Source organism: Schistocerca americana, chromosome 5, assembly GCF_021461395.2.
Source record: "Schistocerca americana isolate TAMUIC-IGC-003095 chromosome 5, iqSchAmer2.1, whole genome shotgun sequence".
NCBI lineage: Eukaryota > Metazoa > Arthropoda > Insecta > Orthoptera > Acrididae > Schistocerca > Schistocerca americana.
Genome location: NC_060123.1, coordinates 35,645,853 through 35,717,941, shown reverse-complemented (window position 1 = coordinate 35,717,941; position 72,089 = coordinate 35,645,853). Strand labels below are relative to the sequence as shown.

Below are 72,089 nucleotides of genomic sequence, written 5' to 3'. Positions count from 1 at the left end.
ATTCCGCGCATATTCGAATCGTACTGGCGGTTTACGGCGCATACGTTAGAAGGTGGCATGCGCGAGGCAGCAAAGTTGTGTGTGCTGCTCTCAGTGGTGAAGTAAGAATAAACTAATCGCTGAGTATGGACTGAGAATGTCGATTCCGTTGTGACCGCATAATTTTAATAATTGGATTCCAATTTTTATCCAGCTGAAAGCCGTTATCACGATTCATTAAATTATCAGCAAGATCTATTTCCACGGATTCTTTAATTACAGAGTCCCACAAGCTGGAAACCCGTGCTAAAATTTTGATGTTATTGTATTCCATTGGTTGCCCCATGGAAATGCATTGTACGCGCCGTAAACCGCCAGTACGATTCGCATGGGCGCAATTCGCTATAAATACCATCACTGCATCAGGATCTTTAGTACTTCATCTACTCACCTGAGGATGGTCGGACATTTCTGGGGCGAAATATCGTGGCAGAATGTTGATGGGATCCGGCTGCAAACCCGAAAATTACTGGAAGAATAAATACGCCAGGAAAATTTCAGAAGTCACAGTCTCTCTACTAATTCAACAGTCACTCGAAGTTTGTGTGGTTGTTTAAAAAGCATATGCATAAATTTAAATACTTTAGTATTCTTTTCCCTTAATTTTATTGCAAAGTTCTGAGCAGCTATTTCTTGAACAGAGTGAAATACTTTAAATGTATTATAATCACTACTTAATAATATTAAATTCCTTCCAGTTAACGTTAAATTGCTTGCAAAATACATTCAGGTACACCTCTCACCAATCAAGCTTTAATGTTTCAGAGAATCCTGACAGTCTTCCCAAAGTAGTTTTGTTGTTAGTCTATTTATGTTATACAAAACTTCCTGCATCTAATGTTCAATGTTGAAAGTTCGTTTTTTTCACAACATTATAGTTTAAAGCTTGCAAATTTACTGAATAGCCTTCAACACTAATTTTGGATTCTATAGGTAGGGCTGTTGGTATTGAAATTATACTTTGTTTCTAATTTCATGTATTTCACTGTGGATTGTTTTTATATCTTGACTCAAATTTGCGAAGTGTTTTACTGTGGCTTTTGAAGTCCCTTCATTCTTTAAGGAAAACCAACAGTCGACTGGATGTTACTGTTCCTTAGTTATTTTTGAATGTATTAGTCACATGTAAAGTCAAATAAAGAAAATGTACACTTTGCACTTAACTTTGACTTGTTGATCCCTTGCCACTGTTGGTAGGCCAAGTACCTTTATTGTTTGTCGTAATTATCATTCTTTGTTTGCCAAAATATTTTTGCTTCATTTAACAATATTTCTATTTTCCTTATCTCCTCCAACATACTTATCATTTCCATCGATACCTATGTTTATTTCTATCCTGGACATAGACACCTCAAATTTCAACACACCCCTTGCTCTGTTGTCTGCAATAATCATGGCAATAAAGAAATGCATTTGCATAATAAATATATGTTAGTATAAGAAAGTGTATGTAGAATAACCGAAGTTAATTATTTCTACTTAATTTTGTGGTTTTATAACTGTTGTTCGGCTGTTTGTTCGGATGGGAAAACCCCATTCCCTCGAGAAATAGTTGGGTTGTGACTTGGAAATATTTATACCGAAATAATATTACGGTGCAGTTTAATTTTTTCACATCAACTTTTTACTGAATAGTAGTGTTATCTTAACATCATGTAACACAGCAGTTGCTTTACAACATCTCAGTTCCGCACAACATTTACTCCATAGCTGACAGACTGATTAACCCCATTACTTTTTGGCAATTGCAACGTTTGCATAAGAAAATATATACGTAAAATCGATGTATTCGAGGATTCGTAATGAAAGAGGGACCAATAATTAATGCTGCATATAGGAAAGCATTTTCCCATGAATTTTATCCATTTGAATGATTATGGGAATCAGTAAGTATGATTATAATACTGAATGTAAATATTCATAGCTTCAAATAAAAGCATAGTTGCTACTTACTACTTCACGAAAAAAGAGATGTGTTGAGCACTTCCAGTACAATAACAAACAATAAAGTAATGAAACAGACGTATTTAGCGAGTTGAGACTATGCACAAAAAGACATTTGATAATTTTTGGCAAGAACTGATTCGAAAAATTATGTTTTTGAGTGTATATGCTGTTTCCTCTCTCCATTTCACTTCAGTTACACCATACTCAGACACTGAGGAGAATATCCTGACAAAAATGTCCTATATGTGACTCCCACGATAAAGTGATCTATCGTTCATAATTTCAATTTCATGTTTCTTGACTAGGGGTATAGCGACTGCTCCCAGCTGACTGAAAGCAAAATCATTTCCGAGCAGACTCCAAACACACTCATGTACATTCTGAGTCATTCCTTTAGCTGCTGTCACAAAAGATAAGTGTTCACAGTCGGATATGTTACGATTATTAAAATTTACAGGCTATGAAGTTACTTTCTAAGGGATTTTCTTGATCAGTCCATCTATCTGTTGAGGTTATCTTCAGGGAGGAGAAGGACATCTGCTTTCCATCTCTTGGAGGCCTTCCTAAGACGGGGACAAATCAGTGGACTGAAAAGCGACTTCCTATCCCCCAAAAACATGACTGTTGGGTTGCTGCGTCACAAATGACGATGCGAGAGTACTATTCTCCTCGATACAGGGCAAAAAACAGATAGCAGTTGGCTCCTGAATGTGTGTTAAGCTTCTAATTAAACAGAAGAGCCTGCCTGCTAATTTTAGAGATTTGTATGGCTTGAATTTTGTTGACCATATTAGAAAAGGTGAAATCATGACTGATCCATACTACGCATCTTTGCTGAACAAATCTTACATTAAACTGATCTAATTTAATGAACTATGTGATTCTCTATTCTTGTTTTTTTTTTTGTTTTTTTTTCGTGCCGAATACAGTCTGTTCTCCAGGTCTTCTTATTGTAACTGCTGTAAAACTAAACTAAACTCCGTCCAAACAGGTAATGAAAGTCCAATGTTACGGACTGGCCACCGTGTCACCCTCAGCGCACAGGCGTCACTGATTGCGGATATGGAGGGGCATATGTTCAGCACACCGCTCTCCCGGCTGTACATCAGTTTACAAGATCGGAGCCGCTACTTCTCAATCAAGTAGGTCCTCACTTTGCCTCACAAGTGCTGAGTTGCACTGCGCTTGCCAACAGTGCTCGGCAGACCGGAAGGTCATCCATCCAAATGTTAGCCCTGCCCAACAGCGTTTAACTTCGGTGATTTAACGGGAACCGGTGTTACCACTGCGGTAAGGCCTCAATGCGCTAAGGCCTTTGGCATTGCAAGTATGGTATCTTCGTAAATTTGCGGAGTTGGATCAGTAGGAATAAGTTATTGTCGCCTGAAGTAACCATAATCGAAACTAACCTCTGTTTTTCCGGGCTCCAGAAATTATTATCGGAAATTAAAATAGCTGACAAAAACTTTGGACAAAGCATACTGAAGTCTAAAATCACTATGTTGAGAAATAACCTAAATTTGGCTAAGGAAAATGTCGTGTAAAGCCACTGGCTTTTCAGGTGCACTCGAATTTAAGAAGGAAGCCTTAGACTAAATATTCTTCGTATAATGGTTTGCACTGTTTTTGTTACACCTGCCTTCTCGGGACGTTTTGCTTTCTGGCTGTACTCATTCTTCACTCAGCTACTGCCTTGGTACACGTTCTTGAAGCAGCGTACATCCCAGCAGTCATGCCCTCAGCTAAAGTGTCTGCAGTAAAGTGAAATGTCAGGCCAGACGATCGCTGGCTAACGAGATAGCGAGACGGGGGCCGCCCTGCGCTGCTACCTGTTAGCATTTAGCAGCGGCCGACTCGAGAGCTCGCAAAATGTCAGCGCCCAACAGAGGGCGCAGCTGCTGCAGGAGCCCTGGCTTCCACAAACCTTTCGTCTTCCATTTGTTGTTGTTGTTGTGGTCTTCAGTCCTGAGACTGGTTTGATGCAGCTCTCCATGCTACTCTATCCTGTGCAAGCTGCTTCATCTCCCAGTACGTAGTGCAACCTACATCCTTCTGAATCTGCTTAGTGTATTCATCTCTTGGTCTCCCTCTACGAGTTTTGCCCTCCACGCTGCCCTCCAATATTAAATTGGTGATCCCTTGATGCCTCAGAGCATGTCCTACCAACTGATCCCTTCTTCCAGTCAAGTTGTGCCACAAACTCCTCTTCTCCCCAATTCTATTCAGTACCTCATTAGTTATGTGATCTACCCATCTAATCTTCAGCATTCTTCTGTAGCACCACATTTCAAAAGCTTCTATTCTCTTCTTGTCCAAACTATTTATCGTCCATGTTTCACTTCCATACATGGCTACACTCCATACCAATACTTTCAGAAACGACTTCCTGCCACTTAAATCTATACTCGATGTTAACAAATTTCTCTTCTTCAGAAACGCTTCCATTGCCATTGCCAGTCTACATTTTATATCCTCTCTATTTCGACCATCATCAGTTATTTTGCTCCCCAAATAGCAAAACTCCTTTACTACTTTAAGTGTCTCATTTCCTAATCTAATTCCCTCAGCATCACCCGACTTAATTCGACTACATTCCATTATCCTCGTTTTGCTTTTGTTGATGTTCATCTCATATCCTCCTTTCAAGACACTGTCCATTCCGTTCAACTGCTCTTCCAAGTCCTTTGCTGTCTCTGACAGAATTACAATGTCATCGGCGAACCTCAAAGTTTTTATTTCTTCTCCATGGATTTTAATACCTACACCAAATTTTTCATTTGTTTCCTTTACTGTTTGCTCAATATACAGATTGAATAACATCGGGGAGAGGTTACAAACCTGTGTCACACCCTTCCCAACCACTGCTTCCCTTTCGTGCCCCTCGACTCTTATAGCTGCCATCTGGTTTCTGTACAAATTGTAAATAGCCTTTCGCTCCCTGTATTTTACCCCTGCCACCTTTAGAATTTGAAAGAGAGTATTCCAGTAAACATTGTCAAAAGCTTTCTCGAAGTCTACAAATGCTAGAAACGTAGGCTTGCCTTTTCTTAATCTAGCTTCTAAGATAAGCCATAGGGTCAGTATTGCCTCACGTGTTCCAACATTTCTACGGAATCCAAGCTGATCTTCCCCGAGGTCGGCTTCTACCAGTTTTTCCATTCGTCTGTAAAGAATTCGCGGTAGTATTTTGCAGCCGCGACTTATTAAACTAATAGTTCGGTAATTTTCGCATCTGTGAACAATACATTTAATAATCACGAAATACTGAAGCTACTATGGGATTGCTTGTGTGTTCACTCCTATTTGGTAAATAGTCTGATACAAATCTGTTTGTACCCTATTGTAAAATGGCTCTAAGCACTATGGGAGTAAACATCTGAGATCATCAGTCCCCTAGAATTAGAACTACTTAAACCTAACTAACGTAAGGAACCGAGGCAGGATTCGAACCTGCGACCGTGGCAGCAGCGCGGTTCCAGACTGAAGCCCCTAGAACCGCTCGGCCACAGCACCTATTATATAATACATGTTTTTAATGGCTGCTTATTTTGTTTTGTTATTTTGATTTATAAGGAAAGCGTGTGTCAAGAGGATAAGTTTATACAGCAGGATTTGTTATCGAGAATGTAACATTGTAATTTACACTGAAGAGCCAAATAAACTGGTACACCTGCCGACGCGGCATGGACTCGACTAATGTCTGAAGTTTTGCTCAAGGGAATTGACACCATGAATCCTTAATTGCTGTCATAAATCCGTAAGAGTACAAGGGGGTGCAGATCTATTCTGTACAGCATGTTGCTAGGCATCCCAGATATGCTCAATAATGTTCGTGTCTGGGGAGTTTGGTGGCCAGCGGAAGTGTTTAAACTCAAAAGAGTGTTCCTGAAGCCGCTCTGTAGGAATTCTGCAAGTGTGGAGTGTCGCATTGTCCTGCTGGAATTGCCCAAGTCCATCGGCATGCACAATGGACGTGAATGGATGCAGGTGACAAGACTGGATACTTACGTACGTGTCACCTGTCAGAGTCGTATCTAGACGTATCATGGGTCCCATATCACTCCAACTGCACACGCCTCACGCCATTACAGACCCACCATCAGGTTGAACAGTCCCCTGCTGACATGCAGGGTCCATGGATTCATGAAGTTGTCTCCTGGCCTGTACACGTCCATCCACTCGATACAGTTTTAAACGAAACTCGTCCGACCAGGATACATGTTTCCAGTTATCAACAGTCCAATGTCGGAGTTGACGGGCCCAGCCGACGCATAAAGCTTTGTGTCGTGCAGTCATCTAGGGTACACGAGTCGGCCTTCCACTCCGAAAGTTCATATTAAAGATGTTTCGTTGAATGGTTCGCGCGCTAAAACTAGTCGATGGCTCAGCGTTGAAATCTGCAGCAATTTTCATAAGGGTTGCACTTTTGTCACGTTGAACGATTCTATTCAGTTGTCATTGGTATCGTTCTTACACGATCCTTTTCCATGCGCAGCGATGTGGGAGAGTTGATGTTTTACCGGATTCCTGACACTGATTGTACACTCGTGAAATGATCGTGAGGGAAGATTCCCATTTCATCGCTACCTCGAAGATGCTGTGTCCCGTCGCTCGTGCACCGACTATAACACAACGTTGAAACTCATTAAATCTTGATAACCTGCCATTGTAGCAGCAGTAACCGATCTGACAACTGCGCCAGACACTTGTGGTCTTACATAGGCTTTGCCTGCCGCAACGTCGTATTCTGCCTGTTTACATACCTCTGGTTTTGAATACGCATGCCTATACCAGTTTCTTTGGCGCTTCAGTATATTAAACTAGGTGCGCGTGGCAATTGAAAAGAAGAATATTTAAAAAGCAATAAACACAAGTGTATAAACAGTTACAGACTTGTTAATGAGTACAAATAACACTTGCTCAGTTGCATTGGAATAATGCGATGCAGTTATCAGTGGTGAAATATGTTTCTTCCACTGATTAATGTTTAGCGCATTTCATGCAACTCTTCAATTTTAATGCATTGAGTTTCAGTAAGTAATTAGAAAAAAAGCTTGTCAGAGCAAGTTAGAAACTAGGCGTCGAGATACGATAAACCTGAAACGACGTGCAATGGGCTTATCGAAGAAAACTGACAAATTAACAGTAAATGTAGAATGGGTATGTACTGTATTATGTCTATACAAGGGAGATGAAGGTGATATTGTAGAAAGGGAAGAGGACATAGATGAAGCTGAGACGGCAGATAAGATACTGAAAGAAGAATTTGACAGAGCAGTGATAGACCTAAGCGAGGCACTGGGAGTACACGATATTCCGCCAGAAAACTACTGATAGCCTTGAAAGAGCCATCCATGACAAAACGCTCCCATCTCGTGTGCAAGATGTATGAGGCAGCCGAAATACCGTCAGACTTCTCGAAGAATGGAACACTTCCATGTTCAAGAAAAGCATGAATGAAAATTGCTGAACTTAATAAACCATGGTTGAAAACCACAAACACGAATTTTTCAGAAGAATGAGGAAACCTGTAGAAGCCGATCTCGGGGAAGATAAGGTTGGATTCTGGATAAATGTTGGACACGCGAGGCAGTACTGACCCTATGACATATCTTACAGGATATGCTCAGGAAAGGCAAACCTACTTTTATAGCATTGGTTGACATAGAGATAGGTTTTGACGATGCTGACTGGAATACTTTCTTTGAAGTTCTGAGGGGAGCAGGGTTAAAATACAGGGAGCCAAGACACTATTTACAACTTGTACAGAAACCAAATGGCAGTTATACAGTAAGAATCGAGGGGCATGAAAGGGAAGCAGTGGTAGAGTTGGGAGTCAGACGGGGTTATACCCTATCCCCTATGTTATTCAAGCAGTAAAAGAACCCAAAGAAAAATTTGGTGTAGCAATTAAAGTCTAGTGAGAAGAAATAAAGCCATTGATGCCTTCCGATGACATTGTAATTCTGTCAGAGATAGCAAGAGTATTACAATGAAATGAACACCCTTAGCTGCTTACCGACCGGATCGGTCGGGACACACATTTTCATCTGTCCCCGTTGACGTATGTCAACGCCTGTAAGCAGCTAAGGGTGTTCATTTCACTGTAATTTCATTCAAACGAACTGCATGGTCACCGATGGTATCTGTTCTTTCGGACATGTCCGAAAGAACAGATACCATCGTAGTATATATATATATATATATATATATATATATATATATATATATATATATAGCAAGGGTACTTGAACGGAATGGACAGTGTCTTGGAAGTAAGATACAAGATGAATATCAAGGAAAGCAAAACAAGAATAATGGAATGTAGTCAAAATAACTCATCTGAGACTGAGAGAATTAAATTAGGAAACATAGGAAAAGTAGTAGGTGAATTTTGCTATTTGGGCTACAAAATAACTAAGAAAATATAAAATGCAGACTGGCAGTGGCAAAAAAAAAAAAGCTTTTCTGAAGAAGAGAAATTTGATAACATCAAATACAGAAGTAAGTGTTAGGAAGTCTCCTGAAGATATTTGTCTGGAGTGTAGCCATGTATGAAAGTGAAACATGAACGATAAACAGTTTAGACAAGAAGAGGATAGAGGCGTTTGAAATGTGGTGCTACGGAATAATGTAGAAGATGGGTAGATCGCGTAACTAATGAGAAGTTTCTGAATAGAATTGCAGAGACACGAAATTTGTGGCACCGCTTGACTGAAAGAAGGGATCAGTTGATAGAACACATTGTGAGACGTCGAAGGTTCACAAAATCAGTGTTAGAGAGAAGCGTAGAGGTAAAAAGCCTAGAGGTAGACCAAAAGATGAATACAGTAAGCAGATTCAGAAGGATGTACGTTTCAGTAGTCATCAGGAGATGAAGAGACTTGCACAGGATGGAGTAGCATGCAAAGGCCAGTCTTCGGACTGAAGACCACCAGCAAAACAACAACAGCGCAGTCAGAGAAGCAGTTTATAGGACAGAGGAAGAGAGGAAATGGATGGGCAGAAGAAATGGAGTAATCACAACTAGACTTCGGTGTTTCTGAAACTGAATGCCTAAAATCAATCACTATGGCAGTGAAACATGGCTGCTATTACAAAAAGTATTCAAAGACCTCTGGGTGGTTTCGTGTTTGGTGGATGTTAGTAATTATTTGGAGATATAGAAAAACAAACAAATGGTTCATGGAACATATTAGATTAGCGAACTTAATTATGACAATAATGAAAATAAAATGTAGTACGAGGAGGACATGTATGCTTATTCAGGCATATGGGCGGCAGCTATAGAAAGAATTTTCTTTGCTGGCTGTTAAGAGATGAAGTAAGACAGGGAAGACGACACCAATGGAAGGTGGATAGGTAACATTTGACAGCACGTAGAAGGATGGATGCGTATGGCTAATGCATAGAAAAATGTAGAGAAGCCTTTATCCAGCAGTGGTTGTCAAGAATGTGATAAGATATTAGTAGTAGTGTTAATCAAAATTTTAGAAATTTAAGAAGCATGTAATGAACCAAAGACACATTGCTTGTGTTTAAGCTTAATCCTGAATGGGTTCTTTAAGAGATGGAACAGTTATATCGTTGTGCAAGCTGGATATTTTTGGGTTTTACAGTAACAATACCCAGAATTATGGCTCTCTTGCTTACGTAAAATCTCATTCCATTGGTAGCTTTGTGGTGTATAGAACATTGCTAATGTACTAAGGAGACCATTAAGCCAAAGAAATTAGACTCTTTATCCTTATAGAAAAACCTTGTTGACAGATCGATCAGCTCTTGGATCTGTGTGTGTGTTGGTTCTGTGTCATTATAAGCTTTGAAACTACAATAGAGTGCTGCAGTGAGTCATTCAGCGTTTAGTAGGATAGTTAGCAAACAACTTCTCTGCTGGTATTGTGCATGTGAGGTTCGTCTTACCTTGTTTCTCATGTACCATCATAGGAATACCTTTCTGTAGAAGTGTATGGAAATATCTATCGATTTGTAAGTAGAGACTGCTATAGATTCAATAAGATGTAACAGGTTAGATTAGTTAGTAGTGCTGAATCGCAAGCTCCTCGTGTTACACTACTGACAAGCTCATTACTTTTATATACAGATCATTTCATAATAAACAGCAAAAATGGACATGGTTATCAGTATACGCTAACAGAAGCAAAACACGTTGCCGTAAGCAAGGGTCCGCAAAAGATCCGTTTGCGAGGTAACTGCGGATGTGTGGTTCCCACCCGTCACTGAATTCAGTATGAAATGTTTCCCTGTTAGTAGACATACATTTTCTGAACTGTAAACTCACCTATTGAGTTCTTCACTAACTAGGCTCAAACTTTGCCGTTGACGCTGTTTAACTGGAGCGGCGAACTACACTGATCTATGGGATGATCCGGAGATATTTGAAGGAATTTGTAACTCGTTTGCAGAGTTGAGTGCAGTGTCACTTTAAATGCGATTATGACAGGGAAAAGACCGCCTTCAACAGGTGCGAGCGTACAGTAAACTGTAACATGTCACGTAATGAGGTAGTATGGTATTTTTTGTTGTGGTAGGCCGTAGGTGAAATTAAAGCTTAATTAGATGTGGATTTGATCGATAAGTTTATTTGTCAAATACTTTTCCACTAACTGGAACAATATTCCATCCCAAAGCAGTGACGGCTCATAACTCGATATTCGCAGTCGTCTCGAGAACATTTCATTCGCTGATCCGTGTTTACTAGATCCGTACTATTACTATCATTACTTCCAGAATGAGATTTTCACTCTCCAGCGGAGTGTGTGCTGATACGAAACTTCCTGGCAGATTAAAACTGTGTGCCGGACCGTGACTCGAACTCGGGACCTTTGCCTTCCGCGGGCAAGTGCTCTACCAACTCAGCTACCCAAGCACGACTCACGCCCCGTCCTCACAGCTTTACCGAGACTCGAACTCGGTCCGGCACACAATTTTAATCTGCGAGGAAGTATCATATCGGCGCACATTCCGCTGCAGAGTGAAAATCTCATTCTGGAAACATCCCTCAGGCTGTAGCTAAGCCATGTCTCCGCAGTATCCTTTCTTTCAGGAGTGCTAGTTCTGCAAGGTTCGCAGGAGAGCTTCTGTAAAGTTTGGAAGGTAGGAGACGAGGTACTGGTAGAAGTAAAGCTGTGAGGACGGGGCGTGAGTCGTGCTTAGGTAGCTGAGTTGGTAGAGCACTTGCCCGCGAAAGGCAAAGGTCCCGAGTTAGAGTCTCGGTCCGGCACACAGTTTTATCTGTCAGGAAGTTTCACTATAATTACTATCGTCAACTTTCACTTGTTGAAGCTTTCTCTATTATTTACTATACGCCCTGCATTAATCGCTTACCATCCACTTATCTATTTTAATTATTGTCCGATGTTTCAACCGTTGATATCATTCAAATGATGTTAGTTGTATATGTTTCCTACAGATAAGGTTTTCTGTATTTTATTCAAGTACGGCGTAGTTTGATGAATGGAGCGTTATGTATGTCGCCTAACGTATATTCGGGATTTGAAATCGGTTACATGAAAACGTTAACGCTACTTCAGCAGTATCTCACTATGATTTTGTCTGACGTGTGCGTCTTCTAAAATCATTTATCAGTCATGGTCGGTTCTCCATATTGTGGCTTTACGCTAACCATGAATAAAATATTGATGTTACCGGTGTATTGTCACAAATGCTGAATAATTTTCGGTTAATCTTGCTCCGTTGAACGATGAGACACTTAGACGTCGCTATGGATGAAACATCGTAGCCGTTTATTTTATTTTTCATTTCATTTTATTTCTTTCTGATTCTAGACTTTTTGTCAACCATTCACGCTACTGCATATGTCGGTGGCCTCTCGCAGTTCACATACTCAACAATAACTATTGTGAGTCGCATAGTTATTAAGAAACATAAGATTTCACTCTTCTCAGGCTTACCATCTTCCGCTACATTGACCCTATCGTTAACCAGAAAAGACGTTTCAGCTTAAATTAGGAAGCATATATTATGAGTATGTTTACTTTATTTTCCGTATTTGTGTTTTCAGTTCGGGTTGATGCGAGTCGCCTTCCAATGAAAGTAATACCGAATTAATTTATGACCGAGCGAGGTGGCGCAGTGGTAACACACTGGACTCGCATTCGGGAGGACGACGGTTCAATCCCGTCTCCAGCCATCCTGATTTAGGTTTTCCGTGATTTCGCTAAATCGTTTCAGGCAAATGCCGGGATGGTTCCTTTGAAAGGGCACGGCCGATTTCCTTCCCAATCCTTCCCTAACCCGAGCTTGCGCTCCGTCTCTAATGACCTCGTTGTCGACGGGACGTTAAACACTAACCTAACCTAATTAATTTATGGCATTATATACTAAAGACGAGCAACGTAGTCATAGGATCCTAACGCTCAGCGAATCTTCCATTTCTTCTTTGCACCGGCATTGAAAATTATAAAAAACGAATAATTAGGCACGTTTATTAATGTAACTAGATTAGTTACAACGACGGTCACAACTAAATACATCAAATCTTGTGGCGCGGTTGCACCCTGAATTACAAGTTAAATTTTTTACACGTTATTCGTAATAATATTTTTGGCGAACGTAGGCATCGCTTGCAGGGAAACAGCGACCGTTAGAAATTAAATTTGCAGAGCAGCCACAAGTCGTGTGTAACTTCCCTTATTTACACGTTTTACTCGTCAGAGGCGAGCATCTTCAGAAATTAAGTAGCCAGGGAATGCTTTAAATACATCTCTCTGTGCGCAGCGCCGCCGTCATACATAAATTTTATGTATGGCGGCGTCTCTGCACACAGAGAGATGTATTTAACAAGTGGTCCTTGGCTACTTAATTTCTGAGGATATTTACATTTGTTGAGTGAAACATGTAAATGAAAGAAACGTACAAATGACCTGTCGCTGCTTTACCATTTTATGATATTTTAAGTGACTTTAGGTGTTTCAGTCTTTTGTGAAATGTTTGCTATGTTTGTGAAATTAGGAAATCAGGTAGTCATTCAATATTCAAAGAGTGCCTCAGTGTGTAATGATTTCAGACAGAGTACACGTCTGGCATTAAACACTCATGGTAGCCAATAAACAAGAAACCCACACGACAAAATTTGTGTACAGCCCATTGATTGCAATATAGGTCGCGTTATGATGTATGTTCTGCAATGCAAATAGGTAAAAAAATGTAAACTATGTGATTAGCATATTTGCTGGTAGAGAGTAATTATCATGCAGTATTTTTTTTACACGTAGCTTTGTGTGCATTATAAATTTCTGATCACAATATAAATGTAGCCACATTTTTCAGCTCCTGTTCCATCTGATAATCTGGTTTGCAAGTAGGCCATGTACTTCGCTCCAGCTGGAAATTTGTTTTCACTTGCTGAGGGAACAAACACTATTTTTATTTGCTTATGTGCATTGTTTAGAGTTAAAATATGCTTTTTGAAACGATTCTGAACAGCAGGACGTTTAACCCAGCTTGAAAGGACTTTATTTAAGTTAATGCTGTTTGACAGATTTATAATACACACAGTAAGCTTTCTGTAATATTCGCAACGTCCAGTAAGCATTCTGTAATAGTCGCACCAAAAGGCAACATGCCTCAGGCAGCCTTAAGTATTCAAAATAAATCAACCACTCTTCAACACAATCTTGCTCCATCATTCAGTTTTAATATATCAGGATGTGCCAGTAAGAGGAGAGATAGTCGTGACTGTATGCAGAGGTGCGTGGAAAAGAACTGGTAGCAAAAAAATGGTTCAAATGGCTCTGAGCACTATGGGACTTAACAGCTAAGGTCATCAGTCCCCTAGAACTTAGAACTACTTAAATCTAACTAACCTAAGGTCATCACACACATCCATACCCGAGGCAGGATTCGAACCTGCGACCTTAGCGGTCGCGCGGTTCCAGTCTGAAGCGCCTAGAACCGCTCGGCCACACTAGCCGGCAACTGGTAGCAAATCAGCTATTTTACTAAATACCCAAAGACGGAACAGCAACGCGAATTTCGTTGATCAATACATACACATCATAAATTACATTTTGAGGAATTAGGCTAGGGTGCTGGATACTGTTTCACTGCCACGCCCAAGTTTGGTGGCCAATTGTGAGGTAAGAGGCAATGTGTCTCGAGGGTGAAAATATATCGCATACTTCATAACAATTATACATGTCGAGCAAGTGATCGACTTTACTCTGTTACACGTGCACAAACACACATAGACGCATTTGGAGTTCATATTTTTACCTGTAACATATTGTTCCTGAAAGAAATTAAAGATTGGTCGAATCTTCCGCTTTTAACCAAGATTTGAGAAAGGTTTCCCTTGGTTGTAAGGCAATTACTGGAGCTCGTGATCTTCTCCCAAATATGCCCAACTGGGAAGCCACCTACCGCACTCTCGCTAGAGTCCTGCAGTGAGTCGGGTCTTAAGCAGCCCGCTTTGCCAGTCGATCAGGGAATGAAAAGTAAGGGGAGCCATAATCAGCCCTATGAACTGAAAGTCACTCGAGTCTCCAGAGGACTCTAACAACAGCTCCCAACATGTTGCGAGTAACTTGTCTTATGAGGATCGGTCTGATTTTGAACCTGTTATTCGCTCCCTGTCCGTCAAGCTTTTCTTCTGCTCGATGAATCTCATGCTGTCATTTTACTTTCATCGTACTGCTCGTATAAGATTTACGTTCTTTCTTTAAATTATTTGCTCAACTGGAGGTACATGCCTACTCAAATGCAGCAGCAGTCTCGATAACGATTACACCTTTCACCCCGCCTGCCTTTCCCCCTTCGTCCACCACTTACAAGTCTGCTGCCTAACTGACCACCTTGTAACGTACCTCTGTCACTTCTACTACTGGCTATTGGTGGCGGAGACTTGCCACTAGAACGTGCGAGTGATAATTTGCGCAGCGGATATTTTAACGCGACTAAAGTCCTCCTGACACTTATACGTTCCAGGATATGCCGGCAAAATCCAGTTCTCTTTTAACGAATAAGTTAAAACACGTATAAAATGTACACAAGTGGGAAGATTAATTAGCACAGAAAAATACTATCTACTAAAGGATAAATGCCGTGATTTTAACATATTTATTCATCATAAACACAATTCAGAGGCACTAGGCAATAATTACAACTCTCAGATTCTCCCTCAATTAATATTGGCCCCTTAAACTGTCTGGCTCTGCCCCATAATGCACTCACGATCTGCGATTAAGAGCGGAGTAACTGACATCTCCCTTGTATTACATAGCAACAAGGGACTACTATCTCAGTGAGCAGTGTGAAACCTCAGTGCTGAACGGAGCAGAACACGTAATTCAGCAATGTAAATTTACTCTCCTACAGGTCGGCGCATAAGCACGGTCACCGTAGTGATCAGACGCTATAGCTGCAGAACTTCTCACTTCAGCCAGGAATAGTAAAATTTGTAAGGACGGCTGATCAGAACCTGTTCGATTATCTAGCTGTAGGTTCTCCATGGTTTCGCTAAATCGTATAAGGCAAATGCCAGGGTGAAATGGACGCTGCCGATTTCTTTCTCAATACGAGCTACTCATCCGTCGCTAATGATCTCGACTTCAACAGGAATGTAAGCACAAAATTTTCTCCTCTCTTTTCTGGAAATTGTTTGTTTAGTGTTATTCAGTAGCATGAAGTTGCACCATGAATAGATTTCTAAGTTAAACTTAATCTTCCTGTAACCGCTGCACTCTAATTGCTGGAATGCAAAGGCGTGACACGTGCAACAGGATAATCAGCGGCTCCAATAAGATCACGTTTCATTAAAGCTCCATGGCGCTCAGAGCATACTCTGCATTGAAGGTTGCCTCATTCTTTTGTTGATAGCTGGTACCACTTTATGACAGGTACTGTTTCCCATATCTCTATCCCTGCTTTGTGCGATATGCATCTCTGCCTTCTTAAATTTTTCGATCCAGTGTTGCTTATGAATCACATCTCGTGAACTTGAGGTCGTGGTTTTGAATGCCGCCTAAGGCAGGAGATGAAATTTTCAGCTACTATATGGGTCCTCAACTCCTGCATTACGATAGTTATAAACAAAAATCTTTGGAAGATTTTAGATGATTGAGATTATGTAAAACACTTGATTGCTTTCAGGTAACTTAATTGCTCTATTATCTTATTGATATATTCACTTATGAAACCTTATTGTTTCATTGATCAAAGTTCAGTATAACTGGAACTGGAACATTGTTTTGCTGCCTGCGAACTGGTAGCTTTCGAAACCACTGTATCTTGATATCTAAGTGCAAAATAAGTGTTTGTAAGTACCGGTAAAATTTCTCTAGACTGATAATTTTACAATAGTAAAAAAATTTAAATGGTGCGTGTGAAACGCATTGTAACAGGCGGACGAAGTGTAGCGCTGACATCCGTCCAGGAAAGTTATTCGTCGACTGCAGAAAATGCGATGAAATTGAAACTGGACTGCAGTTAGCTTTCTAGCACAAGTCATTCCTTGCCGCGTAAATGGCGATTATGAAGCTTAGGAACACAGTTTTTTACGACGATATTTTGAAGGAAATCCTATATTTTCTTGCTGCATTCGATTTTTTAAATATAAATAATGACAATCATGGATTTTATTTTATTATGATCGCTTTCAATTATGATGTTCAGCTATCTTCACATTAGTGTTGCAGCAGAGGTTCATCACTTTCCTATCATGTATTATAATCGACATAGCAAATGTAAAGAACATCAGTACAACTTAATTGGACCGACTGTTAGATACAAAGTCTCGTCAAGGCACATTAATCACCACATTCTTAACGATGACGAGAAAAAGTCGTCGAAAGCTTGAGTTCCTACTTACAAAGCTGTTGAGTGGTAACGACACACTTGCTACCGAAAGTCACTGTCAAAAACGTACCGAGATATACACGTATAATAACTTAATAGAGAAGAAAGTTCCTGTGAGGTATGAAGAACAGATAACAACACGTTGTTCGGAAAGCTGTTGTTTTAGGAAAATAGTATGCTAAGTTCATAGACACTGCATGTAGAAATATTCCAGTTAGTGCCGGCCGGGGTGGCCGAGCGGTTCTAGACGCTTCAGTCTGGAACCGCGGGACCGCTACGGTCGCAGGTTCGAATCCTGCCTCGGGCATGGATGTGTGTGATGTCCTTAGGTTAGTTAGGTTTAAGTAGTTCTAAGTTCTAGGGGACTGATGACCTCAGATGTTAAGTCCCATAGTGCTCAGAGCCATTTGAGCCATTCCAGTTAGTAGACTAAAATATACTGCCATGCTTGGTGCCTGTATTTCGTCTTTTTCGTCCTTCGCTGCTAAATTTGATTTAAGCATCTGCAGTTGACGGGAAACTAAATGGAATCATTTTATTTCTGCTACGGTTGCCCCCCCACCCCTCCCACCCAGCCTTCTCGCTTCCTGTATTTCGAGTAATTACTGGCTGCCTTAGGCTGCGTTCACACTGCCGACCGGGCCGAGCCGGGCTGACGCGTACTGGCTCGGCTCGTGCCTAGCCAGCTCAGGCCGACGAGTAGTGCATTCACATTGCGCGCCGCGCCGAGCCGAGACGGCGAAATGGGGGAAAATCCACTTCTCCGATTTTCATGTTTTAAAAATTCTTAGCGGTATATAAGACTTCGACACATCGTTTTATGAACTTATTTTTTCCTTAAAAGCGTTACTTACGTCGTGAAAAAAGAAAAAGTCTACTTTTCGTTTCGCGTGATTTCTTAGTTTCGTAACGCTTCCCAACCGATTTTGAAGAAAGTATACGGCTAAAGAATCTGATTTTTGTACACGTGGTAGTGCAACATCTTAGCTTCGTATTGAATCATTTATCTTTCCATATTTCGTAACAGTCATTGTGAAATGATGCTATTTGTCAACGTTGTGCACTTGATTTACAAATCTTGTAGTGAAAAAGTTATGTAGCGGGTAGCTTACTGTTAGATCCGTTTTAGACCATACATTGTTGGGAATGAAATGTAGCTAAAAGTACCAAAAAGTTTTTGAAATGGTAATGAAACTGATATCTGTCTCTGGTCACAAGTAATGCGAGCTATTCAGTGGCGTCAGTGCCGCGTCCGCAAGCCACGGAGTTCGCGCGGTTACAGCTTGGTTTAGTGTAGTCATATAATGCAGGATAGAAAAAAACTAATTACTAGTGATCAGCGCAGACCTGGTGTCGGTCCCTCGTATTATTTTAATGGTCTCATTGTCTAGATAGATCCAAATGTATAAGAATTTTTCCCTCGGCTACTGGACAATCATCTGCTATGCTTTTATAATTGGCCACACGTTGCATCACAAAAGACAAACAATTATTTGTCATCAACATCCTACAATTAGTATGATGTACATTTCGTATTTCGAACTAAAAGATAACTGAAGGGCAGTTCTGTAGTCTCGTTCTCTACTTTGACAGAAAAAATAATGGAGAGTTAATGAAACTGCTGTAGATCCGCACACATGTGCGTTTCATTGTTCTTCATTGTTTTTTTTCTTCCTTGGCGGGCTGCGCTGCACTGTCAAGGTAATCCCCACTCTTTGGCTAAATGGCTGGCCGGAGGCCAAATAAATAAATTTAAAAAGATCCCCACCCTTCGACAGCTGACAAGCAAGTCAGTAGAAAACGCAGCTGCAGTCAACAGTTGCTCGCCTTTAGCTAGTCTGTGCTGTCGTGTAGAACAATGTCTTCACTCTTTTATTGGTATTGTTTTGACTCTGCAGTAACTCGTCGAGTTTTGAAGTGCAGAAGAACTAGGACGTTATGGATTCATCCCATAAATAGCGACAGACATTTAGGAGAGTTTTTTCTTTATATGAAGAACTTAAAAACTATCCTGAAAAATTTTATTCAAATTACAGAATGAATCATAATACATTTCAGTATGTGCTGCAGAACATTCAAGACAAAATTTCTAAAGAGAACACAAATTTTCCCAGAAGTATAACAGCAGAAGAAAAATTGTGTATAAGGATAAGGTAAAATTCGTTAGTACACACTTTTTGGTTTGCAGTAGAACTTTGTACAGCATTCACTACCTCCAATTAATTGTAGTCATGCTTTTGTATTTTAAATTTCACAAACGCTTACCTCTGAGGGGAAGAGAGTTTATGGGACTTCTGAGAATCATTAGGAAGAAATTAGCTTCGTCATTTTGGGTAATGTCTTGCTGTGCCTTCAACAAGGAATCACAGAAATACTCCTTCAGAATTTTCCAACTTTTTTTCTTCTTTTTTCTTCATGATGCAGCGCTTGGCAGTGGTGATGGTTCATCATGTGGAGCCACTGATGACCTCACAGAATTCTTTTCATTACCTTGTAAGATAGACAGATTGATAGGCGAAGAGTTTTGAGATAATGCCCTATGACTCAGTGGTTCTATTTCCACTGATAAGGAACTGCCACAGCATGACTTTACAATGCATTATCATCTGGTAGGCACACATTTCCGTACCTCAGTGACACTCATATCTGTCTCCGTTTACAAGTAAATGCGAACTATTCAGTGGCGGCAATGCCGCGATCGCTGGCAAGGTATTGTTGTAAATGCATGTAAATACGGTAGATTAAATAAATGAAATAAAAGTAATCTCGCATGTATCATTATAATAAACGTAATTTTTCCTCACCGATTGTGAAATGTGAGGTAACATTTTAAAATAAAAGACGTGTGCAGTCACACTTGTGATAAAAGCAGAAGGGAGACGCGTGATGCGTGTACTGCAGAAGCTGTAGTGCTGCTCCACAGGCTCGCGCCTGCGGTCGGCTCGCGCCGGCTATATTAAACACTGGAATGTCGTCGGCTCGGCTCCGGGAGGCTCACGCCGTGTCGGCGCGGCCCGGCCGCCAGTGTGAACACCGCAATTCAGAACCATGTGTTTGATATCGAAGCGGGCGGCGGCCCGGCCAGGCTCGGCTCGGCCCGGCCGGCAGTGTGAACGCAGCCTTATGGTGGAACAGGGTAAGGTCTGTGAGGCGGAGGGAGAATGTATTAAGCAACAAGGAGTCAAAGCTCAGAGCCACACCCAGATGAGCTGATTGTACGTTGTATGCATTTTTGTAACTTATGGAAAGCAATGAAGTCTGCCTACATATTTACTGTCACTCCGTAATATAACTATTGGATCGGCTTGGATTGTGAATGTTAGTCTTACGTATACCACTTCTCCTAGTTTTACGTAAGAGATGAGGAATGTTGTATACGAGAGGTATGTCATAGACAATATTTCATTAAATTTTGAGTGGTAAGTTTTTGCGAAGCAATAAATTTACGCAAGGAACTCTGATCCTGGAGTTACGATCGCGTACGCGAGGACTGGAACGTGGGCATCAGAGACATATTTCCACCCTAAAGGGCGATTCAGCTTGTAGTGAAAATGGAATATTCAGTTGCTCTAAAGGCGTACTAATTTGACGGTGGCTAGTTCCCAAAATAGCTGGACTGTTTATATGCGTAATAATGTACGGGACCCTCAGAGCCTGAGGCCTGCTCGCACCTGGCCATGTCATTTCTAAACTAAAATCATTGTCTTAGTGTTTTGTTACGAGCTATTCGCCCTGCCTGCGTGTCTGCAACTTTTTCCAGAAGTTGTGCTGTGAGGCAGGCAGTTCTGTCTTGCTGCCTTTCAGCAGCGTTTTCAACGTATTTCATATGCTGTCCAAACTGAAGTATGGGTACTATTTTACTAGCACAGAAAATACCGTGCAGTAGCCTTTTTCATTGACTGTCTAAATCACCAACAACTTTAAAGTAATGTAAGGCTCAGCTGGAGCTATGTGGTCGTCGCTCAGCTTTCTTCGATTGCCTGATATTCAAGTCGATGAATATGTGCGACGAATAATACTAAATTATTATTCCTTCCTTATTTAAATACTTACAGTACCAAAAAACATTTGATATGAAGGATTTGACAAATGAAATCCTGTTACTGGTGACAGCAGTTACTGCAAACGTTCAAGGACAATGTTTTCCCTTGACGTGAAATATTTCCAGGATTCATAACAGCTAAATGGAAACATTACAGTGATCTATAAGCTCAACCGTCTTCGTACATACGTACCTAGCGATTATAAATTGTCGGGAGATAGAGGACGGTGGTTTGAGGTTTAACGTCGAGATCTTAGAGACAGACCTCTAACCAGGAAAACATAAGAATGATGTAAGTAAATCGATCCTAGCGTAATATAAGAAACCATCGGAAAATATGAAACTGGCTGTCTGCAAAGGGATTTGAAGCAGAACACTCCCGCATGTTTTTACGGTATCTTAAAACTGAATGAGGTGGCGCGGTGGTCGGACACTGGCATCAAATCCCCGTCTAGGCTTCCCCAGATCAGTCAAATACCATGGTGCTCCCCAGCTACTGCTCCATTTCTAATAACGTCAGCATCACCTACATCATTGCACTAAACTTCCATCCTTCTATCTGGTTTAATAACTACGCTACATGGCACTTAAGGAGTCAAAAGAGGCAGCTTGCACAGTGCGGTAATCACTTTAAGAAGTGCTACAAAATTAAGCTGTATTCTGACCTAAATCAAAAATTACCGTCGTAAAAACTCAGCTGCCAAACTAGTGACCATAACGCTAGGCGAAAGTAATAATAAAGAAGAAGGAAGATTAGGGTCTAATTCTCCGTCGACGATGTGGTCATCAGAAACAAAGGCGAGAGATTAATAAAGAGAAGACAATCAGTGGCTGATGAATACATATTTCACTCGCAGGAAGGGATTTAATGACTAAGAAAGTGAACAAATATGTGTGTGGCTCGAAGACTTCTTAAGTAATAGAACCCAGTTCGTTGTCCTCGTTGGTCAGTCTTCATCGGGGGTGAGGGTATCATCTGGAGTGCCCCAGGGAAGTGTGGTAGGTCCGCTGTTGTTTTCTGTCTACGTAAATGACCTTTTGGATAGTGTGGATAGCAATGTGCGGCTGTTTGCTGATGATGCTGTGGTGTACGGGAAGGTGTCGTCGTTGACTGACTGTAGGAGGATACAAGTTGACTTGGACAGGATTTGTGATTGGTGTAAAGAATGGTAGCTAACTCTAAATATAGGTAAATGTAAATTAATGGAGATGAGTACGAAAAAGAATCCCGTAATGTTTGAATAATCCATTAGTAGTGTAGCGCTTGACACAGTCACGTCGATTAAATATTTGGGCGTAACATTGCAGAGCGATATGAAGTGGGACAAGCATGTAATGGCAGTTGTGAGGAAGGCGGATAGTCGTCTTCGGTTCATTGGTAGAATTTTGGGAAGATGTGGTTCATCTGTAAAGGAAACCGCTTACAAAACACTAATACGACCTATTCTTGAGTACTGCTCGAGCGTTTGGAACCCCTATCAGGTCGGATTGAGAGAGGACATAGATGCAATTCAGAGGCGGGCCGCTAGATTTGTTACTGGTAGGTTTGATAATCACGCGAGTGTTACGGAAATGCTTCAGGAACTCGGGTGGGGGTCTCTAGAGGAAAGAAGGCGTTCTTCTCGTGAACCGCTACTCAGGAAATTTAGAGAACCAGCATTTGAGGCTTACTGCAGTACAATTTTACTGCCGCCTATTTATATTTCGCGGAAAGACCACAAAGATAAGAGAGATTAGGGCTCGTACAGAGGCATATAGGCAGTCATTTTTCCCTCGTTCTGTTTGGGAGTGGAACAGGGAAAGAAGATGCTAGTTGTGGTACGAGGTACCCTCCGCCACACACCGTGTGGTGGATCGCGGAGTATATATGTAGATGTAGATGAACAAAGGATGGGAAGTTAGAGTTTACCTGTGGTCGACATCAAGACTACCGGAAATGGAAAGTAGATGAATAGATCACTTCTATGATAAAATAACGATGATAATAATAAGAAGAATAATAATAATATTGGGGCAAGGGCAAGGGAAGTTAGGGGGAATCCAACGTGAACTAAATTAAAAAGAAAACTTTGAACATGGCTGCTAAGGTTCAGTGACAGTGTCAGAATTACACTCCTGGAAATGGAAAAAAGAACACATTGACACCGGTGTGTCAGACCCACCATACTTGCTCCGGACACTGCGAGAGGGCTGTACAAGCAATGATCACACGCACGGCACAGCGGACACACCAGGAACCGCGGTGTTGGCCGTAGAATGGCGCTAGCTGCGCAGCATTTGTGCACCGCCGCCGTCAGTGTCAGCCAGTTTGCCGTGGCATACGGAGCTCCATCGCAGTCTTTAACACTGGTAGCATGCCGCGACAGCGTGGACGTGAACCGTATGTGCAGTTGACGGACTTTGAGCGAGGGCGTATAGTGGGCATGCGGGAGGCCGGGTGGACGTACCGCCGAATTGCTCAACACGTGGGGCGTGAGGTCTCCACAGTACATCGATGTCGCCAGTGGTCGGCGGAAGGTGCACGTGCCCGTCGACCTGGGACCGGACCGCAGCGACGCACGGATGCACGCCAAGACCGTAGGATCCTACGCAGTGCCGTAGGGGACCGCACCGCCACTTCCCAGCAAATTAGGGACACTGTTGCTCCTGGGGTATCGGCGAGGACCATTCGCAACCGTCTCCATGAAGCTGGGCTACGGTCCCGCACACCGTTAGGCCGTCTTCCGCTCACGCCCCAACATCGTGCAGCCCGCCTCCAGTGGTGTCGCGACAGGCGTGAATGGAGGGACGAATGGAGACGTGTCGTCTTCAGCGATGAGAGTCGCTTCTGCCTTGGTGCCAATGATGGTCGTATGCGTGTTTGGCGCCGTGCAGGTGAGCGCCACAATCAGGACTGCATACGACCGAGGCACATAGGGCCAACACCCGGCATCATGGTGTGGGGAGCGATCTCCTACACTGGCCGTACACCACTGGTGATCGTCGAGGGGACACTGAATAGTGCACGGTACATCCAAACCGTCATCGAACCCATCGTTCTACCATTCCTAGACCGGCAAGGGAACTTGCTGTTCCAACAGGACAATGCACGTCCGTATGTATCCCGTGCCACCCAACGTGCTCTAGACGGTGTAAGTCAACTACCCTGGCCAGCAAGATCTCCGGATCTGTCCCGCATTGAGCATGTTTGGGACTGGATGAAGCGTCGTCTCACGCGGTCTGCACGTCCAGCACGAACGCTGGTCCAACTGAGGCGCCAGGTGGAAATGGCATGGCAAGCCGTTCCACAGGACTACATCCAGCATCTCTACGATCGTCTCCGTGGGAGAATAGCAGCCTGCATTGCTGCGAAAGGTGGATATACACTGTACTAGTGCCGACATTGTGCATGCTCTGTTGCCTGTGTCTATGTGCCTGTGGTTCTGTCAGTGTGATCATGTGATGTATCTGACCCCAGGAATGTGTCAATAAAGTTTCCCCTTCCTGGGACAATGAATTCACGGTGTTCTTATTTCAATTTCCAGGAGTGTATATTGTTGCAACCCTTGTTCATAGTACGAGCAGCCCTTAGCGGCTCGCCATCTCACAAGTGTTCATGACGTCGCCTTTCCGGCTTAGATCTTTTTTAATATGTGACTTGTAAGTACTGCATCTTTTCCAGTCAGTACAAACTTTAATTTTATTAATGTACTATATACCTAATGTTTTAGTACAGTTACTCTAATTCTGAAGACGACGCTCATAGTAGCGTCGAAACCAGGTCAATTTTGACTTAATATTTGTGACCGAGGGCTTATTCGTTACAATATAAATTAAAAAGATCCTAATCTGATGTGGTTGCAACGGAGAGAAGGAAACTTAGATCACAATAACAGGATTTCGAACCTTGCACGCATAGAATGTGGGTGTATGTTTGAATCATTGTGCCATCTTGTTAGACGGTGAGTCAAATGTTTAAAGGGCTTTCAGCATAGTCTTGCAACTATCCCGATTGTCACCTAGTAAGGAATCATGAAGATACCTTGGTATCCTCAACTCACATGAAGCTTCGTACAGATTGTTTCGTCAGGTCAGAATCTCCACCACGTTGCGTGTGTCTTGGCAGGTGGGGTATTTGCGCAGGCATCTTCGCGGCCAGAATTTCTACACAGGTCCCGGCGGAGGGTCGTGTATCGGGAGTCGTAGCTCTGCTTTAATTGCCACTGTGTGCCGCCGGTCGATGTTGATACGCACGCGGATCGCTGTCATGTTACGGCATTCAGCGCGTCACGTGTGTAACGACCTCAGGGCTTGCAGCTTGTTTAAAGCAGGGAGGGGTGGCCTCTCCAGCTCGATCCAGTGCTTCTGCCCCGGACCTGAAGATTTAACACCCCGCACATTGTAGCACATAGGGGACGTCCATAAATTATTTCTACAAAATTAGAATTTAGTAACTTTAAAACTATACTAGATGACAGAATGAGATTTTCACTCTGCAGTGGAGTGTGCGCTGGTATGAAACTTTCCTGGCACATTAAAACTGTGTGCCGGACCGAGACTCGAACTCGGTACCTTTGCCTTTCGCGGGCAGGTGGTCTTACCAACTGAGCTACCCAAGCACGACTCACGCCCTGTCCTCACAGCTTTACTTCCGCCAGTACCTCGTCCCCTACCTTCCAAACTTTATAGAAGCTCTCGTGCGAACCTTGCAGGGCTAGCTCTTCTGAAAGAAAAGATATTGCGGAGACATGGCTTAGCCACAGCCTGGGGGATGTTCTGTAAATTATGGAAGGTAGGAGACGAGGTACTGGCAGAAGTAAAGCTGTGAGTACCGGGCGTGAGTCGTGCTTCGGTAGGTCAGTTGGTAGAGCACTTGCCCGCGAAATGCAAAGGTCCCGAGTTCGAGTCTCGGTCGGGCACACAGTCTTAATCTGCCAGGAAGTTTCATATCAGCGTACACGCCGCTGCAGAGTGAAAATCTCATTCTGGAAACATCCCCCAGGCTGTGGCTAAGCCATGTCTCCACAATATCATTTCTTTCAGGAGTGCTAGTTCTGCAAGGTTCCCAGTAGAGCTTCTGTAAAGTTTGGAAGGTAGGAGACGAGATACTGGCAGAAGCTGTGAGTACCGGGCGTGAGTCGTGCTTCGGTAGCACAGTTGGTAGAGCACTTGCCCGCGAAAGGCAAAGGTCCCGAGTTCGAGTCTCGGTCGGGCACACAATTTTAATCTGCCAGGAAGATTCAGTACTAAATCTGATAGTATGTTCTCCCGCAGATCGCTTCCAATAGTGAAATTGCACACAGCAAGGAGAAAAGTGAGTTTTTACCTGTGCAGTGTTTATGCGCCTTCAGACGTTCTCCTAATCTTTTATTTTAATTCCAATTCCTTTCCATCTTTGTCTCCCTCACTCTTTCCCTCCTCCTCCTTACCCGTACCTACATTTCTCTCCCTCTCTTTTTTGTCTCTCTCTGCTTTCCTGATTAAGCATGTTCAATAACCAGCAAATTATTTCAGTTAATCATTATTTCGAAGTAACGAATTTCTCGGCATTTCAGTCAAGTAACTGAAACAAACTCGTAATAAATAAAGAGACGGTCAACATCAGTGAGCTGAATGGTAGGTATATGTTAAAGAATGCATATGTATAAAGTATAGTACGCCAAGCATAGCGCCATCTGGTTTCCACCTTCAAGCTAGACGAGTTTCGTTCTTTGTAGTATTTTCGTTTGACGCTTATTTCGTGAGATATTTGGCCCGGTCACGATCAGTGGATTAGCCTGTATGTTCTAATCTACGTCCTCCACTACAATTTTCACCCTTCGGAGTTGTTTTCTTAAAGCAGGTCATATCATCCAGTTCCTTCTTGTCGGTGTTTTCCACATGCTCCTCTCATTGTCGACAGTTACCTTATTACTGCACCTAAATTTCAACGATCTTCTGTAGTACCACATCTCAAAGGCTTCAATTCTCCCCCTTTCCGGTTTCCCCACAGTTCGTCATTCATTTCCATATAATACTTTCTCCAAATATACCTTGTCAGAACTGTCTTCCTCAAATTAAGGCTGATGATCATAATAAACTTCTTTTGGCCTGGAATAACCTCTTTGCCTGTGCTAGTCTGCTTTTTCTGTCCTTGCTGCAGCCGGCCGGAGTGGCCGAGCGGTTCTAGGCGCTACAGTCTGGATCCGCGCGACCGCTGCGGTCGCAGGTTCGAATCCTGCCTCGGGCATGGATGTGTGTGATGTCCTTAGGTTAGTTAGGTTTAAGTAGTTCTAAGTTCTAGGGGACTTATGACCTCAGCAGTTGAGTCCCATAGTGCTCAGAGCCATTTGAACCATTTTTGAACACCTCATTACTTTCGTCTGTCTACAGTTGGCTCTTAGCCCACTATGTCTCATGAGTAGAGTTGCGCTCCAGCACTACTGCTGTTCGGTGGTCTTGGTACAATACATAAATGTCATGGTAAAAGCTAGGGTTGATGTATCGGTAGCATTGAGAGGGAAAGGTACATAAATGAACGTGTGAGGGAAATTGGGAGCAGACGATTTCTTTGTTTTTCTTGTTTTGTTGCTTTGTTAGTTTTGCACATAATTAGAAACACACATCGTTCAGTGTTAGTCCATTGTGTATTTTTTATCCTTAAAAAAATTGTATTTTAAGTAACAGAAATTAGTTAATCGCATAACTTCCGTGCTTTTATGTAGCCAAAGCAATTACTTTGATACAAATACAGTTTACACGCGCAAACTTTAAAAGGAATTGATATAGTTATTATCCTTATTTTGTGCTCAGTATAACGTTCTGTTGTTATTGAAAAGTGCGAAAGTTGTTAATGAATAACAGAAACATGATGTAAGCTCTACGAAGTATTGAAGAGATGTTTGATATGTCTGTGGTTTGCGTTTCTTTTTTTTCCCAATATTGCCGCCGCGCGGGATTATCCGAGCGGTCTAAGGGGCTTCAGTCATGGACTGTGTGGCTGATCCCGGCGGAGGTTCGAGTCCTCCCTCGGGGATGGGTGTGTGTGTTTGTCCTTAGGATAATTTAGGTTAAGTAGTGTGTAAGTTTAGGGACTGATGACCTTAGCAGTTAAGTCGCATAAGATTTCACACTCATTTGAACATTTAATGTTGACTTTTCTTTTTGGGAATTGTGTTTTCTAGTCACACATGATCAATCTGTTTTTTTTTTTTTTACTGTAATATCCCTCTTTTTCACATTCAAAATCAACAATTTTCGAAAAAAACCTGAATTAAACATTGAAAATTGGAATTTTTCTATAAATGCTGTTTATTATTAAGTAACAGACAGGAGGATTACATTGTAGAACAAAAATGTTCCGTAGTTTACGCACGCTTTTATATATCCTCACTCAGTTATTAGACGACCACCGGTTCCAGTTTGTAGGGTAATCTAGTAAGACACATGTAACATACATCAACAAAGCTATCGAAATGAGATAATGCCCAACAGGTATGTAACACTCCTAACGTACAGGTAATGCAGTTACGATCTTAACTGATCAGAGCAACTAGGAAAAGTACCGTAGTATACCCTTACTCATGATAGTCTACGATAGCCTACGGTAGTTTTATAACTCTGGATATGAGCGATTTTTTCCGCTGATATCCTTTCACTCTGAATTTTAATGCCACTCCCGGACCTTTCTAGACGCGGCATTTCTTTTCACGATTTCTGTTGTACTTGTGACGGTGGCTTGCGCACTGATTGATTGCTACACGAGCGGAGGGATAGTTGGCTGCGTGTGGTCCCCTCCAGAGGCTGTGGTCCCAGGAGCCGCGCCAGGGAGGCGGTCCACCGCGATTTCCATCGGCTGGCTGCCGCCTAATGGGACCGCTGTCGGACCCTTATTGAGTTCTGCGGCCTGGAACTGAACAGCGGCGGCGACCAGAGCGCGCAGAGGGGGGAGCGGCGACTTGAAATTCTGGCGACAGACACTTGACTCAAATTGGTTTACGACCCCTACGCGGCGAAACTCTTGGAAATGGCGCCGGAATAATAATGTGGCAGCAGCATAGGTGGCGGCTGCATCGATCCGGGCGTCGCGCCGCCGGCAACGACGGGCGGCGGAGGCGCCGATTTCTTGCGGCTGCGGCTAAACTAGTAATCGCCCACCACGTGGGAGGGGATCGGGGAAGACCACCGCGCTGGTACAGGCAATGAAGTCGTGCAGTGATGCCTTATTCAGTTACGAGTGCCTTATTTCCGTAGCAGAAGCAGAACTGCGTATCTGTAAACTGCGTTAAAATAACAGTCTAGATCACAATAATATTTCATCACTGATCAGGTTCGACTTCATGTAGAAGTCATCTTCAGGAAACGTGCTCAGCTGGCCGGTGTGGCCGAGCGATTCTAGGCGCTTCAGTCAGGAACCGCGCGACCGCTACGGTCGCAGGTTCGAATCTTGCCTCGGGGATGGTTGTGTGTTATGTTCTTAGGTTAGTTAGGTTTAAGTAGTTCTACGTTCTAGGGGACTGATGACCTTAGTTGTTGAGTACTATAGTGCTCAGAGTCATTTGAACCATTTTTGAAACGTGCGCTATAAGAACAAGAATAGCAGAGTTACAGAAAGTTTGATGATTATGTGATATATATATATAATGACTTTTGAACACTATTAAGGTAAATACATTGTTTGTTCTCTATCAAAATCTTTCATTTGCTAATTATTCCTATCAGTATTTAGTGCCTTCAGTAGTTAGAATCTTTTATTGAGCTGGCAGTATTGGCGCTCGCTGTATTGCAATAGTTCGAGTAACGAAGACTTTTGTAAGGGGTAAGTGATTCATGAAAGGTATAGGTTTTTGTTAGTCAGGGCCATTCTTTTGTAGGGATTATTGGAAGTCAGATTGCGTTGCGCTAAAAATATTGTGTGTCAGTTTAGTGTTGATCAGAATAAGAAAAGAGAGTAATGTCTGAGTACGTTCAGTTCTGCTCAGCTGCTTGAAAATCAAATAACGTAAAGGGTTTATCAGCACAATCATTCATAAATTTTTCTAAGGGGAGATTTCACATAATCATCAAACTTTCTGTAACTCTGCTATATTTGTTCTTATAGCGCACGTTTCAAAAATGGTTCAAATGACTCTGAGCACTATGGTACTCAACATCTAAGGTTATCAGTCCCCTAGAACGTGGAACTACTTAAACCTAACTAACCTAAGGACATCACACACAACCATCCCCGAGGCAAGATTCGAACCTGCGACCGTAGCGGTCGCGCGGTTCCTGACTGAAGCGCCTACAATCGCTCGGCCACACCGGCCAGCTGAGCACGTTTCCTGAAGATGACTTCTACATGAAGTCGACACTGGTCAGTAATAAAATATTATTGCGATCTAGACTGCTATTTTAACGCAGTTTACAGATATGCAGTTCTGCTTCTGCTACGGAAATAAGGCACTCGTATATATATATATATATATATATATATATATATATATATATCAGTTCATGACATCCAGCCTTAGAAATTTACTCTCTCTGATGGACACACGTCCAGATCGTCCGCTCTCCAAACTCCGCCATCTCTCTCCCCACATCCACCACTGCTGGCGGCTCACCTCCAACTGCGCAACGCTACGCGCTGTTCACGTCCAACTGCTCAACACTACAATGGCGAATATTACAACAATGCCAACTAGCCACAGACTGCACACAGCACAGCCAGTGATTTTCATACAGAGCGCTACGTGGCGTTACCAATTTAAAAACCAAAACAGCCTACTTACATATGGAGTCAGACGAAAGTATGTAGCATTCATCCATCTGGCTACTGTTGGTGGTTCCTTAGCGCGGAGTTTACACGCAGATTAACCCGTGGCTCTGCAGCCATCAGTCAGCACATTACGAACGTGTTTTTTTATCTATTTAATTTTGGCTTTCGGCAACAAAGACCTTACAGCCAACAGTAGCTACAAAAGTGCCGTGTTAACAAAATTGCAATTTCCACAGTAAAACAATAAGAGGGGATGTCTGGAAAATCATCCGTACGAAATCACAATTAGTTGATTTTTATACTTACCCAGACATGTTTCAAGGCCTATGTGTCATCTTCAGTGGGTCAAATTTTTATTTCTGTAAAGTACAGTATCAAATCTGTAGGAATTTAACTACTGTACGTCTAAGAATTACAATATGTGCATTTTGCTTTGTTTTGTTTAGACTAAATGAACTGCATCATTATAAATCGGTTTTTATCTCCCTTTTATGTCGTTATTTTTAACATCATGTCATCTACAAACTAGCCATGTAGAAAACTATTGCGTATTTGTGAAGAACTGTTTCATGGGTAGAAGCGAGAACAGAAACGCACAACACCTCTACCCATGAAACAGTTCTTCACAAATACCTAATAACTTCCTTCATGGCTAGTTTGCAGATGAAATGGTACAAAAAATAAAATGACTAAAAAGGGGCACAAAACCCGATGTATAATAATCCAGTTCATTTAGCGACGCAATTTTAAGGTGAGCGTCTAAACAAAACAAAGCAAAATTCACATATAATTCTTGGGTCTACAATAGTTAAATTATTATAAACTTGGTATTGTACTTAACAGAAATAAAAATTTGATTCACAGAAGATGACACACAGGTGTCGAAACATGTCTGGGTAAATATTAAAATAAACTAATTGTATTTGCGTACGGTTGATTTTCAAAACAACCCAATTTTTAAATCGCAAACACGGAAAAACTGCAAGAGAACCTTCAAACCTTAGTTAAATGAGTAACAATAAGAGTGTTCGATGAACAAACACAAGTTCTTAACGTAAAATAAAAACACTAAAAGACGAGAACCAGACAGCCACAAATATCACCGAATGTATCTGCAACATTGTATCACGTACGACACAGAGTCATTAACATTGAGATGGGAGTTCGATTCTGTAAAGAATCTGGTGTGGAGAACTACTGGATAAAACTATGTGCCATGCTGGGAAACAAACCCGATTCATTTGTGGTTTCACAGGCAATAAACTGAATCATTTACTGGCTTCGATAAGCGTGCACCAATAGCGCAGATGAAATCATACTGCCTCCTATGTTGGAATACCGATCTCACACGTAGTTTTCCACTCTTCAACATGGAAGTCGACATCGAGACACACGCAACATCGCGTAAGTTACTACATCATTGGATTATTCATCGTGGAACGTAGATCACGGCTAGTTCAATTCTGTTCCTCGCGACTTCCGTACGGACATACTAGAGCATTTAAGGAGCCGCCTAACAAGCAAATATTCGATTTCATGTGTACATGATAAAAAAAAGAGGAAAGAGGGAACGATAAGAATTCACATTCCATTTAGTCCAATTTTAAAAAACGGTGGTGTAATACCATTCACTAGAGATCAGGAGGAAGTCATGAGATGGGTTACAAAGTGAGCAGTAAAGAAACCTGTCGCAAACGGAATATTTTACTTGCGTTAGGTATTTGTAAGATAAGAACGTATTGTAAAGATTTACCGTATAACCAAATACTGAAGCTAATGAAGCAGTCCTCACAGCCAGTCGCCTGTTAATCTCTCAGCTCCTCCCAAATCACGATACGAGAAGTCCAGTCCACAGCCGGATCTTCACCTCGTACACTGGTGAGGAGCCAATGAAGAAAAAGATCCATGAAGATATCCATGAAGACATTTTTACGGCATGCCGTTGTGCATCCCGCTAGCATTCGGCACTGAAGGATAACAAAGCTTTGCACATAAACTTCAGTACGTCTATTTGCCTGAACGCCTTGTTGTTGACAGCAACATACACTTTTCCCAATGTACAAATAAGTTCTTCAGATAAACTTCCTGGCAGATTAAAAGTGTGTGCCGGGCCGAGACTCGAGCTCGAGACCTTTGCTCTTCGCGGGAAAATTCTCTACCATCTGAGCTACCCAAGCACGACCCACGACCCGTCCCCACAGCTCTCTTCTGCTAGCAAAGCCGTGTCTCCTCATGTAAAATCAGCAACTGGGTCGAAATCAACTAGCCATTCTCTTAGCGACCACACCGACACCGAAACGGAAGATAACAGAGAGAAGGCCGAAATACCGAATTCGATCCTCGGAAGTTGGTTTACCACGGAAGATCGTAACACTGTCCCTCCTTTCAACCGTCGTGCGAACGTCAAAATGGCAGATACTGAGATAACCGATCGCGGAACTGAAAAGCAGCTACGATCACTTGGTAGTGGAAGGGCTCCAGCACAAGATGAGATACCTATAAGATTCTGTAAAGACTATACGAAAGAACTTGCTCCCCTTCTACCAGTAATTTATCGTAGATCTCTTGAGCAACGAAAGATACCTAACGACTGGAAAAAAGCGCAGGTCATTCCTGTGTTTAAGAAAGGCCGTTAGACACATCCACACAATTATGGGCCTATATCGTTGACGTCAGTCTGTTGTAGAATTATGGAACTTATTTTTACGCTCAAGAATTATGACGTTCTTGGAAAACGAACAGCTCCTCTATAAAAATGGGCCGGCCGGGGTGGCCGAGCGGTTCTAGGCGCTACAGTCTGGAACCGCGTGACCGCTACGGTCGCAGGTTCGAACTGCCTCGGGCATGGATGTTTGTGATGTCCTTAGGTTAGTTAGGTTTAAGTAGTTCTAAGTTCTAGGGGACTGATGACCTCAGATGTTAAGTCCCATAATGCTCAGACCCATTTGAACCATTTTTTTGTAAAAATCAACATGGATACCGCAAGCAGAGTTCCTGCGAAACTCAGCTTTCTCTGTTCATCCGTGAGACCCACAGCGCAGTGGACAACGGCTCTCAGGCTGATGCCGTGTCCCTTGACTTCTGTAAGGCATTTGACACCGTCCCGCATTGCCGTTTAGTGACAAAAAAAATACAAGCTTACGGAGTATCGGAGCAGACCTGTGATTGGATTCAAAACTTTCTTGCAGATAGAAATAAACACGTCGTTCTTAACTGAACTAAATCGACAGATGTAAAGGTAATATCTGGTGTAGCACAGGGAAGTGTGATAGGACCGTTGCTGTTCACAAGATATATAAACGATTTAGTAGAAAGCGTCGGATGCTCTTTAAATCTATTCGCAGATGATGCAGTTGTTTATATCAAAGTAGCAACTCCAGTAGATAGTAAGAATTTGCAGAACGACCTGCAGAGAATTGATGAATGTTGCAGACTCTGGAAGTTGACCCTGAGCGTAAATAAATGTAAGATATTGCGCATACATAGGAAAAGAAATCCTCTACTGTACAGCTACACTATTGATGACAAACAGCTGGAGACAGCGTCTGCCGTAAAATATCTAGGCATAACTATCCAAAGCGACCTTAAGTGGAATGACCATAATAAACAGATTGTGGGAAAAGCAGACACCAGACTCAGATTCATCGGAAGAATCTTAAGGAAATGTAACTCTCCCGCGAAAGAAGTGGCTCATAAGGCTCTTGTTCGCCCGATTCTTGAGTATCGTTCATCTATCTGGGATCCCTATCAGGTAGGAGTGATAGAGAAAAGCCAACGAAGAGCGGCGCGTTTCATCAAGGGGTCGTTTAGCAGGCGAGAGAGCGTTACGGAGATTCTAAACAAACGCCACTGGCGACGTTACAAGAGAGACATTGTGCATCACGGATAGATTTACTATTGAAATTTCGGGACAGCACTTTTTAGCAGGAGTCAAACAACATATTACTCCCCCCCCCCCCCCCCCCCCCCACACACACACACACGCACACACATAAATTTCGCTTATTGACCACGGGGAGAAAATTCGAAAAATTAGAGCCAATACAGAGGCTCGCTGACAGTCATTCTTCTCACGCACCATTCGCGAGTGTAACGGGTTTGGAGGGATCAGATAAAGTACCCTCCGCCACACACCATTAGGTGTCTTGCAGAGTATTATGTAGATGTAGATTTAGAGCATCTGTGAAGTTTGGAAGGTAGGAGACTAGGTACTGTCGGAAGAAAGCTGTGAGATCTAAAAAATAAAGAAAAAGAAAAAACACGGTAGATCACTTGCCCCGAAAGGCAAAGGGCACGAGTTCGATTCTCGGTCTGGCACACAGTTTTAACCTTCCAATAAGTTTCATTACTGAACCATTTTTTAAACTGTTCATCATTCATGCCTGCATGATACATCCAGTTTCTTTCTTTTTTTATTTCAAAATCTAAGGTGTATCCTCCAAAAGATCATTGTTACTATCTATACGTGTAATAACTAATCTTCTACCTATTCGCGGTGGATATTTTATACTTCGTGTCAAACTGGAAATATGCCTGACCAAAGTAAAATAATTTGCATTTCTCTTGAATTTGACTAATTTTACATCTCCACAAAGAAATATCATCACTATCTATTTTCTCGCTATTTCGTTTCATAGTTTCGTATGAAAATCAATCTCTGATATTAATTTGTAGAAACTATAACTTTTAAAAGTAAGCAAGTCGTTATTGTCATTCACCACTTGTAGCTTCTCTTCTCAATTAAAAAAACAAAAGAACAAAAAAATACAATATATATATATATATGCGTGCATCTTCAATTATGAAACGTCCCCTTAGAAAAATTTATGAATGACTGTGCTGATAAACGTCTCACATTATTTGATTTTCAAACAGCTGAGCAGAACTGAATGCACTCAGACATTTCGCTCTTTACCTATTCTGATCAACACTAAACTGACACACAATATTTTTAGCGCAACGCAATCTGACTTTCAAAAATCCCTACAAAAGAATGACCCTGACTAACAGTAACTTACACCTTTCATGAATCACTTACCTCACAAAAATCTTCGTTACTCCAACTACTGCATTACAGCGAGCGCCAATACAGACAGCTAAATAAAAGATTATAACTACGGATAGGCATAGTTAGCAAATGAAAGATTTTGATAGAGAACAAACAATGTATTTGCCTTAATAGTGTTCAAAAGTCATAATATATATACCAGTTCATGACATCCAGTCTTACAAATCTACTGTCTCTGATGTACACACGTCCAGATCATCCGCTCTCAAAATTCTGCCATCTCTCTCCCCACATCCACCACTGCTGGCGGCTCACCTCCAACTGCGCAACGCTATGCGCTGTTAACAGCCAACTGCCCAACACTACAGTAGCGACTATTCCAACAATTCCTCCCAGCCACAGACTGCACACAGCACAGTCAGTGATTTTCATACAGAGCGCTACATGGCGTTACCAACATAAGAACCTAAACAGCCTACTTACACAACTGCACAACACTTTTCACAAAATCGCCACATTTTCTTAACACACGCGGATGTCGTCTTCTGTTACTGCCAGGAATGGACAGTTTACACTAGTTCCGTTTTTCTTTTCGCGCATGTAGCATACCCGACACAGAACCTTCGATGAACTCAAAAGTTATTTCTGTAACATGTGTTTTGATAGCAACTGATTCTTTTTAAAAAGAATTAGAAATAATTTTTCGGTTTTTTTATGGTATGATGTGTTCATGGTTCACTACAGAACACAACTTCCTACATTTCACAGTGTGTGCCAACTAGAAGATAGTAGGTTCACGACGAGTAGAATGTAGAAACCAAGTGATTGGTGAGATCTGAAGTAATCCTTGTGTGGGTTAAAAGTTTACCATAGTGATTACCAAAAACACTAAACACTTTTAATTCTTTAACGTACTTCACTGTATCCTTCACTCGAGAGTAACAACCAGCTTTCTATAGCCTAGCTCCATTATAAGAACGTGTGTATGGGTGCTGTAGTATCGGAGCAGACCTGCTATTGGATTCAAAACTTTCTTGCAGATAGAAATAAACACGTCGTTCCTAAACTGATTCCAATCATTGAAAGTACTTTTGTTTACACAGCTATTGAACTTACGGTGAACAAAGTATAAGCTTCCAGAATGAGATTTTCACTCTGCAGCGGAGTGTGCGCTGATATGAAACTTCCTGGCAGATTAAAACTGTGTGCCCGACCGAGACTCGAACTCGGGACCTTTGCCTTACGCGGGCAAGTGCTCTACCAACTGAGCTACCGAAGCACGACTCACGCCCGGTACTCACAGCTTTACTTCTGCCAGTACCTCGTCTCCTACATTCCAAACTTTACCGAAGCTCTCCTGCGAACCTTGCAGAACTAGCACTCCTGAAAGAAAGGATATTGCGGAGACATGGCTTAGCCTCAGCCTGGGGGATGTTTCCAGACTGAGATTTTCACTCTGCAGCGGAGTGTGCGCTGATAAGAAACTTCCTGGCAGATTAAAACTGTGTGCCCGACCGAGACTCGAACTCGGGACTTTTGCCTTACGCGGGCAAGTGCTCTACCCGCACTTGCCCGCGTAAGGCAAAGGTCCCGAGTTCGAGTCTCGGCCGGGCACACAGTTTTAATCTGCCAGGAAGTTTCAAAGTATAAGCTTCAGCATTTCTCCTCTTGTTTTTAAAATTTTTATAATTTATAAAGTTTCTCAGGTGAAGGTCGGAACACGTATCCGCAGACAACTGCCTTTATCAGGGGGAGTAGAAACAGAACCAGCACGTAGTTGATATACGTCCGGTTGGCCACATAGGAGACCAGCTTTGCCTCCTTTTATGAGGACTGCGCAACCTGCTCAGTAGCGCACGTTCTGTCGCACAGGCGATAACCTCTGGTCGACAATAAAAGTGAATCACTGACCAGACAACGCAGGAGTGCCCGTCCTCTGCATTTCGTTTTATGTCTCAGGATCTAATGGGAGCCTTAATTTTAATTTTGTGTGTTCTGGACAGTTTATTACGCTTTTGATTGCACTAATGAACCGTAAACTTCTCCCCGCAAACTATGGCATTGCAGCAGTTATAAATGTCCTCACTTCTCTTAATTGAGACAGCACTTGACTTTTTCCTAACTTCCAGTAAGTGCAGCTGGCCATTAAGCACCGATAGCTGTTTTCAAATGTAAAAGTAACATGCCCATTCCTTTACGAAGTACAAACACACTGTGCGATGATCTCCATATAGAGCCGAATTCCAGACACAAGCTGGATGCATTGTTGACTAGAGATTCTAATGTGTGTCTACAGTGAACTCAGTTCGTTCCTCTGCTCGCAGTGTCTGTCGAAACCAGTTTCGTAGTACTTTTGCTGCAACTGTTAAGTATAATTTGTACTTTTTGAGTGAATCTGAATATTTCGAATAGTTCTCATTTATGGCTCTCGTTAAACGTTTAGTCCTACATGTTCTACGTTGTTGTAAATATTTCATATTTATACCAACACAGTAATAATATAAATGTTTACATAGTGTAACACCTTCAACGCCTCTCGGTGTTAATAAACTAAAATAGCTCCCATGCCCTCAAAATATAAATTCAGAAAATGTCACAAACCTCTCCACAAGTAGTAATTTACGAAATAGAAATAAGAGACAAATAGAGAGAAATCTATAGTAGAAAAATAATAGAAAAAGAAAAGAATTTTAATCATAAATTTTGGAAGCATGGGGGGGGGGGGGGACGATAGAAATGGTTAAATTATTAGTTATTCTTATATATGAGAAAATCAATATTATAGGTACAGAACGTAGGTCTTGAACACCAAAGATAGCGGTTACTGAAGTATAAATAGACATACAATGCAATTATGATACTCCAGTCTCTATCCTGTAGTCTGTTCGAAGTCAATTAGGACGTACAGCTTTAGGAAGCAACAATAGGAGCTTTATTAAACCAGGGTGCAAGAATAAATGGCGACGAGATTGTTTTTTGGGAAGCATTAATTTCAGATCAGAATTAGAACTTTTGTCATATTAGAGGAACGGGGAGGTGATCAATAATCTCTCTGACTTTAACGTCACTTCGTGTGAAGATTTAAATATTTTACGGAATTAACTATTTTTGGGCGGATTCGGACTTTGTATTGTGATAATCGAAAAGCTTTACTTCACGCGACTAGTAATCATAGTTCGTAACAGTTTATGGATATTAAACGGGAACAATTTTTTTTATCGAAAGTGACAGAACATAGTTTAGTATCTCTGATATTGACGGGATTCCAGATTAGATGCTTATTCAAGGAACCCCTTTGAATGCGATCGTGTGAATGAACTGATTTATTAATCATTATTGTTAAATGAAATAACGTGTTAATTTGAAACTGACTATTCGTCTTGAACTTTACTTCGATTTAGGTTCATAAATAATTAGGTTACGTGATTTTCACCAAGAATAAACTGCAGACTAGTAACTGAAACAAGTGAACGAGAATCTATTGAAAACACTAGTATTAATTTATTTATGGTTTTTTTCCTTCAGAACTGGGAAGACAATACGTGTAGTGACTCACTGGGGTTAATTTAAGAACTAGTCGGGATAAAACAAAACCCCTCAATACCAGTCAATGTATAGACAAATTAACATTCCTACTTTCATGCAAGATACGGAAGTCGGGATAGAAAAAAGGGTCGCTAGAATAGGCTAAAGTAACACCAAGCACTTGCACAAGTCTACGGACACAACAATTTTGTTATTAATAATGGGATCTCTTTATCTCTTCCTCGACGGCAACGCATTAGTATTTATTATACGAATATTTGTTACATCATTAGTTTTTCAGAACAATTTAGTAATTGTAATACCCGTCTGAGTTCGTTACCCCAAGTCCTGAAGTAACTCACTCAGTTACTATAGACATAACACACATTTTCTGAAAACCTGCATAACGTTTGTTGGTCTTATCATCCCATTCCTTCCTAGAGGTGAGGTCAGCATTAGGTCTTCGTTAGTGGAGCTATCTGAAAGTCTGATAGAACGGAATTCTGACGTTTTCCAGTCTCATCGACACATTGTCAGCCCTGGAGTGAAATATCCGGTATTCCAGAAAATGGTAGTACCGCCGTTTCTCGGGAAAACGTCATGCATGCACATATGCTCTGTTTTCTACAGTTTTCTCGCTCTGCTGTTTGAAATGGTTTGGAGGACGGTGCAGATTATAATAAAATGAGAAGTTTTTTCTTGTTGCGCTTTATTGTTAATTTCCGTTTATCACTAATGTTAACAAATGGCACTGCCAATTTCAATGTATTTTGCTGCTCGTGTAGACAGATGTTGTGTTAATAATCGCAGCTGACGCTTACAATATTCTGTAATACCTAAAATGAGGAAAAGAGCAATTTATGTTGCTTTTACCTTAGTCCACAAACACTGGACTTTTAATCGATCTTTTCAACGTTAATGAAGTGGAGAAAGTTCGTGCAGACTTGATAGCTATGCAAAACACCAACGTTCATACCGGGTTTCATTAACGTATTTAGCAGTTACGGCTTGGAGTACCACTTAAAAAGTAGCACTTAACGAGTAGATATTAACCCTCTTGCCACAGGAATAATCTTCAAGTACTCCGGTAACACATTCTATGGTAACTCCAGATAACGGACTCCGATAATCAGGCTGTTTGCGATAACTGGACCAGTGAGTCGGTAATCACTGGAACAGCATCACACATTGAGAAACGACGCTGAAAATTACTCTCCTCAACAGCATTATAATTTTCACCCATTCATGGAAGAATTGATTTCGTACAACGACAACGGCGTTCCACGAGTAAACAGTATTTATGAAATCAGTTTGTGATCGTCCATTCACGTTTATTGCCATACAGTATTTTTTGTCGAATTTCTACACTTTACGGCGGTGTTAGAGATAGAGCTCTTGTTTTAGTTTTCACGAGTACAGAAGTGTTGGGCCTGGTGAGCGTGCTGGCTGTACTGCGCTTCCCGAATGACCTATCCAGAGATATTCAAATGCCCTGCTAAGAAGATCCGTAATGAGCTGTGCAGAATGAGCGGGACATCAATCATGTGGATACCACAGGGATTGCCGTATGTATTGTCTGATGACGTACAGTAACTGCGTGGCACATCCGTTAAGGACTGCAGAAACTTGTCGATATTTTAGAGTACCATCAACAATACAGGGACTGATGATGTGATTTTCGGAAAACCCGCACCACTCGTTGACCCAAAAAGCGCGTGTTTATACACTTTCCTCAGAAAGTGTGGATTTTCAACTGCCAAGCTATGCGTACCCCGGAGATTGATTTGGCCTTGGCTCATCCATAAAACGCCGCAACACTTTTTTATTTTTCGTAGATCCCATTCGGAACACTATAACTGATTATTAAAGTCACCTCCATGAGTGAGTTACCTCCCCAGACAGCCGCACCTCGTCTTGTGTGGGGGGATTAACAACAGCGGTCGGTGTGCCGGTCAGCCTGGATGTGGTTTCTAGGCGGTTTTCCTCATCGCACTGGGTGAATACCAGAGTGATACTCAAGTCAAGCCTCAGTTACAGAATTTGCAAATATTTAGAAAACTTTCACTCACTTTCACATGAATAACACTACACCCAGCCAAGTGGGGTACACCTACGTATTCCGTCCTGGTGGGTAACGGGATGAGAACAAGAAGAGGATCCGTCCACCCCTTAAATTAACCATGCCAGATCCATAAATAACCATATCGACATGTGCCGATGGAGGAAAAAGGCGCAAGAAAATGATGATGATGATTGTCGTGAATCTGTTGATGGAGTAAAGTGTGGAAATTATGAAATACGTTGGAACGCAAGAATCGCAAAACACTCCTTTGCCTGGTACCACTGGCACACCCAAGCTGCGCCGGCCGGAGTGGCCGAGCGGTTCTAGGCGCTACAGTCTGGAACCGCGCGACCGCCACGGTCGTAGGTTCGAATCCTGCCTCGCGCATGGATGTCTGTGATGTCCTTAGGTTAGTTAGGTTTAAGTAGTTCTAAGTTCTAGGGTACTGATGACCTCAGAAGTTAAGTCCCATAGTGTTCAGAGCCATTTGAACCATTTTGAACACCCAAGCTGCCTCACAATGACGTATGGACCCTGTGTTACCGCTCCTAAAATGTTATTTGTATTTCTCTCATGAGCTGCTGCTCTCTCACCTTGATGTATTGTATATTTCACACTTCCAAATGATTTTCTTTTGTTTACTGATTGTGCGGGATTGGCAAGATCGTGATATGTTTCAGTTTAAAGTTGTGCAGCTCCTCAAACAGTTCAGCGACAACCACTATAAACGAAAATCATATCCGCTGTACCGCTTGTCGTATACAGGGTGAACTAGAACTGTACCGACAAAGTTTCTGAGGTTGCTCCGGAGATTTTCTGACTATTTTCGTATCAGAGCGCGTGGTCTAAATGGCTCGTTACAGGGTAATAAAGCAACTACGTTTTATGTGAAATCTTATGGGACTTAACTGCTAAGGTCATCAGTCTCTAAACTTACACACTACTTAGCCTACATTATCCTAAGGACAAACACACAGACCCATGCCCGAGGGAGGACTCAAACCTCCACCGGGACCAGCCGCACAGTCCATGACTGCAGCGCCTCAGACCGACGATTTATTCAGTTTCTTACCCAGTTACCTTTATTTATGAGAATACACCTGCACGTAGCCTTGGGAGAACTAGCAGTGACAGAACTCTTCCATCTAGTGCATAAGATCTCGGAGAGATGCTAAACAGCTTACCCTCAGACTTCAAGAAGAAAGAAATAATTCCAGTTCCAAACAAACAGGTGCTGACAGGTGTCTATATTACCGAACTATCGGTTTAATAAATCATAGTTACAAAATACTAACAGGAATTCTGTACAGAAGAACGGAAAAATTGAAAGAAACCGATCAATTTGGATTCCGCAGAAGTGTTGGAACACACAAAGCAATACTGACCCAACTACTTCTCTTAGAAGATAGGTTAAAAAGATAAATATGTTTATAGGATTTGTACACTTAGAGAAACCTTTTGAGTACGTTGACTGTAATATCCTGTTTGAAATTCTGAAGATAACAGGGGTAGAATACAGGGAGCGAAAATCCGTTTACAACTTGTACAGAAACCAGATGGAAGTTATAAGAGTCGAGGGCATTAAAGGGAAGCAGTGACTGAGAAGGGAGTGAGACAGGGTTATGGCCTATCTCCGATGTTATTCAATCTGTACATTGAGGAAGGAGTAAGAGAAATCAAAGAAAAATTTGGGGTAGGAATTAAAGTTCTGTCAGAGATAAAGGACTTGGAAGAGTGGTTGAACGGCATGGGTAATGTCTTGAAAGGAGGTTATAAGATGAAAATCAACAAAAACAAAACTAGGATAACGGAATGTAGTTTATTTGCGTCAGGTGATGCTGAGGGAATTAGATTAGGAAACGACACACTTAAAGTAGCAGTTGAATTTTGCTACTGGGGCAGCAGAATAAGTGATGATGACCGAAGTAGAGAGTGTGTCAAATGTAGACTGGCTATGGCAAGGAAGGCGTTTCTACACCGAATGTAAAGAGAAGAGACTGTAAGATTTTCAGATGTGGTGCTACAGAAGAATGGTGAAGATTAGATGGGTAGATCACGCAGCTAGCGAGTAGGTACTGAATAGAACGGGGAAGGCAAGAAATTTTTGGCACAACTTAACTAAAAGAAGAGATCGGATGATAGGACAAATTCTGAGACATCAAGGGATCACCAATTTACAATTGGAGGGAGGTCGTAGACGGAGAACAAGAGAAGAATATAGTTAACAGATTCAGAAGGATGAAGATTGCAATTACAAAGCAATGGTCCACCGGGTCCCTCATACCAAAATACTCAGAGAATATCCCCGAACAACTCCGGAAAATTTGTCGGTTGAGTTTCAGTTCACCCTGTGTATTGCAAAAGTCTAAATACCTTCACGAGTGATTTGTCTGGTCGTTACAATATCATAGTACCAACTAACGGTCTTCGTACGCAGATCAACGCAACGACCATGCTGGAGATACGTGTTGGCTAACATTAGGTGATGTGGGCAGACTTCTGCACGCCCTCTGCTGTAGTGGCGGGGCGACAGTAGATTGACGCTCTATTATCTTTTTATTATCTGATCAAGTTTCACATATTTAAGTTTCAGAGGAGGTCACGCTCAGATTAGGAAAGGACGGGGGAGGGAATCGACCGAGTCCTTTTAAAGCAACCATCCTTGCTTTTGCTTTAAGCGATTCAAGGAAATCATGGAGCACCTAAATCTGGATGGCCGTAGGGATATTCCTCCCGAATGCGAGTCCAGTGTGCTAATCACTGCGCTAGATCGGTCGGTTTCGGAACTCGATCTACTTTTGGTCGTTTAGGACACATCTGGGGCGGCGTGTCTTAGCTGCTTTAGTCTGTGGCGTCACGGTACACAAAGAAATTGCGCTCACGTTTCTATCTCAGGCATAGCAGAACGGGTAGACCTATAGCTTCATCACTCTATGAAAGCGGTGTGCGCACTTTCGCGCGTTTTCTTTTCAGAAGAGTCCACACTTTAAGCTTTTAACGTATTTCCATATTCACCTAAAACAGCGTATGTGGTATACCACACAAGAAGTGTTGATGCATGGTCTTCTACATCTACATCTACATATATACTCCGCTAGCGACCAAGCGATGTGTGGTGGAGGACACAATTCGGCCAAAGTGATATTCCCCTCCCCCCCCCCCCCTCTCCCACTCGCGGATCGCACGAGGGAAAAACGACTGTCTGAACGCCTCAGTACGAGCTCTTATTCCCCTTATCTCTGAATGGTGATCATTGCCCGATTTTAAAAGTTGGTGGTAATAATATACGCTCTACATCCTCGCCGAAGATCGGATTTCGGAATTTACTGAGCAACCACTCCCGTTTAGCGCGTGTTCTATCTGAAAGTGTATCCCACTTCAAACTTTCTAGGAGATTTGTAACGCTCTCGAGATGACTAAATTTACCAGTCACGAATCTTGCTGCTCTTCTTTGGACCTTCTCGATCTCTTGAATGAGACCCAACTGGTAAGGGTCCGATACAGACGAACAATACTCTAAACTGGATGAACTATCGTATTGTAAGCAATTTCCTTTGTTGAAGGACTGCATCGCTTCAGGATTCTACCAATAAACTGCAATCTAGTGTTCATCTTGCCCGTTACTTGTGTAATCTGATCATTACATTTGCGATCATTTCGAATAGTCACACGCAGATACTTGACGGAAGTTACCTCTTCTAAAGACTGGGCATTTATTTTATACTCGTACATTAATGGGGATTTTAACCTTGTTATACGCAGTAGGTTACACTTACTAATAATGACAGATAACTGCCAGTCAATACACCACGCATTTATTTTCTGCAGATCCTCATTGATTTGTTCACAGCTTTCGTGTGGACTACAGCATCGTCGGCAAACAGTCTAATGCCGCTGTCAATACCATCAACCAGATTGTTTATGTAAATCGTAAAAAGCAGCGGACCTATTACGCTACCCTGGGGCACTCCTGAAGTTACGCTTGTTTCTGTTGAAGTCACCCCATACTGCTCTCTGTCTGTTAGGAAACTTTCTAGCCAACTGCATATGTCATCGGATAGACCGTAAGCGCGCAGTTTTTGGCGCAAGCGGCAGTGCGGAACTGTGTCGAACGCCTTTCGAAAGTCGAGAAATATGGCATCACCCTAGGAGCCGGTATCTAGAGCCTGTTGTATATCATGCACACAGAGGGCCAGCTGTCTTGCGTGACCGCTGTTTCCTAAAACCGTGCTGATTTCTGCATGTGAGCTTCTCAGAGTCTAGAAAGGTCATTATGTCTGAACACAAAATATATTCCATGATTCTATAACAAATCGATGTCAGTGAAAGTAGCCGGTAATTTTGTGCATCCGATTTTCTACCCTTTTTATAGATTGCTACGACCTGGGTCTTCTTCCAGTCCCCTGGAACCTTCCGCTGTCCCGATGATCTCTGATAGATGATGGATAAGAATGGTGCTATATTTGTAACATAGACAACATATAAACCTACGGGGATACCGTCTGGGCCAGATGCCTTCCTGGCGTCTATGGATCTTAACTGTTTTACAATTCCTGATACACTAAACACTATGTCAGCCATCCTTGCGTTTGTTCGATAATTTAAAGGGTAAATGGTGCTGCAGTCCTCTACCGTAAACGAATTTTTGAAAGCTAGGTTTAGAACTTCGGCCTTCTGTTTATCACCATCCGTTACATTACACATACTGTCAGCAAGAGAAGGTATTGAATTATTTGTAGCGTTCATAGATTTTACGTACAACCAAAATTTTTGAGGTTATTTTTAGAATCTGCACATAAAATATTTTTTTCAAATTCGTTAAAAGACTCTCTCATTGACCTTTTGACAGCTGCTTTTATTTCGCTTAATTTCTGTTTGTCAGCGGGGCAGTTACTTCGCTTAAAACGACTGTGAAAAATTCTCTGGTTTCTCAGCAACTTCCTAATGTGTTTGTTGTACCAAGGTGGATCCTTTCTCTCCCCTATATTTTTGCTAGGCACATACTTCACGTGGTGGGCAATAACTTTAAATTCCAACCAAAGATGCTCAATATCTTTGTGTCCCTTGGTGAATCCTTGGAGCTGACTACGAAGAAATTCATTAATGACACTTTTATTTGCTTTTCCAAACAAAAAACTCTGTGTTAATTTATTTATTTATTTTTTATTTTTGCAGCTTCCGCTGACATAGAAGCCACACACAATGGCATTATGGCCGCTAATTCTTTCTCAAAAACACCAGGACTGTATGTCGCCAAGATATCTAATATGTTCCCATCTCGAGTTGGTTTTCTAACCAATTGTTCAAGGTTGTATGTTGAGAGCGCTGCTAGAATAGCTTCACATGAGTCTTTGCTTTTGCCCCCTGTGATAAACGTGAAATTATCCCAGTCAATGGATGCCAGATTAAAGTTTCCGCCCATAACTAACGGATAATTTGAATATTATTTCCTAAGTACTCAAGACTTTCCCTGAAACGTTCTGCGACGTTTGTTGCGGATGTTGGTAGTCTATAAAAACATCCTAATACAATGATCAATCCTTGTCTGATTGACAGCTTTATCCAGAGTGTTTCACAGTCCGACCCATTATCGATCTCAGCTGCGTTTGAACAGCTTTTAACTGCAATGAACACACCACCTCCCATACCATCAGTTCTATCCTTCCTAAACATTGTCCAATTCGAGTTGAAAATTTCACTGCTGTTTATGTCTGGTTTCAGCCAGCTTTTGGTATCTAATACAATTTTGGCACTGCTACTGTTTATTTCGGAGAGTAACTCGGGGATCTTGCTACAGACATTTCGGCAATTTTCTAACATGAGATTTAGCATATTTAAATCCTTCTAAGAAGATCACCGCCAGGGCGAGAATCAGTCATCGGGAAGTAACCATTCTCAAACTGAACTCAGTCCCATACTGTGACAGTGTGCGTTGGCAAAAATGCTGGAATCCAGTATTACTGTCCTGGGCAGTATTCTAACGAAGATGGTCTTCCTTTTCCTTTCTCCAATGTTGTATACAGAATGTTTCAGAATGACGTTTTGAAAATTTGGAGAGAGCTTCCTTACACCAAAACATGTCAAGTAAACATCGGCTCTAAAATCCATATCTTAAGTGATATTAACACTTCTTCATTCTCGATACTGTGAAACACATTTCCTCTATTTCAAACTCTTTGCTTTCCATACTTTTGGAGGAGGTAATATGGACGAAAACAAGAAAAAAGCCCAGTAAACATGGGTTCTAACGGGCATGCTTCAAGAGCTAGAAACAATTGTTCACCTTCACAACTATGAAACACGTGTCTTCTACTGAGCAAATGCTCATAGTTCTCAAGACGTGAATTTCAGAGCCACTGCTTACTCGACATTGTTTTCTTGTTTTTACGTAACCAATCTGTCCCCAAATCTCTAAAACATCATTTGAATCACCCTGTAAGGTTTCACCTGCAAATTTATGTTTTGCAGAAGAGTATGCTGTACCAGGGTTTGTGCCGTGTACTGCTGCGATGTTCTGATGTGGATGAGTATGGAATGAAACTGCTGACCCATACAGGATTTATCTTTTATAATGCTAATGTGACCTTCCTACAGATGCAAATAAAGTGTTTGATCACACTACTGCAGTCACTGGAAGCGATCACATCCATTTAATAATTCGGAGTACGCGTTCGAGTTATTTAAAGTGGAACAGCTACATAACACTAATCGCATCAAAGGCAGGCGTCAGACTAAGGTTCATTTGAAGCATCACCAGAAAGAATAGTCTACCGACAAAAGAGGTAGCTTAAAAAACCTTCGTTCAACCAATACCTGAATAATGTTACTCAGTACCAGGGATGATTTATGTCGGGAACAGAGAAGATCCAAAGAAGAGCAGCACATTTCGTGACATATCGTTAAGTGAGTGCTAAAGCGCCACGGAGATGACCATTCAACTCCAGCGGCAGACGCTGGAAGGGAGGCATAACGCATTACGATTTGGTTTGTTGTTAAAATTTCGAGTTCGTACGTCATAAGAGAACAAACCAATATATTGCTTTCTCCTGCGTATATCAGTGAAGGTAAAACTAGAGATTTCCGAGCCCCCATGGAGGGAGCAATCGCTCTTCCCGCCCACCATTCGCAGCTGGGACAGTGAAGTGAGGATTTTGTAAGCTACACTATGTGATCAAAAGTATCCGAACACCCTCAAAAACAGATGTTTTTCATATTAGTTGCATTGTGCTGCCACCTAGTGCCAGTTAATCCAAATCAGCGACCTCAGTAGTCGTTAGACATCGTGAGAGAGCAAATGGGGCGCTCCGCGGAACTCGGAATTCGAACTTGGTCAGGTGATTGGATGTCACTTGTGTCATACGTCTGTACGCGAGATTTTCACACTACTCTTCACCCCTTGGTCCACTATTTCCGATGTGATAGTGAATTGGAAACAAGAAGGGACTCGTAGAGCAGAAAAGTCTACAGTTCGACCTCGTCTGTTGACTGACAGAGACCGCCGACAGTTGAAGAGCGTCGTAACGTGTAATAGGCAGATATCTATCCAGACGATCACACAGGAACTCCAAACTGCATCAGAATCCGCTGCAAGTACTATGACAGTTGGGCGGTAGGCGAGGAAACTTGGATTTCATGGTCGAGCGGCTTCTCATAAGCCACACATCATGGCGGTAAATGCCAAACGACGCCTTGCTTGACGCAAGGTGCGTAAAGATTGAACGATTGAATAGTGGAGAAACGTTGTATCGAGTGACGAATGACGGTACACAATGTAGCGATCCGTTGGCAGGGTGTGGGGATGGCGAATGCCCGGTGAACGTCATCTGCCAGCGTGTGAAGTGCCAACAGTAAAATTCGGTGGTGGTGGTGTCATGGCGTGGTCGTTGTTTTTCATGGAGGAGGCTTGCACCCCTTGTTGTTTTGCGTGGCACTATCACAGCACTGGCCTACATTGATGTTTTAAGCATCTTCTTGCTTCCCACTGTTGAAGACCAATTCGGGGATGGCGATTGCATCTTTCAACATGATCCGGCACCTGTTCATAATGCACGGCCTGTGGCGGAGTGGTTACTCCACCATAACATCCCTGTAGTGGGCTGGCCTGCACAGAGTCCTGACCTGAATCCTACAGAACACCTTTGGGAAGTTCTAGAAAGCCGACCTCGTGCCAAGCCTCACGAACCGACATCGATTCCTCTCCTCAGTGCCGCACTCCGTGAAGAATGGGCTGCGATTCTCCAGTCAACCTTGCAGCACCTGAGTGAACGTGTGCTTGCGAAAGTAGAAGCTGTCATCAAGGCTAAGGGTGGGGCAATACCATATTGAATTCCAGCATTACCGATGAAGAGTGTCACGAACTTGTAAGTCATTTTCAAGCAGGTGTCCGGATACTTTTGATGCCATAGTGTACCTCCTTTCTGGGTTGACTACACTTCTTGACGATTCTTCGAATGATTCATAATCTAACACCTGTCTTTCCTGAGGTTAGTTTTATGTAGTCGTTCGACTCTGAATAGATCGAAAACGCACTCCCAGTTATTTAATGGATGTGACTGCATCCAGTGATACACAAAGTGCCCTCCGCCACATATCAGGCTATAGAGATAGCTGTAGAGTACACGCAGATAATTGTGTCCCATTGACAATGAAAATTGTCTACCGCGATTTCATGATTTGTGAGAGTTCCGATAGCCGGCCGCTGTGGCCGTTCGGTTCTAGGCGCATCAGTCTGGAACCGCGAGACTACTACGGTCGCAGGTTCTAAACCTGACTCGGACATGGATGTGTGTGTGATGTCCTTAGGTTAGATAAGTTTAAGTAGTTCTAAGGGACTGATGGCCTCAGATGTTAAGTCCTATAGTGCTGAGAGCCATTTGAACCATTTTTAGAGTTCCGATAACGCGCTTCTCTTCTGACCCTTACTGGCTGTGGCCTTGCGTCTCTAATGCTGGAATTCGACAGCGATTTCTAAATTTCTTACGTCCAGCAAGTGAACGAAAGTCTGTAAGATGGTTGCTAACATATCTTACGATCGCCAACAGGTGTGCCCTGGTCTGTTGCGGGACGCACTGCTGCCGTCGTCCTTTTTCGGTATCGGTCTCACTTACACTGTTTTCCAATTAGAAAGCAGAGCCGCGACTCGGCGCAGAGTCGTACAGATGGCTGCCAAGCGGCGAGCCATTTCATCTGCATACTGCGCCGAGAATCTGGTCTGCATTCCGCTCAGTCGGCCTGCCTTGCGCCATTTCAGGGAGGCAACGCGCGCCGGTTACACCAGACACATTTACATCGTGATCGCGTCCTTCCAGTTGCCCGCGCGCAGGTATCAGGTGCAAACCAACTTCTGTAACACTTTTTTTTACCTGCACTGTTTTGGGTAGCCATTTTTCTGTTTAAAAAAATGTGTAGTCCTGCCCCCCCCCCCCCCCCCCCCTAGTACCACTCTGAGGACTTCAGAGGCTCGCTGTCACAGGATCTTCGAAAAGCACTTTTACGATCTCGAATAATTCAAAGAGCGAACGCAGTGGCCCGGCGCTTAAAACTACGCGTAAAGGGAAAATATCTTGGCGACGATAGCGATCATTCTTGGAACTTAACCTAATACCAACAGAACTATCCCCGCACTTCTGCGAAAGAGTATTGCAACAAAACCAAGTGTTTGAAACTTCGCTTGTCTCAGTCACACTTTTTATTGGATGAAAATCGCCTTATGCGTTTCGGTACTACATGATTTTCTAAAGCTACAGAGAGAGAGAGAGAGAGAGAGACAGAGAGAGAGAGAATATTACTCCTTTATACATTATATGAAGGACTGTGGGATCTATTAATGAATAATATACAGTAATATTACTCTTTTCATCATTGCACTTTTGGAATTTGCAATCTGACCCATAATTTTAATGTGAAATGTATTATGAGCATGCTATTGATTATAGATGTCATGCTGTATTTTGTCACCATAGTCAACGCCATCTATTGGTTGATGGTGTAGTTCCACTCAGTAATTTTCTTAATGACCAAAGCACTGTGTCTACTTGTGCTGTAACTCCACTTTATTCTTTTTATAATGCAACTACTTAGAAGGCTTATCGTTATTTCGTTAACTTCTTTTATATTTCATGTTTTTTTTTTTTTTTTTAATTTCCTATCACAACTCTATAGGTAATTGACAGATATATAATGCTACACTAGCGCCCTCTTGTGGCTTACCTGAATTAACACAATGTAGCATGGCAAACACCCTATGACGAGGCAGAGTATACCCACATGTTACGGTTGTGAACAGTATTTAAGCATGAAAATTATTTATATTTTTAAGATTTGGTAAGATTTCTAGAGAACTTTGGCAGTACCATCGTAACATTTATGTAGGCATTACATAATTATATACTTCATATACGAGGTGCATTCAAGTTCTAAGGCCTCCGATTTTTTTTCTAATTAACTACTCACCCGAAATCGATGAAACTGGCGTTACTTCTCGACGTAATCGCCCTGCAGACGTACACATTTTTCACAACGCTGACGCCATGATTCCATGGCAGCGGCGAAGGCTTCTTTAGGAGTCTGTTTTGACCACTGCAAAATCGCTGAGGCAATAGCAGCACAGCTGGTGAATGTGCGGCCACGGAGAGTGTCTTTCATTGTTGGAAAAAGCCAAAAGTCACTAGGAGCCAGGTCAGGTGAGTAGGGAGCATGAGGAATCACTTCAAAGTTGTTATCACGAAGAAACTGTTGCGTAACGTTAGCTCGATGTGCGGGTGCGTTGTCTTGGTGAAACAGCACACGCGCAGCCCTTCCCGGACGTTTTTGTTGCAGTGCAGGAAGGAATTTGTTCTTCAAAACATTTTCGTAGGATGCACCTGTTACCGTAGTGCCCTTTGGAACGCAATGCGTAAAGATTACGCCCTCGCTGTCCCAGTACATGGACACCATCATTTTTTCAGCACTAGCGGTTACCCGAAATTTTTTTGGTGGCGGTGAATCTGTGTGCTTCCATTGAGCTGACTGGCGCTTTGTATCTGGATTGAAAAATGGCATCCACGTCTCATCCATTGTCACAACCGACGAAAAGAAAGTCCAATTCATGCTGCCGTTGCGCGTCAACATTGCTCGGCAACATGCCACACGGGCAGCCATGTGGTCGTCCGTCAGCATTCGTGGCACCCACCTGGATGGCAATTTTCGCATTTTCAGGTCGTCATGCAGGATTGTGTGCACAGAACCCACAGAAATGCCAACTCTGGAGGCAATCTGTTCAACAGTCATTCGGCGATCCCCCAAAACTATTCTCTCCACTTTCTCGATCATGTCGTCAGACCGGCTTGTGCGAGCCTGAGGTTGTTTCGGTTTGTTGTCACACGATGTTCTGCCTTCATTAAACTGTCGCACCCACGAACGCACTTTCGACGCATCCATAACTCCATCACCACATGTCTCCTTCAACTGTCGATGAATTTGAATTGGTTTCACACCACGCAAATTCAGAAAACGAATGATTGCACGCTGTTCAAGTAAGGAAAACGTCGCCATTTTAAGTATTTAAAACAGTTCTCATTCTCGCCGCTGGCGGTAAAATTCCATCTGCCGTACGGTGCTGCCATCTCTGAGACGTATTGACAATGAACGCGAACTCATTTTAAAACAATCTCTTTCCAGTCCGGAGAAAAAAAATCGTAGGCCTTAGAACTTGTATGCACCTCGTACTACCTGGTAGCCTTCGACAATGTAATATCGAAACACGTAAGGCAGATTTCATCCAATAAGGAGTGTGGCTGAGATAGGAGTTCACCTGAGAGCCCGCGGCCCACCGAACGTTGGCTGGAGTGAGGAAGCACGCTTCTGATGTTTTGAGCTAAGTACAGCTGTTGACATGGTACACACGTACCGTTTATTTTACATTTCATGCGAGTCTTTTGCCCTTTTGGGCGTTCTGTATTAATGTTGGACCATGCCTCTTTAGGCAGTTTGTAATTTTAGTGTGTTCCGAAGAAGGCGTGATTACGCGCGCGGAAACCCAGTTCAACATCCGGTTTCTATTTGCAATCGAGGCGGATTCTTTGTTAACATTAAATTATTCACGATTGCTGACGTGCTGCTATGTTAAAAGTTCTCTACAAGTTGTTAGACGTCCGCGCGTCGTCACAGAACGTTGAAGTCGCAGGGTTGTCCTCTCCGTAAACCAGAATAGGAAGAAATCTATGAGAGATGTGACGATGGAGTGCTGGAGCGGCCACAGAGTTCCTCTTCAGCAGACGACCAATACGTGCTCCCTTGTTGACCAAACACATCGTCTCTTAGCCGTGGCGAATGTGCTCTTATGGAAGAGATATAGTTTCTTGGAACATGCCTTACGAGCTAAGGAATATGCTTTTCTCGCTTCCTTTGGCTCTCTGTCCTCTCTTCTGTTGACTGTTTATTCCTTACTCGGCAGACAGTTTCGTCAATCTGACCCACTTGCGACATAATGGCTCTCTTTCTGCTGCCGCCTCTGTCTCTAACGTGACTGGAATTTGCCTAAGGCAATGTGAGTTATAATAAAAAAAATTCTGATTTCTACCCCTTCCTATTCTGTGCCGTAACAGCTGTGGTCTACGTGAAAACTGTTGCAGACCAGCTGCATCATTTCACGCTTGATGTCTTTCACAGCGGCGGTGGCATCTTCGCGCAGCATTTGCCCACGTGACAAGGCCAGAATCGTGCTGCATTAGTTTGACGAGCATGATAGTGGATGGAACACATCTCGTCTACGACGCCGTCCGCAGCCAGCTCCGGCTAGTAATTTGCGGGCATTGCATGATCTGTGCGCAGCCGCATACTTCCAGATCTCTACTAACGTCTTGTCGAATCCACTGCTACGCAGAACTGTTGGTGCGTTGCACTATTAAGTAGGTGATCTGACGTTTCGGTCAAGAGTGTAGGTAGAGTAAGTTCTTGTTGTTTTAAATTCTTAAAAATTTATATGATATTTTATTGTGTGACTACAGCTCTTTAATATTTTATTAATACTTCGGTCCACACTTCATTGTAGCGCTGCTTTGATAAAATTCTGAATAGTACTTGATTCCGCTGTCCTAGAGCTTACTTTGTCACTTACGGTTCTATGTCCACTATTGTATTTGACTAGATACGTTGTATCCATCAGTGTTTTTTTAGATATGTGTCAGGAAATGCGAAATTTCCTGCTATCCTCCTTGCACATTATTCACACATCAAAAAACGTTTTGCATCACCTCGGTTCCGAGAGTTCCGGAACCTGTAGAGAAAAATCGAATAGAGATCAACATAAGCATCATTTCCGTCCTTTTTATTGCTCATGTAAACCTCACATTGCATGTTGTACCACCATACAGCGAGACCTTCAGAGGTGGTGGTCCAGATTACTGTGCACACCGGTACCTCTAATACCCAGTAGCACGTCCTCTTGCATTGATGCATGCGTGTATTCGTCGTGGCATACTATCCACAAGTTCATCAAGGCACTGTTGGTCCAGATTGTCCCACTCCTCAACGGCGATTCGGGTTAGATCCCTCAGAGTGGACGGTGGGATACGTCGTCCATGAACAGCCCTTTTCAATCTATCCCAAGAATGTTCGATAGGGTTCATGTCTGGCCACTCTAGCCGAGCGATGTCAAGATGTGCTCGATGGGGGCGCGAATTGTCGTCCATGGAAACGAATGCCTCGCCAATATGCCGCCGATATGGTTGCGCTATTTGTCGGAGAATGGCATTCACGTATCGTACAGTCGCCTTCCATGACCACCAGTGGCGTACGTCAGTCCCACATAATGCCACCACAAAACATCAGGGAACCTCCACCATGCTGCACTCGCTGGACAGTGTGTCTAAGGCGTTCAGCTTGACGGGGTTGCCTCCAAAAACGTCTCCGACGTTTGTCTGGTTGAAGGCGTATGCCACACTCATCGGTGAAGAGAACGTGATGCCAATCCTGAGCAGTCCACTCATCATGTTGTTGGGCCCATCTGTAGCGCGCTGCATGGTGTCGTGGTTGCAAAGATGGACCTCGCCATGGACGTCGGGAGTAAAGTTGCGCAACATGGAGCCTATTGCTCACAGTTTGAATCGTAACTCGACGTCCTGTGGCTGCAAGAAAAGCGTTATTCAACATGGTGGCATTGCTGTCAGGGTTCCTCCGAGTCATAATCCGTACGCAGCTGTCATCCAAGGCAGTAGTAGCCCCTGGGCGGCCTGAGCGGGGCATTCCATCGACGCTTCCTGTCTACGCGTATCTCCTCCATGTCTGAACAACATCGCTTTTGTTCACTCCGAAACGCCTGGACACTTCCCTTGTTGAGAGCCCTTCCTGGCACAAAGCAACAATGCGGACGCTATCGAACTGCGGTATTGGCCGTCTACGCTTGGTTGAACTACAGACAACACGGGCCGTGTACCTCCTTCCTGGTGGAATGGCTGGTACTGATCGGTTGTCGGACACACTCCGTCTAAAAGGCGCTGCTCATGCATGGTTGTTTACATCTTTGGGCGGGTTTAGTGACACCCTTGAACAGTCAAAGGGATACAATATCCATAGTCAACGTCTATATTCAGGAGTCCTGGGAACCGGGGTCATGCAAAACTTTTTTTGATGTGTGTATTATGTCAACTTCTCCTTACGTACCCCTCCTTTTTTTATAAATGTGTTGACGGCTAATCCCGTAAAACGTTGACGGCTGATGCCGTAAAACACCGTAATAAGAACCAACAAAGGTACACGATCTATACTACTCTGTGTGTAAGAATCAATACTTGAAGTGCTCGCCTCATGTTCGCTAGGGGTGAGATAGATATTTCCGTTAGTTTTATTTCAGTGTATCAGTTCAAACAAGTGGCTGGATTACATCTTCTATAATTTCACGACTGACTCTTTTCTCCAACGTAACTCAAGCTCCTTCTGTTTCCACCTCGATCTCAAATTCTTCTCTTGACTATCTTCAGCAACAGGGTTTGTCCAAGCAGTTTCGAGATTAGTCACGTTCCCTCCATAAATCGCCTTTTTTTGCCAATATCACTGAAATCAAACATCCTCAAGGATGTAGCAAGTACTGTCATATTATACACTACTGGCCATCAAAATTGCTACACCACGAAGATGACGTGCTACAGACGCGAAATTTAACCGACAGGAAGACGATGCTGTGATATGCAAATGATTAGCTTTTCAGAGCATTCACACAAGGTTGGCGCCAGTGGCGACGCCTACAACGTGTTGACATAAGGAAAGTTTCCAACCGATTTCTCATTCACAAACAGCAGTTGACCGGCGTTGCCTGGTGAAACGTTGTTGTGATGCCTCGTGTAAGGAGGAGAAATGCGTACCATCACGTTTCCGACTTTGATAAAGGTCGGATTGTAGCCTATCGCGATTGCGGTTTATCGTATCACGACATTGCTTCTCGCGTTGGTCGAGATCCAATGACTGTTAGCAGAATATGGAATCGGGGGGTTCAGGAGGGTAATACGGAACGCCGTGCTGGATTCCAACGGCCTCGTATCACTAGCAGTCTAGATGACAGGCATCTTATCCGCATGGCTGTAACCGATCGTGCAGCCACGTCTCAATCCCTGCGTCAGCAGATGGGGACGTTTGCAAGACAACAACCAGCTGCACGAACAGTTCGACGACATTTGCAGCAGCACGGACTATCAGCTCGGAGACCATGGCTGCGGTTACCCTTGACGCTGCATCACAGACAGGAGCGCCTGCGATGGTGTACTCAACGACGAACCTGGGTGCACGAATGGCAAAACGTCATTTTTTCTGATGAATCCAGGCTCTGTTTACAGCATCATGATGGTCACATCCGTGTTTGGCGACATCGCGGTGGACGCACATTGGAAGCGTGTATTCGTCATCGCCGTACTGCCGTATCACCCGGCGTGATGGTATGGGGTGCCATTGGTTACACGTCTCGGTCACCTCTTGTTCGCATTGATGGCACTTTGAACAGTGGACGTTACATTAGAGACGTGTTACGACCCGTGGCTCTACCCTTCATTCAATACCTGCGAAACCCTACATTTCAGCAGGATAATGCACGACCGCATGTTGCAGGTCCTGTACGGGCCTTTCTGGATACAGAAAATGTTCGACTGCTGCCCTGGCCAGCACATTCTTCAGATCTCTCCACAATTGAAAACGTCTGCTCAATGGTGGCCGAGCAACTGGCTCGTCACAATACGCCAGTCACTACTCTTGATGAACTGTGGTATCGTGTCGAAGCTGCATGGGCAGCTGTACCTGTACACGCCATGCAAGCTCTGACTTAATGCCCAGGAGTATCAAGGCCGTTATTACGGTCAGAGGTGCTTGTTCTGGGTACTGATTTCTCAGGATCTATGCACCCAAATTGCGTGAAAATGTAATCACATGTCAGTTCTAGTATATTTGTCCAATGAATACCCGTTTATCATCTGCATTTCTTCTTGGTGTAGCAATTTTAATGGCCAGTAGTGCATATTCAGTGGGAACAGATGTCTACTTAATCGCATATTTTATATCCTCACTACTTCGGCCATCGTGCTATTCAGCTTCCCAAGCAGCAAACTCATCTACCACCTGTTGTGTCGTTTCTTAATCTAATTCCTTCTGCATATCTTGCTATAATTCGACTGCATTCCATTCGCTTTTTTTTCTTTTGTTCATATTTATCTTATAGCCTCTTAACTCACTTCGTTCAGATAGTCTGTAAAGTTTATGATACTGTATACGACTAGAATGCGATTTATCTCGACCGCCATCCCGTTTATTACGTAAAGTCCGTTACCTGAGGTGTCGCCAGTTTGAAATCAGCTGCCCGTCTTCTCGAGTCGGAGCCGCTCTTGCCAAGGTCACGCACTGACCTTGGGGGCGGCAGGCTAACTGATCGTTCAAGCGCTGCACCTCGAAAGCGGACTGCTTAAGTTTGTCGGCGGGCAAGGTGCTCAGGTAGTATCAGCAGCTGCGACAGTATATACAGCACATACCTACCTATCTCTGGCGACCGTTCCAGGATGCTCTATCGATTGTAGCAATCGGACGGCTGAGGCCGACGCGTCGGAGCGCGGAGCGGCGGCTGTGGAGGTGCGCGCGCCGGCCGCTGGCGGCGCCACCGTCGCGGCTGGACGGCGCCGCGTCCGTTGATGCGCGTCAGTCCAGCTGCGAGCGGCGCGCCGGAACAGCGCCTCCAGCTCCAGCCAGAGTTCCAGCGTCGGCCGCGTTCCAGGTCGGCGTCCGCCCCCGCACACCAGGTAACACGTGCTCGGCGTGTCGGCCCGTGGCGCGCTACCGCGCCTCGTCCCGTCTCTGACGTGTGAAGCTTGTGGTGTCGTCCGCGATACTCAGCACCGACAGAACTACCAGTTCTTTTCTTTTGTTCATTATTAGCGAGTAACGGCGAATGATGATGTATCTAACTGCAGCGTGTTCAGGAGCAACCACGGAAATTTCGACTGACTCGAATTCCGACTCTTAAATCTTTCGATAGGAGACTTCATCATACTGGTTTTCTCCTGAGATTATCTTGCCCATAACTAAATGTGCATCTACTGCTAAAATTACGGAAAACATGAAAGCTTTTGTTCGGCCACTCATTGGGCTGAGAATTATATAACTCGTATCGGAGATTTTACTGTAGAACTGTGTTGTAATAAGGTGTTCCGTGTGATCAGTAGGTTTATTGCAACAAGAAGATTCTTAAACTGTTTCGTGTCCAACTTTGCGCTAATATAGTTTAGCATTCTTTAGTTAATTCACTGCTTTACTACTGGAATGCGCATGCAATTCCTTATGAACGAGTAGATACTTTTGATGTAACCACGTCATTATAAACATTACTTTCAAGGTACTGATGTTGTTGTAATTAAACAATTTTACATTTACCGTTTTGATCTTCAATCGTCAGAGCTGTTGACGCTGGTAGATTACGACAGTTATTTATTGAATACTCATCACTGTTGTTTAATGAACGATAATGTCCTAAACATGTATTTACACTGCGGTACAATATTTCTTAACAGAATCACAGACATTCTGTTATTGGGTTATGCGCATGAATTACTTGCTTCTAGTTACTCAAAACGTAGAGAAATTGAAGAAACATTTACCAGTGATGACTTATTTATGTGCCCCGGGGACCTCGTGTTTGTGTTGTCCTCATCATATCATCATCATCATCAGTCATGGCAGTGGCAAAATTGGTCTGTGTAAAAATTGGGACTTTCTACGGCCCGAAAGACAACGCATTTGAGCGCCCCACAAACTAAACATCATCATAATCATCATCTTTACGTTCAGTGAATATTTAAGCTACGGCACGTTCTATATAGCTGCATACGGAGAATTTCGCCAATAAACGGTGTTAAATTGTTCATCTGCCTTTTTCTCCTTCGCTTTTTGTTTTCTCAGTTTTTTTCCTCATCGCTTCCATCAGTGGGGAGATTTCAGGAACACCTGCAAAATGCTTGCTATTCGTAGCAGTGAAGCAAATAGCACGTGCGACGGTTCCCGTTATCGCATATGGTGGTCCATTCAGAACTTTTTTCTGTGCAGTCACGTGCACACGAGGTCCGGCCGGCAGCAACAGTGAAGCTTCTCTGACTTCGCCGAACTGAAACTCATTTCGTGTTTGTACGTTGCCAAAATTAAAATTTGCTTTGTCGTTGTTCGGATATTGTCAATAGGAGGAGGAGGATACCGTTGTATAAAATATGATAAATTTTAGTAAGCTGATCTGATATTATTTATTCTGTGTGAAAAACTTTAGTAACGTGGTGTGATCCTGGGTTAAACTGTTAACTTTGTTTCTTACTGAACACCTTGAATTCACTATGCTTTTGATATTCTATTACGCAACAAATTTAAATCCACGAATTTCATGATTACCGTAAATTCCTTCCTTCAACCGAAAAGATTCTTTCGTTCATAGTATATGTGAATTACGCACCGAAACTAGTTATGTGATTCGGTATGGAGATGTAACTAGTGATAGAAAAACTTTTGAGACATATACAGAGAATCACAGAGCCATCCTCTTGTTGCTCAAAGAACAATCACTAACGTGGCAGTATTGTCTGTAACATTATATTCAAGTCCCCGTCTGCTCCCGTAAAATACCACACACTCGACAGATATTCACTCGCCGAAATCCTTGTCTCTTTCGGATGCATCGACATGCAATAACCACAGAATTTATGCGTTTAATTGAGCCTCGGGGATCACATCCCCGTGCAGACATTCTGGTGCAGTTGTTACGTCTTTTTTGCCCAAATTATTGTGAGTGAGTGTGGGGATGGTTTTCCTGCAATGCCTCGAGTGATTCTTCCGCCCATCTACGACTAATCCGAAATTGTGCTTCCTCCGTAACGACATCAAACCACGCTAAATGACGACCTTGTATATTGTACATAATGTTTATACACAGACTTTGTGCTGGTAACAATGTAAAGACGGTGCAACCAATATTGAATTGTGCCTTGATGTACGTAGCTCCTTTCGTTACACACTTTTAAAGAAGGCTACAGTTCTGCTAGTGGTATTGTCATATACGATTTGAATGCGAAAAATCATCAGTGTTTAGTAATATAGCAAATGTAATCATAATATGTACTAGGATGTTCGTGAACTTTAATTTTGTTCGACGCATTTGCACGCGTTTTTGTTTTCGTTTTTTTTGTACTGAGTGACACGTAAATACAAAATCTTCTCCTGATAAACCTGAATAGTGTGAAAATGTGATCAGCAAAACCCAAGTTGCAAACGAAAATATATATTAATTTCTGTTACTCAATGTATTATAAAACAGTAGAATGTCCGAAATTTTTTGGTTTACTTCTGTCATATTGCAGCTAAAAGCTCTTGCTTATTCCTGTGTCTAACGGGAGACAATAAAATTCCTGGCTCGCTTCAAAGTCTGTTTCCTTACTCAGCAAACTGTGTAACGAAGCTGTACCTTCTTCCCAGGATATCAGAAAATAAGCCGATGTAAATTAGCGTCGCAAAAGGTTCTTATCTTCGTACGTTCAAGTGACTAAAGAAAGACTAGATCTCCTGTATTTGAACTTAAAGCTTTTTGAACTATGGTCGGGTTATTTACGGTTCTGGTCGAAGTGCAGCCAGTATAATTGAGTTTTTGCTGTGTTTTGGGCGCTTGTTGGTGCAGTCATTAGCTAACCACGACTGTGTGTACTCGCGGGACAGGAAGGCGACCCTTGTTTTCTATATATCTGTGTATTCATCTAGATATTAACATGTGCATGTGTACCGTTAATGTCAGTGGAACGATAACAATCATTAGTGTCCTCGTCAAAGGGCCAATGATGACTTTTGCAGGGTTGCTCTACTGCCAGTTTTGTGCAATATAGCCCCACAAGTGGGAACTTAACACTACTCTGCCGCGTGGGAGATGTAAGAGTGTAGTGTATGTGATGGAAGGAATTGCTTTAGCATGAAGATCCTCATCTGGTTTCCCTCAAGCTTCTTCACTCTGTCAGACATGGTAGAAATATTAAAGAATTACCGAAAAGAAGGGTGCACCATCTGATGATCAGTAACACAGTGCCATCGACTCTCCTCCTCCATTCGGACTATTCTCCGACTGAAATTATTTCCTTCATCGGACTTCGATCCGGATATCTCTGGACTGGCTGACCCTTCTTATAACGATTCAGTCATTTCCGTAACAGAGTGCGTAATGATATCAATTCTTGAAACGAGTAATTCACGAGGAACCATTTGTAAACGTTGGTTGTTATTGTGGTCTTCAGTCCTGAGACTGGTTTGATGCATCTCTCCATGCTAATCTATCCTGTGCAAGCTCCTTCATCTCCCAGTACCTACTGCAACCTACATCCTTCTGAATCTGCTTAGTGTATTCATCTCTTGGTCTCCCTCTACGATTTTTACCCTCCACGCTGACCTCCAATGCTAAATTTGTGATCCTTTGATGCCTCAGGACATGTCCTACCAGCCGATCCCTTCTTCTAGTCAAGTTGTGCCACAAACTTCTCTTCTCCCCAATCCTATTCGATACCTCCTCATTAGTTACGTTATCTACCCACCTAATCTTCAACATTCTTCTGTAGCACCACATTTCGAAAGCTTCTATTCTCTTCTTGTCCAAACTATTTATTGTCCATGTTTCACTTCCATACATGGCTACACTCCATACAAATACTTTCAGAAACGTCTTCCTGACACTTAAATCTATACTCGATGTTAACAAATTTCTCTTCTTCAGAAACGCTTTCCTTGCCATTGCCAGTCTTCATTTTATATCCTCTCTACTTCGACCATCATCAGTTATTTTGCTCCCCAAATAGCTAAACTCCTTTACTACTTTAAGTGTCTCATTTCCTAATCTAATTCCCTCAGCATCACCCGACTTGATTCGACTACATTCCATTATCCTTGTTTTGCTTTTGTTGATGTTCATCTTATATCCTCAATGGGAAATAAATTTACTGTTCTCTTAATTTGATAAGAAAAAAATTGAATTTGGATCAGTATGACGAACGACAAAGTGAAGAACATATTAGCAAAATGTTTTCTTCGCTGCTTATCACCGCAGAGACTCGCTAGCATAAAGGGACGAAGACGTGAGATGGGAAGGAAAAGAAATTACAAGGACAACACCTTTTTTACCTTTCCTGAAGAAAATACTAATATATTCTACTGGAAGAGAACTGAAGACACGCTCGAAAAGTTCAGCTTTCCGTAACTATAAGATGTTAAGTTACCATTGGATGCTGCATCACAGCTACTTAACTCTTTACGTAATAGCGAATGGTGAAGAATAATTTCTTCTCCACAGCTACGCCCCTTCCCCGTGTCGTTCAAAAGTCAGCGCATGAAGAAGACTACCTGTAGGTTTCCAATCTATAATTTTTATCATGGCACTTTGTTTTCAGTGCATAGATATGTAGGGCTGAGGTAATTTTCTGAGAAGAAAATCTATCGTAGTTTCAAAGCAGCATTTCTTGTGCAGTTCGGTGGCTCGCTGGTAGAGTCCTATATTGGACTTAGCTGTGTATTTTTAATACACTTGTATACTATCACGCATCGTGCAACTCTGCTTTCAGCTTTTATAGTTTCTTTAGTCAGTTGCTATTTGCACGAATCACAGACGCGGGTGGTACTGGAGTTTGAATAATACAGGAGATACGTAAGCCGTTTCTTCGTACAGTAGCAACATCTTTCCAGAAACATTCCAATGCAGCTCAGTTCAGAGATTGCTTTACACATTACAAAACTCACGTTGTCTTTCCATGTTCTGTCGCACTGGAAGTATATGCATAGATATTGAGGAGATATAACAGATTGAGGTGATTCATCCGTAATGCTGTTCTATTAGATTTTAGACAATTCTACGCTGCTTATTAAATTTATTTACAGAAGGGTTAATTTCCAATGAAAACTACTTATGTAATAATGTAATAGCTCATTATTCCCTATGGAAGAACGGCCTTTCAAAATGTTACGCCTGTTACGATGAAACTTCCAGTTACCCCAGTCGATTTTCCAGTAAATCCCATGATTAACAGCAAGCCCACATCAAAATATATCAGTCCAAATGCATAGCAGACTGTATTTAATCATATAAAAATTATATTACGTTGTATAAGATGCGTGATTTTAATCCATTGGGTCTGCGTTTATTTTCATGGTCCCTACCTAAAACATGTCGAGTGTTGTTAAAGAAATTTCGCATTCCACAATGTAATAAACTCAGTAGATTTTTCGGAGGTATTAGGACTCTATCTGAAATGTCTGCAGCTCCAATTTTGTAGTACTTCCGTCACCGTCAAGTTCGTTCACAAGCTAATGGCTGTATTGTGTTTTTTAATAAGTTCTCGAATATTGATTCTAAGCCTAAACTCTTTCTGCCAGGTGACCTCTGAGATATCTTTTTAAGTTTTTCGATACTATTTTTAAACATACGTAACATCTGGCTCATAAAACCTACCTTCTGCCTATGCCGAGCGAGAGGGTACAGTGGATCAACCACGGGTATCGCATTTCTGCTCTTTCCCTGAATCAGTTAAGGTAGGCTTCCGTTGAAAAGGGCAGCAGTCTCTTACCCCATTCGTTTCCTAGTCGAGCTTCTGCTGCGTCTTTAGTGATCCATAGATGGAGCGTTAGACAATAAGCTTCCTGCTTTCCTTTTTTTTATTTTTCTTTAAGTCTCACTTTTTCAAACTGGTCTTTATTGGCCAGCTAATGCTCTCTAATGCTCTGATAACGAAGTCTGGATTTGGCGTTCCTGAATTGTGTTTAGTGGACTCAGAAGACTCTTGGGAGAATCTATGCGCTCATTAGTTTTTAACGAACCAGGTATAATATCCAAGCGCGGTGTAGTCGGTCTAGAGTTACCATATTCATTTTGTGGAAAATCGGGACATAGGGGATAGTTCGTTCAAAAAAAAAAAAAAAAAAAAAAAAAAAAAAGGCAAGGGCCTTAATGTTTCGATGTACCCCGTCAGTCCAGATAGTTTCGGGACTGAATTAATACAAAGTAGTGAAAGTAATTTTTGAGAACATTTATCGCGAACAGCGGTTTTTTATAGCGCTTTAACATGTACTTACAGTCTCAACCGCAAGAAACCTTTATTTTTGTGGCTACCGCAACGAAGCAGTTAACTAACGTGAAATTCGCAACGGCTGCTCCTTCACCGCCATGGTATGAGGTTTGAACATGGTCAGTAACTGGCCGAAAACGGTAACCACTAAAGTAAAAGTCCCTTGAGGTCGAGACTGATTATGTTCATTTTAAAGCAGAGGAAAGTTAAGACGGCGGTTTTAATACTTCAGGTGTTCTATACAGTCTGTTCCCACTCGAACACAATGCACAGAGCGATCATAGAATCGTCTGAAACTGTTAGAAAAGTGACTGTCTGTGATGTTGTTCAATTCGTGTGTCACATTGTTCTGAGAGTCAATTATGTCGTGCAAACTTTATAACCCTTCATGCGAATTTCTGCACTTTGTTGTTTTGTAGTTGGTTCATATTGACAACAGCAAGTCACATCATCCTTAATGATTGTTTTTCTAGAAAAGAATTGTCCGCGGTTCGCATTTCAATCAAGTTGCTGCAGGCGTCCACGGATCGCTGTGATTGTTCGGCGTCAAGTTGTGCAGGAACAACTTTGCACACACTTTACTCTTCAGAATATTCTGTAGAATATCTTTGTTTTTTAACTTTGGGCTTTCAGTACTCTCCCACGAGTGTAGTGTCGATTATGACGATACGAACGTAAGGATAACACAACAATCAGTCCGCCAGCGGAGAAAATCTCCGACCCTGCCGGATGGCGATCCCGTGCCTCTTAGGGTAGCGATCCGCCACGCAGGAGAACGTCTTTATACTTGATTTATAGCTGTTGCTCCATTTAGAAGTGTTGCTCAACAACGTTGAGACACAGCTGCCACACGTCCACTGCTTAACACAGGCTCCTCCGAACTGCCTAGGCACATGCACATCTGTTGTTTCCAGTTATTAGTTCAAGCTACCAACGTAATTACCGCGCTGAAGTCGTTTACACGCCAAGAGTAAATCAGTCTTGGAACAATTTGGTGGGACGATTTACATACTCTTTTCTATAATACTTCTCTAGTAATAGACATTATCAGTGCTACGTAGCTCGTAGAGAAAGGAATTCGTACCAGTTCCGACATTTCTGGAAACGTAATGGACTGGACAAATAAGGGCTGTAATGTCCATACTGTTTATAGTTCTAATTTGTAGGACAGTAAGGAGATTCTCTGTTGTGTGAATCTTTAAACATTTGCGGTACAAAAAAGTTTACAATATTTGCCAAGAAAACAAGTGATTTTCTTATCAGTCTTCCTGAAGTCTACGATTCATTAGCCCGTCAACAAATAATCGCACATTAAGTGATTACGTACGAGAAACACACGCGCAATAGAGGATTTTATACCTTGCGTTTCTTGAAAATATTGATGAAGCTTGAGAACATAAGACGGGTCGATGTTTAGGCTTATTGGTGTAGTTAGTTAATATACGTAATTAGCATGCAGGTTCATTCAAGTTGTTTTACTGTGTATCGGAATAGATATATACTGTATAAATTAGTTTCCGGTAGTATTTCCACCGATTGAATGGACTGAGAACGTCGACACACACACCTCTCGCGTTTTCTTTGTCACTACAAAGAAAGTCAGGAAGCGATAAAGTGGGCGGCTGCGATGGGTGGCTACTGGCATGGAATGGAGTGGACGTACTAACTGCGCGAATGAGAGAGAAGGTTTGGGGTGGGAGGGGGAATTTAAAAGACTGTTCAGAAAATAGCGACGTGGCGCCACCATCCGAGTGCTCTGTAAAGTTCGGACAGCCGCTTAGCCGTGTCTTTAGTTTACCATTTGATGGTGATCTCTCTTCGCAATGCATCTCTTCTTGGTTACCACCATCGACGCATCCAGAAACTTACGTCACCTGGTTCACATATTCGACAATTATTGTGTGAATAAACATTATATTTCGATCTAGCTTAGTGCCTGCTGCTTTGCTCGCTTAGACTGTATGGTCTGCTCAAATTCTTTTTTTAATAGTTTACTAATTGCAACCCCGTTCTAGACTTTTCATGTCAATTAAGGCCATAGATGCATGGTCTTTTCCGCACGCACTTCTGACCTAAAAGTAATTCTGGCACCTGGACCCCAAGGCTTTTGTTAATCAATCCTTTTGCATTCTCGTGATGATATCTCTACAGAAACTTTCATGCTCTACCACATATTTCCTTGTATGGTAACCGAGAGAAGTGAAAAAGCAATTTTCATAGATTTATCTTTAAATTTTTTTAACTCAACTAAACATGTTCCTAAAAATTTTCATCCCTTATTTCACCTCCTTAGGGGTTGAATTTGCAAAAACACTGTGGCATGTATTATTTTATTTTTAATTAGGAAGTCAGCTATGAACTTCCACAGTTATAGCTTTAAAAATGCCTTTATAGTTTATTAAAACTGATTAATTTTCAAACAAACGTTTCACCCACTTTCTTACCCCCTTAATGGTTGAATTTACAAAAATGCTCAAACGTGTATTTTTTTTATTTTTGACTGAGAAACCAAATACGAATTCGTTCTGGGTGCAAAATTGCCTTAATAGAGACTTATTTTCAAAAACAATTTCATTCCCAATGTCACCCCCTTAGGAGAGGAATTTCGATGATCCCTTCTTAAACGACGCATACAGTGTAAGATCCACACGTTATCCAGATTTCAGTTTCCTATGGTTCGAATGGCTATGGGACTTAACATCTGAAGTCATCAGTCCTCTAGAAAGAACTACACTACTGGCCATTAAAATTGCTACACCAAGAAGAAATGCAGACGATAAACGGGTATGCATTGGACAAATATATTATACTAGAACTGACATGTGAGTACGTTTTCACGCAATTTGGGTGCATTGATTGTGAGAAATCATTAACCCAGAACAACCACCTCTGGCCGTAATAACGGCCTTGATACGGCTGGGCATTGAGTCAAACAGAGCTTGGATGGGGTGTACAGGTACAGCTGCCCACGCACCTTCAACACGATACCACAATTCATAAAGAGTAGTGACTGGCGTATTGTGACGAGCCAGTTGCTCGGCCACCATTGACCGGACGTTTTCAATTGGTGAGGGATCTGAAGAATGAGCTGGTCAGGGCAGCAGTAGAAACATTTTCTGTATCCAGAACGTCCCGTACAGGACCTGCAACATGCGGTCGTGCATTATCCTGCTGAAATGTAGGGTTTCGCAGGGATCGAATGAAGGGTAGAGCCACGGGTCGTAACACATCTGAAATGTAACGTCCACTGTTCAAAGTGCCGTCAATGCGAACAAGAGGTGACAGAGACGTGTAACCAATGGCAACCCATACCATCACACCAGGTGATACGCCAGTATGGCGATGAATACACGCTTCCAATGTGTGTTCACCGCGATGTCGCCAAACACGGATGCGACCATGATGATGCTGTAAACAGAACCTGGATTCATCCGAAAAAATGACGTTTTGCCATTCGTGCACTCAGGTTCGTCGTTGAGTACACCATCGCAGGCACTCCTGTCTGTGATGCAGCGTCAAGGGTAACCGCAGCCATGGTCTCCGAGCTGATAGTCCACGCTGCTGCAAACGTCGTCTAACTGTTCGTGCAGATGGTCGTCGTCTTGCAAACGTCCCCATCTGTTGACTCAGGGATCGAGACGTGGCTGCACGATCCGTTACAGCCATGCGGATAAGATGCCTGTCATCTAGACTGCTAGTGATACGAGGCCGTTGGAATCCAGCACGGCGTTCCGTATTACTCTCCTGAACCCCCCGATTCAATATTCTGCTAACAGTCATTGGATCTCGACCATCGCGAGCAGCAATGTCGCGATACGATAAACCGCAATCGCGATACTCTACAATCCGACCTTTATCAAAGTCGGAAACGTGATGGTACGCATTTCTCCTCCTTACACGATGCATCACAACAACGTTTCACCAGGCAACGCCGGTCAACTGCTGTTTGTGTATGAGAAATCGTTTGGAAACTTTCGTCATGTCAGCACGTTGTAGGTGTCGCCACCGGCGCCAACCTTGTGTGAATGCTCTGAAAAGCTAATCATTAGCATATCACAGCATCTTTTTCCTGTCGGTTAAATTTCGCGTCTGTAGCACGTCATCTTCGTGGTGTAGCAATTTTAATGGCCAGTAGTGTACTTAAACCTTAGTAATCTAAGGATATCACACGCATCGATGCCCGAGGCAGGATTCGAACATGCGACATTAGCAGTCGCGCGGTTCCAGACTGAAGCGCCTAGAACCGTTCGGCCACTGCGGCCGGCCCAGTTTTCTATACTTAACGGTTTGGGCTGGGCGATTATGAGTCAGTGAGTGAGTGGATCAGTCAGTCCGAAGTCGGGATAGTGCAAAAGTGGTACGTGGGACGGCTCATGGCACCCCTAAAAATCGGGATATCTGACAACAGTAAGCAGATCTGTATTTCCAGAATGAGATTTTCACTCTGCAGGGGAGTGTGCGCTGATGTGAAACTTACTGGCAGATTAAAAATGTGTGCCGTACCGAGACTCGAACTCGGGACCTTTGCCTTTCGCGGGCAAGTGCTGTACCAACAGAGCTACCCAAGCACGACTCACGCTCCGTCCTTACAGCTCATCTGCCAGAAAGTTTCATATCAGCGCACACTCCGCTGCAGAGTGAAAATCTCATTCTGGAAACGTCCCCCAGGCTGTGGCTAAGCCATGTCTCCGCAATATCCTTTCTTTCACGAGTGCCAGTCCTGCAAGGTTCGGAGGAGAGATTCTGTAAACTTTGGAAGGTAGGAGACGAGGTAGTGGCAGAAGTAAAGCTGTGATGACGGGACGTGAGTCGTACTTGGGTAGCTCTGGTGGTAGAGCACTTGCCCGCGAAAGGCAAAGGTCCCGAGTTCGAGTCTCGGTCCGGCACACAGTTTTAATCTGCCAGGAAGTTTGAGATCGGTATTTGGTTGGTTGGTGGCGTGCTCTGCGCTGTTGTGGACGAGGCCGTTGATGTAAGGTGAGTAGGAAGAGGCCGACGGAGCGGGCGGCCGGCTAGCGCTTCGCCGGCACCGGGTTACGACTGGTTCCCGCGCCGCTGCAGGCCCGGGGGCTGGCGGCGTTTTTGTGCGTGGCGTCGCCCGCCGTGGAGAGGCAGGCGGCGGCTCACGTGGTGTGGCGGGCAGGGCAGGGCAGGGCGCAGCCAGCGCGCGGACACGGGCTGGAGGAGCAGTCCACATCCGCCGAGGCGAAGGCGCGGGGCGGTCTCAAAAATAGACCCGCGCCGCCGCGGCCGGGGAGTCGCCCGCTGCCCTACAGGGCTCCGCACTCGCCCAGACGCGCCTGCCTTCAGAAGAAATCTGCACCGATGCCAATTTCTGCAGTAATGGCCGTAGTCCGGGTAAAAGACTGCGCTGCTCGGATATACCGTGTGTATCCGCGAGTGTCCACAATAGTAATTCCTTTGTGTATAACAGAGAAAAAAATGGTTCAAATGGCTCTGAGCACTATGGGACTCAACTTCTGAGGTCATTAGTCCCCTAGAATTAGAACTACTTAAACCTAAGGACATCACAAACATCCATGCCCGAGGCAGGATTCGAACCTGCGACCGTAGCGGTCTTGCGGTTCCAGACTGCAGCGCCTTTAACCGCACGGCCACTTCGGCCGGCTATAACAGAGATGCTAGAAGATATCGGATAGATTATATAATGGTAAGACAGAGATTTAGGAACCAGGTTTTAAATTGTAAGACATTTCCAGGGGCAGATGTGGACTCTGACCACAATCTATTGGTTATGAAATGTAGATTAAAACTGAAGAAACTGCAAAAAGGTGGGAATTTGACGAGATGGGACCTGGATAAACTAACTAAACCAGGGATTGTACAGAGTTTCAGGGAGAGCTTAAGGGAACAATTGACAGGAATGGCAGAAAGAAATACAGTAGAAGAAGAATGGGTAGCTCTGAGGGATGAAATAGTGAAGGCAGCATAGGATCAAGTAGTTAAAAAGACGGGGGCTACTAGAAATCCTTGGGTAACTGAAGAAATATTGAATTTAATTGATGAAAGGAGAAAATACAAAAATGCAGTAAATAAAGCAGGCAAAAAGGAATACAAACGTCTCAAAAATGAGATCGACAGGCAGTGCAAAATGGCTAATCAGGGATGGCTAGAGGACAAATGTAAGGATGTAGAGGCTTATCTCATTAGGGGTAAGATACAGTAGATACTGCCTACAGGAGAATTAGAGAGACCTTTGGAGAAAAGAGAACCACCCGTATGAATTTCAAGAGCTCAGATGGAAACCCAGTTCTAAGCAAAGATGGGAAAGCAGAAAGGTGGAAAGAGTATATAGAGGGTCTATACAAGGGCGATGTACTTGAGGACAATATTATGGAAATGGAATAGGATGTAGATGAAGATGAAATGGGAGATATGATACTGCATGAAGAGTTTGACAGAGCACTGAAAGACCTGAGTTGAAACAAGGCCCACGGACTAGACATTATTCCATTAGAACTACTGACAGCCTTGGGAGAGCCAGTCCTGACAAAACTTTACCATCTGGTGAGCAAGATGTATGAGACAGGCGAAGTTCCCTCAGACTTCAAGAAAAATATAATAATTCCAATCCCAAACAAAGCAGGTCTTGACAGATGTGAAAATTACCAAACTATTAGTTTAATAAGTCACAGCTGCAAAATACTAACGCGAATTCTTTACAGACGAATGGAATAACTGGTAGAAGCCGACCTCGGGGAAGATCAGTTTGGATTCCGTAGAAATGTTCGAACACGTGAGGCAATACTGACCCTACGACTTATCTTAGTAGCTAGATTAAAGAAAGGCAAACCTACGTTTCTAGCATTTGTAGACTTAGAGAAAGCTTTCGACAATGTTGAGTGGAATGCTCTCTTTCAAATTCTCAAGGTGGCAGGGGTAAAATACAGGGAGCGAAAGGCTATTTACAATTTGTACAGAAACCAGATGGCAGTTATAATAGTCGAGGGGTATGAAAGGGAAACAGTCGTTGGGAAAGGAGTGAGACAGGGTTGTAGCCTCTCCCCGATGTTGTTCAATCTGTATATTGACCAAGCAATAAAGGAAACAAAAGAAATGTTCGGAGTAGGTATTAAAATCCATGGAGAAGAAATAAAAACTTCGACGTTCGCCGATCACATTGTAATTCTGTCAGAGACAGCAAAGGACTTGGAAGAGCAGTTGAACGGAATGGACAGTGCCTTGAAAGGAGGGTATAAAATGAACATCAATAAAAGCAAAACGAGGATATTGGAATGTAGTCGAATTAAGTCGGTCGACGCTGAGGGAATTAGATTAGGAAATGAGACACCTAAAGTAGTAAAGGACTTTTGCTA

General features: G+C 42.8%; 1 non-coding gene across 1 annotated transcript; it reads right to left on the bottom strand.

Moving 5' to 3' along the window:
- Positions 1 to 36,797: 36,797 nt before the first annotated feature.
- Positions 36,798 to 36,872, bottom strand: Trnat-cgu. Its single transcript has one exon. It is a non-coding gene; the product is annotated as a tRNA-Thr (tRNA).
- Between the last annotated feature and the right edge of the window lie 35,217 nt (positions 36,873 to 72,089).